A 70,842-nucleotide genomic window follows, 5' to 3' on the forward strand; every position below is an offset into this window, starting at 1 on the left:
ATAAATTGGATGCAGTCTATCACAGTGCCATCCGTTTTGTCACCAAAGCCCCATATACTACCCACCACTGCGACCTGTACACTCTCTTTGGCTGGCCCTCGCTTCATACTCGTCGCCAAACCCATTGGTTCCAGGTCATCTACAAGACCCTGCTAGGTAAAGTCCCCCCTTATCTCAGCTCGCTGGTCACCATAGCAGCACCTACCCGTAGCACGCGCTCCAGCAGGTATATCTCTCTAGTCACCCCCAAAACCAATTCTTCCTTTGGACGCCTCTCCTTCCAGTTCTCTGCTGCCAATGACTGGAACGAACTACAAAAATCTCTGAAACTGGAAACACCTATCTCCCTCACTAGCTTTAAGCACCAGCTGTCAGAGCAGCTCATAGATTACTGCACCTGTACATAACCCATCTACAATTTAGCCCAAACAACTACCTCTTTACCTACTGTATTTATTTATTAATTTATTTTGCTCCTTTGCACCCCATTTTTTCTGTCTCTACTTTGCACTTTCTTCCAATGCAAACCAACCATTCCAGTGTTTTTTTTAGTTTTTATTTTACTTGCTGTGTTGTACTCACTTCGCCTCCATGGCCTTTTTATATTTTTATTTATTTATACATATATCTGTTTGCCTTCACCTCCCTTCTCACCTCACTTGCTCACATTGTATATAGACTTATTTTTTTTATCTTTTTCACTGTATTATTGACTATATGTTTGTTTTTACTCCATGTGTAACTATGTGTTGTTGTATGTGTCGAACTGCTTTGCTTTATCTTGGCCAGGTCGCAATTGTAAATGAGAACGTGTTCTCAATTTGCCTACCTGGTTAAATAAAGGTTAAATAAAAAAAAATAAAAAAAAATGGTGACTCCTTGCTGTCCCCAGTCCACCTGGACGTGCTGCTGCTCCTGTTTCAACTGTTCTGCCTGCGGCTATGGAACCCTGACCTGTTCACCAGACGTGCTACCTGTCCCAGACCTGCTGTTTTCAACTCTAGAGACTGCAGGAGCGGTAGAGATATTCTTAATGATGGGCTATGACAAGCCAACTGACATTTACTCCTGAGGTGCTGACTTGCTGCACCCTCAATAACTACTGTGATTATTTGACCATGCTGGTCATTTATGAACATTTGAACATCTTGGCATAGTTCTGTTATAATCTCCACCCGGCACAGCCAGAAGAGGACTGGCCACCCCTCATAGCCTGGTTCCTCTAGGTTTCTTCCTAGGTTTTGGCCTTTCTAGGGAGTTTTTCCTAGCCACCGGGCTTCTACACCTGCATTGCTTGCTGTTTAGGGTTTTAGGCTGGGTTTCTGTACAGCACTTTGAGATATTAGCTGATGTACGAAGGGCTATATAAAATAAACTTAATTGATTGATCGTCTATTCACATCCCAGTAGGATATGGATCTGTTCGCACTTCCTACACCTTCCACTAAATGTAAACAGTCAGTAGAACGTGGAATAAAGCCTCTAGTGTGATGTGGGGCCGGATGGCAGCTATTCGACTCAGTGGTCTGGCAGAATGCTAGTTCCTGGTCACGCGCGCTTGCCATGTGTTCCATTACTCCGTAGACAAAAACAAATGCTCCGGTTGGAACGTTATTGGATATATATGATAACGTCCTGAAGATTGATTCTCTACTTAATTTGACCTGGAATATAACTTAATGAAGTTTTCGTCCGAGTTCCCCTGGACCGGCGCCAGCGTTTGGACATGTGTACTAAACGTGCTAGCAAAAGGAGCTAATTGGACATTATCGAACAAAACGATGTATTGTGGAACTAGGATTCCTGGCACTGCATTCTGATCAAAGGGAATATTTATGTTATTTCGTATTGCTGTTGACTCCATGGCAGAGAAATGTTGTGTATTTCTGAGCGCAGTCTCAGATTATTGCATGGTATGCTTTTTCCGTATAGTTTTTATTTAAATCCGACAGCGGTTGCAATAAGAACAAGTGTATCTTTAATTATATGTAAAACATGTATCTTTCAAAGTTGATGAGTTTGTTTTTTGACGTGGCTCTGTAATTACTCCGGATATTTTGGAGGCATTTCTGAACATGGCGCCAATGTAAACCGAGATTTGAGGATATAAATACGCACATTAATCGAACAAAACAAATGTATTGTGTAACATGTCCTATGAGTGTCATCTGATTAAGATTATCAAAGGTTAGTGATTAATTTGATCTCTATTTCTGCTTTTGTGACCATCTTTGGCTGGGAAAAATGGCGGTGTGTTTCTTGGATTTGGTGGTGATCTAACAAATGTTGCGTTTGCTGTAAAACATTTTAAAAAACGGACACGATGTGTAGATTAACAAGATGTTTTTCATTTGCTGTATTGGACTTGTTAATGTGAGAAAGTTACACATTTCTAAAAAATATTTTTGAATTTCGCACGCTGCCTTTTCAGCGGAATGTTGTGGGTGTTCCGCTAGCGGAACCCCTGGGCTAGAAAAGGTTAAATCTGATCCTGATGCGGAATAGGTTGCAACGTATTCATGGCTCTGTACCTTCCGTAGTCCGGACTTGGCGATTGTTAAGAGAACTCTGGTGGCATATCTTGTGGGGTATGCATGGGTGTCCGAGCTGTGCGCTATTAGTTTTAAATACATTCAGCTTATCAACACTTCTTACAAAAAACAAGTAGTGATGAAGTCAAGCTCTCCCCATTTGAGATTGACATGCATATCATTAAAGAAATGTCCATATTTGGATGGAAACCAAGCTAGTGAGAGGTATCAAGGAAAGTTGTAATTTGTTGAAAATTACCAACACTGCTGCGCTCCCTGGGGCCTGCATCCAACCACAGCCCTGCTGGCCTCACTTTGGCAAACCACCATCTGCTATAACATTGAGTCAGTTCTTCCTACTGGACATTGGAAAGCTTTTGTTTTGACACCCATTGTTCATCCTAGATGGGAAATTGGTGCGCAACACTTATCTCCGGTGGATGGTTCAGAGTTCCATGCTTACAAAAGGGTTGATTGACACACGTCAGATGACAAGCCTACTACATCCACTAAAGTATATGCGCAAATCAGATACAATTAAGGTAGCTCCAACGGTTAGGATTGTTTCTACGCAAGTAAAAAACTTAATTGTTGTATAGAACACTTTATTTGACATGTTAGAATAAGACATTACACCCAAAGAATGTATCCAGAAGAAACATACAAATGACGCTCCTCAAAGAGGTCTCTGACATGTCGTTGACCTGTTGAGAGAGAGAGAACCTATTAGTTCAGTTATGGTCTGACAGGGTCTGAAAAGCAGAAAACAAGACCTACCTCTTTTCGAGTTGTCTTGATTCACACATTGTCCACTACAGGGGCCGCCAGAGGGACTACTGGCGTCACAGATGACCACATCACAATGGACAAAGACCTAGGAATCAAAGATTTGATGGTGTCAGAAATTTAAAAGGGATGATTGCCACTCACAAAATTAACCAATAAAGATTGTTGGGTGAAATTTGTTACCTGGCCACTCGGCTCAACCGCATCCTCGACGAAGGAAAACATATAGACCTCAAAGCGTTTGACGTGAGGGGGGAAGTGGACCCTGGCGTCAGCTACCACCGGGTGGAAGACTACACGGTACGGATCCTCCGGGTTCTCACAACTGCCAGTGTAGAGAGAGGGACTAAGTTAGGAACAAGAACACTAAACCCCAACCGCCTTGTGTACGAAGTCTTATGGTGGTGTCATGACTGTCCTGTGAGGATCAGATCAATTTACACCATGTTGTAAATGACAGGAGAAGTGGGTTCCTTCTCCCCCTCCAGTATGAACTAAAGGAATGTCTTTGTTAACAGGCTTTTCCCACCAAAACTCTTACCCCTCCTAAATTCACCTCGGTCTTGAAAAACACCCAACATATTTCATATTCAATGTAAAGGCTCGAGACTTCCTACCTGTAGTGTGAGCACTTTTCTAGTTCCAGTATTTCCTTTTTAAAAAACAACATGACATTCTTTTTCTATCTCTGACCAGTCTTATGTTAGAAATATTGTTCCAGTATTCACTTTTGAACGTATAAGAGAAACTCCTAGAAAATGTGCATAGTAAGTAGCCATGCCACAAGTGACATCAGAGAGCGGGTCAGACTGACAGAACTGTCCCCGGCGGCCAGAGTTCATAAAAGGATTGGTAACTGAAATTAACATTAGACCAGAAAACCGTCAGTCGCAAGCTACACATTTGAAACTTCCCTAAATGCACCTTCCTAAGGACGGCGAGCTGCAGCTCATGTCCAAAGTGGTCCGAAACCTGAATACGAACACGAGGGAGAATAAACACCCCTCAGGCAGACAGTCACTGGTACAACCGATTAGCTGTTTGAGCCAAGTACCTAGAAAAGCTAACTTCAGTGGGACCATTCTGCTACTATATCCAAACCATCCTACTCTCATCACCCACTGAGGAATCAGCGACAGGGTTGATTAGCCCATCTTCCAGAATGAGTGAAAGGAAAATCCATCCTGAAGTTCCGTTCAAGACTAGTCATTGGAGCCACGGACAACTATTGACATTGTGACCTCAGGGAGCCAATCAGAGAGAAGACCCAACCACGGCGGCATCCCACATAAATACATTCATGCAAAAATGTAACAACGATAAGTGTCCCTTATGGAACCATGGGTGGGGGAGACATCGTAACAAGCCGTCATATTGTGTCAGTCCGCTAGGGACCTGTGTGTTTAGCTAGTAAATAAATTAAACCAATTGGTGTAGTACTGAATCATAAGGCTGGGGTTCTTGCAGCTGCGAGGAGGATACGATGTAATGGTTAATAAGTTGACTTTAGCAATGTAATAGATTTCTACCGTCTAGAGTTTAAGTCGGGAGACGGTATCTTTAAAACCGTTTCCTCGGCACCCCAAATCCTAACACGATTCATTTAGAGTCGGGTAACAATTAAACAGTCCTCAGATAATTCAAGGTCACGACAGTAGTTTGTTGGTTTTAATTTCTGATCTTTCGGCCCATCAGACCTGGAAAAATCTGATTTAGTAAATGTTTTATTTATTTAATAACAGAAATTGGGCTGCCTATTTGAAAAAAAATGCATTTAATTTGTCAAGGGAGGGTCATACTAGCAATGCCATAGCATTTCTCATCAACAATATTACTTTGTCTACTGCAAAGGCTTTTATAGCTAGGTAAATGACGGATGTCCAACATGCATATTCAATTACATTGACATGAATGCATTCTCATGTGGTGAGACATCCCTCTAAATGGTTCTTCAAATTCTAAATGATCCAGAATGGTCAGACTACAGGCGACCTGAATATTGATCAATTGACCGTGGTTTAACCCTTAGTTACCGAATAGACAGCTGGTATCATATTTTCAAAATAAGTACTTCATTTTAATTAAGAATTTCATGCAATGCGCCAGAGCAATTCTTCCGCTGTCGGAAAAATTGGTCACACAAAATAAATTCTACACCCATGGCATCAGATTCACATGTGGAGGACTTCTGTGAAGGGAGCAGCTCTACAAAGTAACCTACGCATTGACAGTTTAGGCCTACTTTTGTCATTTGCATCTTTGGGAGGTTTATCATTTACTGTTTAACTGACAGATATTAGCAAAAAGGGATTTGTGAAATCTGAAGACGTTACATTAAGAGACAAACGCCCACACCAGTACAAATCCACTTGAGCTGACAGACAAGAGCTTCCTCAGGATTTTACTCAACGATTTAAGCCAAGTATGATATAGTTGCAGCTGAAGTGACAAATCTGAACTGCCCATTTCATGCACAGCCATGTGAATGTGGTGTCTTTTCCTATGATCTACAAAACATTATCAGCCTGTTTTTTTCAAACTGCTACCACCCCCACCAGGATGACATTTTGATTTAATAAACCGCTGCAAAGTTACACCCGTGACAGATGAGCCTTGTGTCCACCGGAGCAAATTAAAATAGGGGGTGCCAAAATTTTAAATTGCGTGATTTGATAGCATTTGGCAAACCCGATCCCCCAAATAAATGGTTTTGACCATAAAGTTGTTTCACTCCACTGCTTGGTGTAACATGTATCCAGATACTGAAAAGACACCCGCAAAATAAAGTGTCATTTGCAGCGTGCATAATCATGGGCAAAGTCATTGTAGCCCATCTACCAAAGGTTGCAGTGTCCATTACAATGTAGGAAAAATAAGTAATCTTTCAATAGTTACCCAATTTAAATTCTTGAGAAGATGACAAAGTTAAAACTTAGGCCAGCGGTGTCCATCTGTGGCAAAGTGCTCACCCAAATCAATGCTTATGACAAACCCAGCTGTGTCGTAACATTTTTTTTTAAATATGAACATTAGCTAGCTAAATAAGGTTAGCAAGATGCTGCTACACTTGACTGTGGTATTTGTTCATGTTTAGCAACTCCCAATTAGCGCATTCCTCTAGGACAGGAAATTCCATTGAAAGTGGCATCAACTTCTAGGGATCCTGTCAACTGATCCTATTCAGTTTCAAACATCAACTTCCATGCTGCACAGGCGTGTGAACCATCCTTTATGTTAAGCGCATAACCGTTTTAAACACAAGAGGTCACTTGTGCCTGAATCCAACAAGTATTCAGTCAGTGTTAAGAGCAGTTGTATGAAACCAAGCGGAAAGGCAAGCCAAGCTTGCCAGCCGCTCTCGATTTCCATTCGACTGACCATCAGTTCGGCACAGCACTGAACTGTAGCAAACCAAAAGGATAACATTGAGTAAAAAGGTGTAGGTAACGCCAACATAGTGTCTTAACCTTTCCACACGAGAGTTCCAAATATCTTCAACAGTCGCCCCAGCGGGAGTTTATTTTATGCGCGGGATGTCAGAATGCACTCACCGTTCCAAAATGTGGACTGTTAACCCACGCTGACCTCAAACCAAGGCACACTACCTGCTCATTTTCTATAGGCTGTTCCAACTTCTAAGTTTGCCTCATTAATTCACAAAAATAGCCCATTTCACTGTTGCAGACAATTTCTTTTTGAGAATTTGAATGAGCCGTACAAACTTTCCTTCAAGCATACAGACATTTGCACATCTAGTCAGAACAGGCCTTGCACAAACTTTCCCCCGGCACATTTATTGCCTGGTGGCCACATTGCCTTCCTTACAAATAACTGGACATGCTTGCATTCCTATCAAAGTGCCTTAATTTCTGTCTAACGTTTCTACTGTAAGTATAATGTACTTGGCGTTTTATTCATGCATTCTGATTCTTGCCTAGATTGTAATGGACACGTGTGTAAAACACTTTTGAAGGTGGTACTAATATGAGCTAACGCCATACAATGCAGTCGGGTTATCACCTAAGAGTCTGTCAGACTCAACTGACGTATGGTGTTTAAGACACCTGGGATCTCGGAGTACCCGAGATGCTACGTGTGATGCTACGCGCCAGAATCTCCCATAAGTGTTCATTTGGGTGGAGATCTGGTGACAGACCGCATACTGCTCACATCGTTTTTAAGCTCAAACCATTGTGACCACTCATTACCTATGGATGGGGGCATAGCCACGGTAGCCAAAGTAAATGGCCTGCCAAGCATGATAGGTTGCTAATTACTCAGGAACCACACCTGTGGAATAACACTTGTTTAGGCCCAAAAACAACAAGTTACCCATTAATGATGAGATTCCACCGGGGTCGGGAGTCACGGTCCTCGTTGGGGGTGGCCCAGCAGTGGTCAAGCACCAGCGCTACCTTGGGGTCAGAGGACCTGGTCAGCTCCACCTCAAAGTGCAGAGGCTGTCTCAGGTACCTCACCACTGGATAGTCCTCCTCCTGGTGGAACGTGTTATACGAGGCGTCTGGAACACAGAACGAGACAACCGGTGGGCACAAAACAGCGAGGTACCGTCTCAACTTGTCCATTAAACACACGTTTATCATATCCGGTTGTGCCCCGATGAACCCCCCCACCAGAGGCTTCTGACAAATTCCCAAATCAGCTCCTCACCGTTACTCCATAGCCACACCTGTAGATCTCAGAACGCAAGAGTAATATATCATAAGGCTTACATTTTTGGGAATGGTTTTGTAAAGGACACCGTCCAAGATTCTATATTTCATTTCCAGATTATCAGGAGTGATTAGAATTGAGGCCAAGTTGAAATTCTGAATTTGTGCACGCTTACCCTGAGCGAGTCTCATTCTGACCATTTGTCGACCTGTCCCAGTCTCGGCAAAGCGCTCGTTGTCACGCGGCCTGGTGAGGAAGGCCAATGTGCGAGTGATGTTGACCACATAGTAGCAGGAAACCTTTAACCTAAAAAGAGGGATGTAGGGGAAACTTCAAGCAGTGGAGTGGACACACTGGTAGTAGAGGCACATTTTCCCTGTATACAAAGTATTGAGCAATTGAAGAATTTAAAAAATCTAACAGCTACAATTGTGATGCGTAATGCACTTACTGATATTCCTCCTCTGAAGACGTCGTGCCATTCAGCTTCACCTCAAGTTCATCTGGCAAGGAGATTTCGTTCTCATACAGCATGACATTGTTGATAAACTATGTAGTAGAGGGGAATTGACTTATTACAGCCTGCAGAAGCAAACAGTCCGTAAATACACAGTACCCATCACCTCAGGGTAATAGTCATTTTACCTTCCTGGTGGTGCCACAGGAGTTGACAGTGAAGTGGAAGTAGGCGAAGCGATCGTCGCTGTAGGTGGGACCACAGGCGGGGTCGCTCAGGGTCAGCTGACCGGGGTTCAGACTGGGAGCAGACTCCACCTTGACCGCCAGCGCAGTCATCGTTCCGTTAGAGAAACACTCTTGGGGGTGGGGGAGCAAAAGACAGGTTCTGTATTTGTTACACTTCATTGAGCACAGTAGACCCAATAGCATAGCACCAAAAGTGCAAACCATGCCCATCTGGCACTACTATTAGACTCACAGTATTTGCAAGGAACCCAGGTTAGGTAACCATGTCAAACGACTATTTATCGGAAGTAATTGTTTGAGAACCAACCAGTCAGCGTTTTGAGGAAGCTGCAAGCCAGGGAAAAGTGTTTGATGGTCATGTTGTTGTAAGGATTCAACAGAGCCACATCCAGCCTGCTCCTGACAGAGGACGGGTGAACCGACTGGGAACCAATGGGAGAGTTCATTAGCATGCATGTATACAGGGTAAGGAAAGCAAGGCTAGCTGCAGCAATTTAGGTTAACATGTTTTGGGAGAGCATCGTACCTCAAACACTGCGTCCGGCGAAGAGAAGGGTAACGTGATGGTGAAGTCTGCGTCGCCCTCTGTTAAATACTGTTGAGCAAGCTCATGGTTAAGCAGCCGCTTGCCAACCAAGACCACGAAAAAGGGCTCTTGGTTCCTGTAGTCCACAGTGATGTGAAAGTTCTCCTGATCACAGTTGCCAGTGACTGAGGGTGGCACTACAAGGACAAACAGGGTTGTGTTTATTAAGCACAAAAAACAGGAAGGTACTACTTGAACTTGTCCAAGGACGATCCTGAAATATCAGGAACAGGACACTGGGTCCAAATACTCTAAAGCTTAACATTTTCTTTGTAGAGAGACCGCATAGGAAAAACCTACAGTATGGCTAGTTGGGCTTTCACTGCAATCATTAACGAGAGGAAGCCATTCAACAGTAGTTTGGCGTAGTCCAGAGACATACCAATGTCCAGCAGTACAGCGTCCACAACGGCAGAGTGAGAGAAAGGAGCGTACTCTGGAAAGACGACCAGGCCGTAGATCAGCTGAAGAGTGAAGGTTGTGACACCTTGTTCCGCCCTTCTCTGTAGTGAAGTTAAAAGCATTGGTCAATTGATAGCATTATTGTTGTAACAGAACTCTATTCAATATCAAGTGACAACTAAGTACATATTGGGACTATTAAAACAAACTACATACTTGAATTAATGTTGCCCTCATTCCTCTAAATCAAGCACTATTGGCAAGTGAATGCATACAACTGCCAAAATAATGGAAACACTTGAGTAAATGAGGGATACAAAGTACACTTGCGCCATTATTTATATTTTGTTGGTGGCCCACTTATTAGGGCATGTACAAATCACTGCGTGTGGCTTTGCATTTAACAGAAACACACCTCCTTAAAGACCACCGGGTCTGAGAAGGGCACCTCCATCCTGAAGCTCTTCAAGGTGTTGTCCAGGGATCTCTGCTCCTGAACATTGAAGCCTCTGGCGTTGCACTCTGCAACAGTTAGCACCATGGTGGGAAAGTTGATGTTCAGCAGCTCCACATCAAGGTTGAAAGTCCCCAACTGAAGCACAAACACTGCCTGCTCAGGAACTGTGTCTAAGGGCGTGTCTGTTCATTGGCAAACAAAAAAAACATTTTGAAATGCGGTACAATGGAAGTCGAAAATGGACATTTGTTATTGCCTCCCCGTTTCAGTACATGTTCTTCTGTTTTGTGCCTAATGAACAACCCAGGCATCCCAAATTACCATAGGCACTATTTAATTAAACTAGACTCACAGTTGCGAACTTGTGGAGGCCTGGCCATCGGAGGTGTTGTGATAGGGAAGAGGACTTTGTAGCGTGTGTCCTCGTGTGCGACCTCCTCAATCCACAGCAACTCAAGCATGGGCTCAATGGTGTAAGTGACAAAGTACTGGTCATCCTGAATATGGCTCTGTAAAGGGAGACGAGTGATGCATTCAGGCTGTAATACACAAGTGGAGTGCAAACACAGCTAAATGTTCCTTACAAGCCAGAATGTTACTCTACCGGTTATCTGTGTGGTTTGTCCTTCAGCCGCTCGTAATTTAAGACAATATCTGTTAACCCGACTTTAGAGAGCTGGTAGGCATATGGTTGTCAACTTGCATTTCCGGCGTGTGTATTTTCAAAGCAACCGACACGCAAAGTAAACACTGGCACAATATGTAAACAGTAGCCGAGTGTAACCGAACGTTGCTTGCATTCAGTTGAGTGGCAAAGCTACCGGCTCCCTAAAAAGTCAGGTAAACAATACTTTAATGTGGATATTTGGTCTCAAAATTCAAGCGGCTGAAGGACAAAAAGTAGAGTATGTTTTAGTGTCATTTTTTGCAACATTCACACGATTTTCAAATCCAATGTTTCAGGCTGTATACACACACCCAACAATCCATTGCATATTAGCCTGATTAAGCAGACAATTGCTCACTAAGAAACATTTAACACAAGACAACATTCCTAGGAGTTATCCCATGAGAGATGGCAAAGGGTTACTGCAAAGCACTGTCAACTGCTGCAGTAAAAAGGGCTCAACAAATAAGATTTAGAAATTAAGCAGGAACATTTTACTCATCCAACGCTGACCTTGAAATAGCCGCCAACCGCCCCCACCGGAATTTCAACAATAATATGAGCCTCTGTGACTAAAACCGAGTAGTTTCTGGCAGCCATTTCCTCAGTGTCCAGCCTCTTAGCGTCAATTCCCATGTACACCTCCAACATGGTGAAGGCATCAGAGGAGAAAAGTGGGTCTATGTGCTTGGGCATGTACCAGGTGATCACTTCTGGAGTAAAGGCCACTGCCCCTGCAGTGAAACAAGAAACCAAGTACACATCATAACAGAACATTTTGCAACTGAAAACAAATCAAAAGTCTTGTCTGGAGCCAATTAAGAACTGGGTTCATAGGATCTTAATTTGCCAAGTTAGTCCATTATTTCACACTCAACCTGGTGTTGGACAAACAGCCGTGGCATCTACTCGAGTAACCAGCCACTTCTGCTCAAAGAAGGTTGAGGTTGAGAGCACCCGCATCGGAACCCCAGCTACCTGTTCAGGGGGCAACCACACCAGGGCCGTGTTCAGTAGGGCACAACGTATTAACAATTTGTTGCAGAGTTCAGGTAGGGCCACCGTTTCCAAATTTTTTCTCTACTGAACATGACCCAGTTCATGGAGGAAGTGGAGAAAGTCAGCTTACATTCTGGAGGTATGTCTCCTCTGCATTATGAGGGCTTCTTAACACCAGCCGTGTGGGAGTGTTGGCTATTGCATAGCCCTTTCTTTGGACCTCATCCACACTCATGACCTTCTTGCTAGGACTAAAGACGACTGCTGTCATTTTGTATCCTGCAGCAACAGCCTGTCTCAGGAAATGGAAACATGAATTAAACAAATTGTCAACAAATGCACATTTTGTTAAGCGCCATCCTGTAGTGAAATTAAAGAAACTGAAATATGGCTACCTCAGCTCCTCTCCGGAAGTTGCCGCTCCTTGCTTTCGGGCCTCCAGTGGGCTGTTCAGGGACGGTTTGGATGTCTGGAAGAGTCCTTCTGACAGACACCTAGAGAAGAAAGGCCATTATTACCTATGCATTTTCTCCCTCCCATACAATACGAAATCAAGGGCCAGTTCTCAATCTGTCCACTCGCCTCCTTAAAATAAGGAGGATTGAATTGAGAGAGAGTCAAGACCCTCTACGTTGTGTCACAGAAGCAGAAGAAATGAAACACTGGACAGTTGTAGCTCTAGACAGATCATTTATACAGGCAGTACAACAAGCTCGACTGTAAACCTGTCCTTTGGGGCATGCTCTGCTCAGGAATTTAACAAATTGTCAACAATTGCACATTTTGTTTAGCGCCATACTGTAGTGAAATTACAGAGACATGGCTACCTCAGCTCCTCTCCGGAAGTTGCCGCTCCTTGCTTTCGGGCCTCCAGTGGGCTGTTCAGGGACGGTTTGGATGTCTGGAAGAGTCCTTCTGACAGACACCTAGAGAAGAAAGGCCATTATTCCCTATGCAGTTTCTCCCTCCCATACAATACGAAATCAAGGGCCAGTTCTCAATCTGTCCACTCGCCTCCTTAAATGAAGGAGTATTGAATTGAGAGAGAGTCAAGAACCTCTACGTTGTGTCACAGAAGAAATGAAACACTCGACAGTTGTAGCTCTAGACAGATCATTTATACAGGCAGTACGACAAGCTGGACTGTAAACATGTCCTTTGGGGCATGCTCTGCTCACTTGCCTCCATGTAGTTGCGGTCGCACAGAATCTCTCGGGAGGTCCAGGGGGTGTAGCTACAGGTTTTGCCCACTCTATACACAGGGTCTTCATTCATGTGGTTTCCTGGCAGCCTGAACTGCATGACCAAGCTGAACATCTTATCGTCCTAAAATGAAGGGGGAAGGGAAAAAAATTATTAAAGCCTTTCATTATATAGCAGAGAACAAATAAGTCAGTTGACCTTCATGCAAGTTATAGACTGTGGCAAAATTGCCTATATGAATGCAGCTGCCACTGTATTGAAGCCACACTACAGGAGAAGAGCTCAGTAGTACACATCACTGCAGTCTGTATCAGAAAGTTGGCTGGCCCTCTGAAAGCCCTCCATAAACTTCTGCTGTACCTTACGTCATCGTTAACTTAGAAATAAGAGATAGCTGCTTAAAAAACTGCTTAAAATGTTTCTGGCACCGTACTTCTAATAACCTCCATGCTCTAAAATTGTATGAATTAGCAACTCAGGCTTATTGAGGACCTTTTTACTGAAGAATGCATTTGTTTTCAATTATTACATTTTTCATCTAGTGATGCAAATATTGACTTGTATCTTTGTGTATACAGGGCTCATCTGTAAAAGAGCCTGGTCTCAGCATGACTCCATGTCAAAGGTTAAATAAAATGACGTTGCTACATTATGGGTTGCAAATGCAGTGACACTGAAAGGCAAACTGTCCATTTGAAGTTAAAGCAAACACTACAGTGCTTAGGGTTACTATGTTTTGGGAAAAGCAGTTTTGAAGAGAAGCAAAAAACATGGCATTCCCCATGGGGTCAAATTTAAAGCTGAATCCACACTGAGTAGCAAGGCCAGGCGTCAGGTTTATGATTTGTGTGTCATCTGGAAGGGATGGAGATTGTGTGAACACAATAGTTCACCAACAATATCAATCCAAGAATTATGAAAGGAGAATCATAAGAGACAAACTCACTGAAGACAGCATCAACCTCTTTAAAAAGAGGAGCGACACTCAAACGTATAACATTACCAAGGCATTCAGCGTTGAGGTCATCTGGAATGGGAAAGATTAGTTAAACCAAAAGATATATATATAGTCAAACGCTTAGTGCTTGAACTTGTAGGGTGAAAAATGCATACTTAAAGAAGGTTTCTGTTGTGCTTGTATGCCCACAGCTGCCAACAATAGGCAAAACAACCTGTAAGGCATTTGACAAATTATTATGATTGATTAAAAGGAGGAAGAACACAATTCAAATGTTTGCGTCGCATAAGACTCTTCTAGGCCTGCTCCTACTTACCCTGAGCTAAGGAAAGGAACCATTGTAGCACAGAATTGTTTTGATAAAATACACAGCTACAGAATCTAATATTTGACTCAAGGTGTGCAGCCTACAGCCCAGGGGTATTCAACTTTTACCCTATGACAAAGGCTTCCCACACTCAGTCACCTGAACCCCAAAGGGCTGCACATTTTCTTTTTATTCCCCTAGCCCTACAAAGCTGATTCAAATAATCAACTAATCATCAAGCTTTGTTAATGTGAATCAGCTGTGTAGTGTTAGGACAAAAACCAAAATGCACACCAAGTCTGGGAAACGCTCCCCTGCCCTACGAGCCTGCTGGTTTTCTGTTCTAACTGATAATGACTTGCACCCACCTGGTGTCCAAGGTCTAGATCAGTCCCCGATGACAGGAGAACAATGAAGAAATGCAGTGGAACTGGCTTTGAGACTAAGAGGTGAGTTTGAGGGCTATAGCTGTTCCTGCTCCTCACATTTCACTGTTTGCCACTGGCGTAATTGAATGAGGGGTTATGCTGGATGTAACCGGTGTGAAATGGGTAGCTGGTTTGGGGGTTAGTGCACTGATAGCGTTTCAATCGGTGACGTCACTCGCTCTGAGACCTTGAAGTAGTTGTTCCCCTTACTCTGCAAGGGCCGCGGCTTTTGTGGAGCGATGGGTAACTGTTGTATATGTGTGCAAAGGGTCACTGGTTCGGGACAGAAGTAAAACTGTTACACGGGCACCATTTAATTTGTCATCGATCGCTAGACCAGATGTTTTTTTATTTTTCCTCCTACCTTTTTATTACGCAGACATAAGCAGAGTTGACACCATCGAGGTGCCGATGTTTACTTTCGACACTAGTTATTTTTCTCCAGTTTCGTCCGACGAACAGACTGTAGTGGTAAAATAAAACAGGATAGATTTTTTAATGAAGTCCTAAGCATCACTCCAGTCAAAACAATCTCTGCGAACGTTCGATTCCAATATATGTAGTTCTATCTATGGAATACATACAAAAATGTCGTTAAAAAAATAGACATGTATCAAATATACTTGTCTGTACAGGTAAATGTAGGAAATCCAAAATGCACAAAAATATGTTTTTGTAATGTCTAAAATAAAATATGTGTATAATATACACTTGTCTGTAAAGAAATGCAGAAGCAATAAGCATTGTAAATGATGATAGAACACATCAAATTAATGTGAACATGAGGACACAAAGGAGAGATTTAATTAAAAGATCATCTTTTAATACTTTTTTATGCTGAAGATTTTTAAAGCTGAAAAAATCTATGTATGGCAAATCCACTCTGGGCAAATGGCCTCTTGAACAAAACTAAAAAATAGTTAACATCCTTGCTATTTCAGCCACTTGCTATGTTAAAGAAAAATCTCAGTTAATGATGAATGGATACAATTTGGAAGGATTTTCCAGAGTCATACCTCAGTAGGGTAGAGTTTCAGGTGGCACAACCATTGGTGCCATGAGGTCAAAGTGTGAAGGAGGGAGCAAGCCAGAGAGCTGTCTAGGAAGCAGTCCAGGCCCATGGCTTGGAGGCTTTGAGTTGGTCCCATCATTGTAATGCACTGTAGGGTATATGCTGCCCCATAGACCTGCTGGTAGTGGGAAAGGTGTTAGTGTGACAGGTTAAAGGAAATACTCATAGCCTGTTATGCATTAAAGTATTACTAAGTTCATAGTATGTGAGGATCTTAAAACATCTAAGGTTAAAAAGATCATGCATTCGGTATTAGTTGATAGAGATTGATAACATTCATATAATTGTGTTAAAATCCGTCAAGCGTACAAAGGGTACGAATTGTGAGAGGAATGTGTAAACGTTATGTTGATTATTTTATTTTGTCGTGGGTAAAAGTGTTAATTCGTGATCTACTAAATGCTCTTAATCTATGAGCCTGAGATCGATTGCTCTGGTCTCCACTCAAGTTCCCGGAGAAACCGCGGTCTTTTTTCATTGCACTAAAAGTCCTCAATGAGTAAACATTACCGTATCACTCTCGTGATTCAGTGCCTTTCAAGTTGAGTCCCTGTGCAGGCACAATATGAGGGTGCTAACGGTGCACATGTTCAACCCATGGGTCACTGAAGAAACTCTAGTGTGCTACCTCAGCCGGTACGTGACCATATTGCCAGGAGTGAGAAACATCAAGGACGCCCTTGGCATCTGGACAGGGAAGAGGCAGTTTCGTGTACTGCTAAAGGAGGACGAGAGCGGCCATGGTGGCTACCGCCATCCTCCCGCTTCCTTTTCCATCGGTGCAGACAGGGGCTACCTCATGTATGCTGGTCAGCCTCATTTCTGCAGGAAGTGTAGCACGTACGGGCACCTCGCCGATGCCTGCACCCAGACAAGGTGCAGAAACTGTGGGACTCTAGGCCATATAATGAGTGATTGCACCGTGCCCAAGCGCTGCAGTCTGTGTAACTCAGAGAACCACCTATTCCGTCACTGCCCGAAGGCAGCCCCCTCTTACGCCAGAGCGGTGAGCGGGAAAAGAGCAGATGAGGGAGAAAGCATGGAACTACGCGCTATTGAGGAGGTTGTGGATGAGCTGGTGATGGAGAGAGAACTGCGAGAGTCTGAGGAGAGCGGGAGTGAGACGCCATCATCATCTCACGAGGAAAGCGGAGAGACCGACAGGAGTTGGAACAACCAAGTGGAGGAGGAGAAGGGAGAGCCCACTGCGCCCTCGGCTCCGGAGAGCTGGACAACGGTGAGAGAGAGGAGGAAGTGCTCGGTGAAAAGGAAGCAGATGAGCCCTGTTTCCCCACTAATCCGCATGGAGGCGACTGAGAAGTCCGTTCTGGGCGGTGTTAGGGTTGAGTGAATTCAATCCGGTATGAGGACAAGTATGACGATGAGTCACCGATTGTATACTATATAGATTTTATTAATTAAGCAATAAATGGTAAATGCAATTTTCGTATTTATTGCTTAATAGCAAGAATGGTAAAGTACCGAAAAGACACGATAACAGGAACTGTGAGTGCAACAACAGGAATGAGGGGCAAGACAGTAACACTCTATCAAGATATCAGCGGACCCTCCGAAGCGCTAAGGTGCTGGACTAGTTTAAGCGCCAACACCAGCGATAGGCCAGTAAGTCTAAAACCACACTGGACCTCTACTCTAACAGGCCTGCCCTGAAGCAGGAACTAACAACTGTTAGAGTATATAAGGGGGGGTTTGGGGGTGTAGCCCAGTTCCTTTGTCTTGTCCTGCGTGACGATGCATTGAACCCGTATATACGAAAATTGCATTTGCCATTTATTGCTTAGTTAATAAAAACTATATAGTATACAATCGGTGACTCATCGTCATAATTGTCCTTATACCAGATTGAATTCACTCAACCCTAACAAGGGCGACAGTTTTTTCTCACATTTGTGCTCCATTTGCTTCTCTGTGTGTTTTTTACAAGAAGTACATTTTAAAAGATCAAAATGACGTGGAGAGATTTACGCGAGACTGGGTTCAGGGAGAGTCGATGTGGAGTGTCGGCGGAGTGCATTCTACAGGGGTTGGTGTCAGGGGCGAAAATCTGATATCAACCTTGGAGGGGACAATTACATGAAAATTGTCAGGAGCAATTCCTGAGGGGGACACCAAAAGTAATGCTGTGACACAGCCTACGTTGTAATATGTTAAATGTATATTGAGGGACCATAAATCACTACTACTGGATAATTGATAGGTACAGTAGTTAACTGAAGGGTTGTCCCAACTTGTTTAAATCATTATAATACTACTACTAATAATAGTTATAGCAGTGTTCCTTATCAGTCCAGTATGTATGCAGGTATTCGTACTTACAACCAGCAATATCAAGAAGGGGCAGTAGGCGGCAATGGTACTGTACACTGTATGGGAGCAGTTTTCATAAATACAATGAACATGGTGTGATCTCATCGTAAAGAATCTCCATTGAGAACCATCACAAAGTTGGTCTCCGTATTGAATTGACCTTTTAATTTGACTTTGTGATACATTTATATAGTCATTAAATATGTGCACCTGGCCTGAGTCTACTACAATATCTTTACAAGAACAAAAAGTTTAAAATAAGTACAGTTCTAAAAGCAAAATAACTACTTCAATGAAAAACCCAAATAAATCAAACAAAATATCCTTCAGTCAGTGTCTCGACTCTTCAAACAGCAGCTATGGACAAGTATGTCACACAAAGTATGCAATTTTAAATAAAATAACATGAAATAAATAATTTGTAGGTGTACTGTCATGTACTAAAAACTACTAAACAAAAGAACAAATATCAATTACACCAGGGGTCCATGGACTAATTGCAAGGTGTCCGTGAAATAAAAAAGTGTAATGAATGTAGTCAGTACCACAAGGTTTCCAGTAAGTTTACATATAATATAGAGGGGGTGGTGGTCCCTGAGGACCGCTGAAAACCTTGCCTGCCTTGCCTCAAAATACGCAGGGGTCCCAGTACCCAAAAAAGGTTGAGAACCACTGCTATACACACTACTGAACAAAAGAACCGAACATATGTTTGCGGGTTTCAATGGATCCAACAAATTGCTGGCAGATATTTTCCCTCTTGAGACTGTCCAGCCTGTCTTTATGTACATTACAGACAACTACGCCGTTCAGTCTCTCTTGGCCCATGCTAGCCCGTAGCCAAGTCTTTAACCTGCGGAGTGCACTGAAACTCCTCTCAGCCTCACATGAAGACACTGGCACCACAAACAAAATTCTGATCAGCACCTCAACTTGGTCAAACAACCCCCGCAACTCCACTGGAAGCCTCCTGAGGACCTCTGCTGCCTCTCCACTGCTGCTACAGGGGTATTTGTTGTGAAAGAGAGGGTTCTGCACTGAAATAATCTATGTTCAGTTCAGGGTACTGATCTAGAGACTCATCCAACTCCCCCGTGAGAAGCGCTCTTTCCAACTTTTGCAGGACGTTTAGACTGTCCTGGTCAAAACGGTGCCAAACTGAACCTCCACACCATCCAACACTTAAATTCTGCCCTATAGTGATCCACTGCTTTGCCAGCAAATTGTTTTGAGTGCGTCTCAATGGATTCAATAGAGTCAAAGTTGTTGCTTTCTCATACAGTGCAAGGTAGCTTTCGTCATCTCTCTTGCCCCTAAGAGATGACCGCACACTCGACTGCAGCCTGCATACCAGAGACAGTCTGAGTTTTCTTCTGCAGTGAAATGTTTAGACATTCAAGCTCTCCAAGAACAGCAGAGGCAAGTGTGAGGCCCAACACAGTCTTGCCTTTGCTGAAGTGCTCAAATAAGCCACTGGCAGTTGAAGCTGTCTTGGATGCAGTTTTTGCCATCTCCTCTAGGCTGCTGAGTACCCGCTCATACTGCCCTAGTACAGCTCTAATAGCCGTATTCCGCACAGTCTACCTTGTTGGACATAGGGGTTTCAGGGTGGTCAGATTTGTATCTTTGGACGTGGCAATTAATTCAAACATGCTCTTAAACTTTCCTGACTGGCCATAGAGGACACCTAACTGATGGACCCAAGAAAGGGAATCCCGGATCAGTGGGGAGGCTGAGCAGCCAGCCTGTGTAATCAGATTTACACAGTGTGTTCCACAATGGACATAGAGGGCTAATGGCTGCTGCCTCCTCACAATTGCCTGTGCACCTGTGTATTTTCCTGCCATGTTTGAGGCACCATTGTAACTCTGCCCACGTAAGCCAGACATGGGCAAATTGAGCCTCAACAACACATCAGTTACCACTTTCGCAATGCCCTCGCCTGTTGTCTCCGACACCCTGTATAGCCCAATAAATTCCTCGTGAGGGACACGGTCATGGTCAACATAACGCAGACAGACACTCTCCTGTTCAGCACCAGAGACATCTTGAGTACCATCAACAATTAATGAAAATTGTACAATCGGAAGAGACCTGATCTCAGCTGCAATGCCTCGAATGACTGTATTGGCCATGATGTTCAGAATTTCATTCTGTGCTTTGGGGCCTGTGTACATTGTGGTACGCTGTTAACCACTTCAGTAAATTGGGATCATCCTCTTCTGCCCTGAGTTTCAAAAGCTGGTATAAATTCCCACTGTCATCCATGTGGCCTCTAAAGGCTTGTCCCTGTCTTACTACATGCCGCACCGAACTAACAATTTTCATCAAGCAATGCCTTGCGTCCTCCTGCTGTTTACACCACACGCTGGATAACTGGACACTGATTGGATTTAGCTGGTGTGCTGTTACAGTTACAAAGTGGCAGTGGGTTTGGCAGTTTTGATGTGCTGTGAATTTTTCAATGGCTTTTCTCCAGTTCCTAAATCCTGCACTAATGAAGGCAGCATCTGCTCTTTGGCAAAAAGATGGCTGGCTTGAAAACCCTTGGCTACAGTGAAAACACAACACTCCTTTTATTGATGGATTATAATGTAGCCAGGGGAAATCGCGAAACCATCTCTCTTGAAACGTCAACACTCTGTTTGCAAGAGTTTGCGGTTCTATAAATTGTGGGTGTGGCTGATATGGTTTTGTGCCATCACTGAGGTAACTGGACGATGCTGTGCCACTGTCCCCTATACTGGTGCTGCTGGCAACAAGGGTGACACCTGGTCCTGCCGTGGCTGTGACACTGTCCTCTGAAGTCTCTCTCCTTGGCTCTTTCCCTTTCACCACCCTCACAGTCTGTCTCCTAGAAAATAAATAAGGTGTTTGCTGTACTCCTAACTAACGGTACCCAAAACTACACAATTAATCACAACAGCAATACCATGGCCTTAAACAAATCTTAGTTTAGTCACCAGTTTAAGTTGAGTGGGGGTATCCATGGCATTTTCCAATTATGTCCCTATTTTACAAATCAAAAAAATTGAGAACCTTTCATAATGTTGCCAAACAAAGACTCAACAAACTTATCTGAGACTCCCTGTCTCTGCCAGTCTGTCCCCAGCTCTGCTGTCTGTGTGCCATATGTTGCCTGCTCTGCCTAATGATGACATTGTGAAACATTTCCATTAGCATTTCACTTCTTTCTTATGAACATTTTATCAACTCGTCTTTGAGATATTAGGCTACTAGAGTTCTTACTTTGCGTTTTGGTGTACTGAAAAATACTCTGATGTCCGTCTTTTTACTTTTTTCTGACATGTTTCTACCTGGCTGGCTGGCTGGCCGGTCTAGCTGCACACACACACACATTTACACAACACATGCTGCAACGTTTTGAAATTTTAACATCGTTTGTTTCATATTGGCAGGCTTCCAACAATAGCGGAATTTGCAAAGCTAGCGAGCACCAATTCCGTTTCTGTGGTGTTTGCTATAATCTTTGCTACCTGGTTAAATAAAGGTGGAAAAAAAAATCACTAGCGACAATTTAGCTTTTGCAACGAGACCATTAAATATATTTAAGACAATGGTATAAGAGAGTGTAGTTCTGTTCAGTTTGGACTTCAGTTTATCGTTAACCTTATCACAGGCACTTTGAAGCACTACAGCTGCATGCTAATCTTGGAATAAACTGACGATAGCAAATATTCCATCTTTGACGACGCCACAAATGGAATAGGTACTAGCATCGCTTGATAGTTAATGTTTGCTTTAGTTTACTCGCTAGCTCTGCAAATGCAGCTAGTGTGAACCCTGCAACATTAAAAAAATATATATACATTGCTATGGCGCGATTGACTGGATTACCTCACGTCAGTTACGTACATCGAGTGCCTTTCGGACAGTAGATACGAACCCTCTATTACCTTGCAAGCTAAAGAACTGGCAGTGGATCAAATCATTGTGAGGCAAAGGGCGGGGGGGTCGCAATCTTGTGAAACTTAAAAACGCGCTATTAAGTGTCTATAATCAGCACAAGTGCTTTAATTGCGTATTATTAATATTATTGAAATTACATAGTTATGTTTACAGTGATATATTGGGGGGGACAAATCATATTTTTCCCAGGATGGGGGGGTGGGGGGGGGGGTTTCGTGTGTCCCCCGTCCCCCCTGGGATTTCCGCGCTATGTGGGAATAGGGATTTAAAAATAGTAGGAAGTTTTTCGGCAGTACACGGGAGGGTTTTAATAGTGTTAGGATTTATGTTTATGCACTATAGCCTGTTAGCATATTGTTTGAAGATGAATATTGTTTTGTTACACACACACAAACAATACAGATGGGTGTGTGTAAAGACTGACCACAGCTTTTATGGCCTGTGTTGGTCAGTCTGGAGAGGGGAGGGGTGCATGTCTCTAGGCCAACCAGGAGGTTAGAATACTGGACAATACCATATTAGGAACTGTTTCAGTGTAGAATCTACAGACACAAGACGGATCTAATCTACCCAGCAACCAGATGTGGACAAAGGGAAGCGCCAAGGGGCTTGGACAAATCCGAGGGCCAGCAAGGGCGGAGCAAAGTCTAAACCGCGCCCAGCCTCTACTGTGATAGGCCAACAGGCGCGTTGGAACTACGTCATCATGGTATAAGAACAGCTGGTTACGTACTTCCTGCCAGTTCTCCGATCTACCCTGCGTGGAGATACTGTGAACTCGTATATACGAAAATTGCATTTGCTATTCATTGTTTGCGGTAATTAAACATAATTAAAGAAAGTTAGCAGACCTTGCTTTTTATTTATCCTGACACCGGATGTGTTACACGCAGCGTTCACAATAGTAGATATCAATTGGAGGGGTAAATGTTTTAGATTTATTAACGTATATGCACCATCGACACCCAAGGAAAGGAGGGAAATGCTTAACGACCTAGACGCTGTTTTTATGACAAACAGACAGGTGTTTATGGGGGGAGATTTTAATGTATCATATGGCCGAGGTAATCTAGGAGGGCATCTTGTAAAAGTCTAATAGGTAAGTATACATTGTTATAACTAACTTCTTTCTAAGCAGGGTTTCTCACACACCCAAAGACAGATGGCTGGCACAGGAAAGGCCTTGATCAAGAGTGCTTGGGTCTGCATTTCACGAGATAAGACACACACACACATACCCAAGGACGGAGGGCTGACTACGCACACACAAAATCTCCTGTTTAGCTGAACATTTGGTAACAAAGAACTTTTGCTATAAGACTCAGAAGGATGACGCCCAGCTCATCAGGACCAATCTGAGAAGACAACAACCTGTCCAGAACCAACCAAAGGACCAGAACTTCCAGACTCAACCTACTTTCTGTGTTGTATAAAATGTCTATGCATTCTGTTATCTGGGCTTTTTCTGGAGGTTCTCTATGAGCCGAAGGAACGAGACCGTATACGCTTGTACCAGATATCTTTACTCATAATTAAACTGTCGCTTGTCATACAATTTATCACCTTGTCTGAATCGATCCTTGACCGGCTCGCCCTTCTCCATATCCAATTATCAACAATATGCACCATCGACACCCAAGGAAAGGAGGGAAATGCTTAACGACCTAGACGCTGTTTTTATGACAAACAGATAGGTGTTAATAGGGGGAGATTTTAATGTATCATATGACCGAGGTAATCTAGGAGGGCATCTTGTAAAAAGTCTAATAGGTAAATATAATTTGGTTGATACTTATAGTGGCGCATGCGGATGATCCAGGTTTCACTTGGGGAAAACAGCAGGGGCGCGAGGAGCGGTATAGATGATCTGTTTGTTCCTCGTGGACTCGGCGTGTCCTCTGCGCGCGACACTCCGGTATTCTATTCAGACCACAGTTGCCTGTCTGTGACAGTAGAATTAAAAACAATTGAATTTGGAAAAGGGTATTGGAAAATTAATAACGGCATTTTACATGACAACTTTTGGGACAAGATGTAGGTCTTTTTTCCAGTGTTGTGTAACTATGAAACCGTTTTATTCTACTGTCATAGAGTGGTGGGAGAGCACAAAATTAAGAATCAAGATTTTTATTCAGAATTTTTGCAAAGACAAAGTAAGTAATACCCACAAATAATTTTATAAATTGCAGAATGAACTAAAAGATATACACATCCAAGGTAATTTGAATGGTGGTGGATTAGATAAAGACAAATTGTGTATCCTGCAGAAAAAGCAGCATGCCTTTTTTGAAAAGAAAGCTCGAGACTTCATTTTTAAAAGTCACTAAGATAAATGGGAAAATTATGAGAAGTGCTCTGCATATGTGGTGCTCTTTTCAAACAAATTAAATCACGGGGAAAGAGGACTATTACTGCTTTATTGGACCAAAATGGGGAGATGGTTGAGGATGGAGATGGCATGCTTGGTGTCGCTACACATCACTTTTCTCAGCTATTTCAAAAACAAACAATTGATTATGAGAAGGGGACTAATTTTAAAAAATGCGTGGATGTGCAGATACCTTTTGATATTAGAGACCAATTAAAAGGGGAATTGAAATTAGATGAAATTTATATGGCACTGAAGAGCATGAAAGATAACAACGTACCAGGAGTGGATGGGCTCTCTAAAGAGTTTTGCATAGTTTTTGGGGATTTAATTGGATGTCATCTGTTGGAAGTGTTTAGAGGTATATTTGGTTTGGGGCATATGGGAGGTTCGATGTGCGAGGGGGTAATCTCTCTACTAAGGGATAGCCAAATTTGAACAAAAAAATGTGGAAAGGGTGCAATTATTAGCATTAGTGACTCTGGTGTCCCTTATCAAGACCAAACTTTGGGAGGCCAGATGTGGTGCGGTCAATGACACCCTCAAGTGGTCACCGACGGGATTAGTTCAATTTATAAAACAGGACATTTGGAAAAGAATACAATTCGAAATACATAAGTGGGGCATTGTATCAGTAAAACAGAAATGGAAAGGGATTTACCCTTCACTGTAAACGTATTTAGAGTCAATTGAAATGTAGGCTAAGCCTTTGTACATATTTGATATACACTGAGGTTTATTCAGAGTTCACTTTGGTATATGTTTATATTTATAGAATTATTTGTATTGTTTTTTTGGAGATTGTTAGAGGCATGTTAAACTTGAATGTAATAATACTGGTCAGGTTCTGCAGAACAGCACTTTTTTGAGGAGTTTTTCTATTGTTATATTGTTACACTACTTTTTGATACTGTTTTTATGAATTAATGTCATGTACAACGTAATGCACTGGTTTTGTAATTGTATTTGAATGTGAAATGAAAATAAAAATTATTTCCCCTCCCAAAAAATAAATAAAATAAAAATCACTAGTAACATTAGCAGGAGACCACCAGGGACATCTATGATCGGCTGACAGTCTTGGTTAAACCACATGTATTCTAAAGCAATATTCACCTGCTTTCATAGAGTAAGGATTCACTCCTTTGGGGACACTGCCAGTGTTCCCCTGATATCCATATGTCCCCATCGGTGGAGGTGGTGGTACACACTTGTTCTGTAAAAAACATCAACACATTTTCCAAATTGTTAGTAATATTATCACAGTTAAAATACAATGGTTGTTCACTGTTTTTAATTTCATTGAATTTAAGTGTGTACCTCAGCCTTGGGCTCAGTTTTGTTAACCCATCTGTGCAGAGTTGGATCCGAGACAATCTGAGGAAGAAGATATTAGCAATGTGAATCAAGCCGCAATAGTTTTTTTTTTAATCCACTCAATTGTCTCTACATAGAATATAGTGTTAATATCCAGTTCCTTACAGATCTGTCTTTGTCCTCAGGTAGATGAACCTCCTCCTTATTAACTCTTCCACTCCCAAAGACCCAGCTGAGCCAGCCTCCACTGTTATTGTGAACGGCAGGGGTCTCGGGCTCAGCCACCGGCCGGCTGCCAGTCTGGCACTGAGGGTTGGCCTCGGAGTGTTCCGGCTTGGTGATGGACATCATAGCAAGATGCTCAACATATCTAAGTTGGACATCTGTAATAAGTGGGAGAAGTCAGGCCAATCTGCTCATGTCACCATACAGAACAATTACTAGCTGACAGGTAGAAACGTCTCGCTCTGATACTCTGTTACAACCCAATCTTAACCTACACGCAGTCACAGGGATAACTGGGAGGTTACTCCAGGACTCTGCCATCGTATTGTTTTGGTTGCAAAATCAACAATTGCCTGCATATTATGCGAGGGCTTACAAATTTGACCAATCACCAAACAATTTCAGCATAAAATAGTCACATCATCACAATATTATCGCATAGAACTGACCCATTACCACAGTACAAAAAGAGGGTTCGCAATTTCAACCAATCACTGCACATTTACTGCATAATATGGTTCAATCAAGCTACAAGTCAACACAGTTTTTTCCCTTGTCAGCGCATTTTTGCAACAAATTGGACAAAACAATTGCATATTGCTATGCAAAATGTCATAATTGTTGCTGCAAAATCCAGAATATTTATCCGCAAATATAAAAGAAAATCCATGTGAAATCCTGGAGAGATCACTGGAGTATGAAAATGTATACACTCACTACTGTAAGTCGCTCTGGATAAGAGCATCTGCTCAATGACTAAAATGTCAAAGTAAAATGGAGCTAAACCTGTTTTATGTAGAAAATGCATGAAAGTATTACAGATATACACTCACATGAGCCATACATTTAACCTATCACAGCTAATTCTCACGCTATCACAATGGTAATTTCTTTACTAATTAGGTAAGTTTAAGTGACCTCTTCTCTTGGAATAGAAATCCACAGGTGGAGTACATGCTCCACCATCCCATTTCCACAGTGGTGCCACCATGGGGATGATGGGAGGTGGTTGTGGATGATTGTGTCCACTCTTCAGAGTGGTTGTGAGGAAGATCTCCTCCCTCTCTGCAGGGACACTAGCCTTTGGGACGATCCACTCCCTGTGTGCAGGGACGCTGGCCTTCAGGAGGATCAACTCCTTTTGTGCATTGATGAGGCCTGATGCTCTGAGGATCTTCTCCTTTCGCACAGTGACAGTAGTTGTTGGAAGAATCCCCTCCCTCTGTGCAGAGACACTGTCTGTGAGGAGGATGTCCTCCCTCTCTTCAGGGATGAGGCCTGACGCTCGGAGGATCTCCTCCCTCTGCGCAGTGATGCTAGCTGCTGAGAGAACCCCCTCCCTCTGTACAGGGACACTGGCTGTTTGGAGGGTACCCTCCCTCTTTACAGGGATGAGGCCTGATGTTCGGAGGATGCTAGCTGCTGAGAGAATCCACTCCCTCTGTACAGGGACACTGTCTGTTTGGAGGATCCCCTCCCTCTGTGACGAGATGAGGCCTGATGCTTGAAGGATCTCCTCCCTCTGCACCGCAACTTCGGCTGCTGTGATGATCTGCAGGTATAATATAGAGCATATAGTCATTCCCTAAAAAATCAACCACTTGGAATCTATAACATCATTGACACATACACCTGAGTGTATTAAACATTAAGAACACCTTCTCTTTCCATGACATAGACTAATCAGGTGAAAGCTATTGATGTTAATTGTTAAATCTTCTTCTCAGTGTAGATGAAGGGGAGGAGACAGGTTAAAGATTGATTTTTAGACAATTGAGACATGGATTGTGTATGTGTGTCATTCAGAGGGTGAATGGGCAAGACCGAAGATTTAAGTCCCTTTGAACAGAGTATGGTAGTAGGTGCCAGGCGCACCGGTTTGTGTCAAGAACTGCCATGCTGTTGGGTTTTTCCCGCTCAACAGTTTTCCCTAAGTATCAACAATGGTCCACCACCAAGGGGGGAGGGCAACTCAATAGGAAGGTGTTCTTAATATTTTGTTCACTCAGTGTAGATCAATCCCTAGCATAGACTTTCATTTGTATGTGTACTGATACTGTAAATACACAAATTATATTAATGTTATCTACAATATATTATAATACCGTAAGCCTCCCTTATGCAAAGGCATTTCCTCCTACAATTCTGAGCTGATTTTCTTCACCTTAGCAATATTTTGTATCTTTGTTAATTTTCACATTTATTGTGTTTGGAATGACACTGTTACTACAGGAGATGATGCTATCATAAAGTATTTGATGTAAGTATGTAGGATAATTACCCATAATGCTCACTGACTGAACATTCAAAATTAACATGGCAATTATTGACGCATTCTCATGCTGTCGGAAACTGGAACCTCAGAGTTAAAATTAATGTAAGTTATCAGTGTAGAGCTTCCTACTGGTTGATTCTGATACTTCACAAGTGGGAAACTTGAAATCATCATTCCATAACGAGTTCGCGAGTCAGAAATGTCAAAATTTCCTAGTTCCGACTTGAAGGGCCTTCTATGATGTAGGGCAGGTCAGTAACCAAATTATTTTACTGTGCCCAGTTGCACACACTTTTATGGTCACACAAGTTGCCAACGGTGGATTCAAAATGAGTAGCCTAACAATTATTTACATGGCCCCAGGTACATTTGAACCAAATTATTTTTCTGTGAGAAATCAATAATAGATGCACACATAGGATAACAGTCAGCAATTGACAGTGAGCAATGAGCAAGATAAGCATAGATGGGAAGTTGACAATAGCTTATTATTAGTGTAAATAAATTGTATTTCTATGGTTGCAGTCCTCAAAGATTGCATTGAATTGAATTAATCAGATCCAATGATTTACTGCCTGTAGGGTGGGGTACCGCTAGTTATCATTATTATAATCACCATCTCAATCATAATCACCATACCATCATAGACTTATTCTTCTGTATCTGAGACTCATCTGACACTACCTTAGACATGGCAGTCTGCAACTCAATACACTGCCCCTGCATGGTGTTCAGCGTCCCCTGCATGTGGTTAATCGAATGCTTAACATCGTTCAGCAGGATCTGAATCTCAAGCCTGCAAGAAATGAGGCGGTTCAACATACTGAGACGACGAGAGGCTTCAGACCATGCCCATTGGACCATCTTTAGGATTCTTTCTCACTTAACACCAATCTTATTAGGAATGTAACTTTGTGCAGAAAATGTTACTATAGTGTTATTTAGAAGAAAAAAAGTGTACTTTGTCAGGCGCCAAAAGGATGACGGGATGTCTCCCTGCTCCAGTGAGCTCTGCTGGCAGGTCTTGCTCACTGTTGGAGGAACGGGAGCCAAATTAGAGGAAACATATCTATGGTTGTTCAGCAATGAAACATTCAAGGCATAATAGGGATTGTCCTTCCATGTGAAAAGAATAACAGCTGGGGTTTACTTTCTCACTTTTAGATAATGTAATACAATCTTTAAACCCATCAGAAGTGTAGCGCTTACCTCCATGAAAATATTGGTCCATGTTAATTATGGCTGCATTGTCCCGCTAATCGTTAGCTGTCTTATCTGAATTAGTATATCGGACAATTTTTCTTGGGTCACTATAACTATATCTATTTTGCCAATTCGATTGATCCCCTCTACCACACGGAACCCCACTAATCTACCGACGGAAACGCACGAGGTGACTAAAAATAGACCTCCATCCTAAGCTATCTTGCTACTGATAGGCTGCTACCCGGCCAACTGTCTGGATCGCCGTGACCCCAACCAACCTCTACTCATTGGACCCTTATGATCACTCGATTAAGCATGCCTCTCCTTAATGTCAATATGCCTTGTCCATTGCTGTTCTGGTTAGTGTTTATTGTCTTATTTCACTGTAGAGCCTCTAGCCCTGCACACTATACCATATCCAACCTTTCAGTTCCACCACCCACATATGCGATGACATCACCTGGTTTCAATGATGTTTCTAGAGACAATATCTCTCATCATCACTCAATACCTAGGTTTACCTCCACTGTATTCACATCCTACCATACCTTTGTCTGTACATTATTCCTTGAAGCTATTTTATCGTCCCCAGAAACTTCCTTTTACTCTCTGTTCTAGACGTTCTAGACGACCAATTCTCATAGCTTTTAGCCATACCCTTATCCTACTCCTCCTCTGGTGATGTAGAGGTGAATCCAGGCCCTGCAGTACCTAGCTCCACTCCTATTCCCCAGGTGCTCTCTTTTGATGACTTCTGTAACCGTAATAGCCTTGGTTTCATGCATGTTAACATTAGAAGCCTCCTCCCTAAGTTTGTTTTGTTCACTGCTTTAGCACACTCTGCCAACCCGGATGTTTTAGCCGTGTCTGAATCCTGGCTTAGGAAGACCACCAAAAATTCTGACATTTTTATCCCTAACTACAAGATTTTCAGACAAGATAGAACGGCCAAAGGGGCGGTGTTGCAATCTACGGCAAAGATTGCCTGCAGATTTCTGTTTTACTATCCAGGTCTGTTCCCAAACAATTTGAACTTCTACTTTTAAATACCACCTCTCTAAAAACAAGTCTCTCACCGTTGCCGCCTGCTATAGACCACCCTCTGCCCCCAGCTGTGCTCTGGACACCATATGTGAACTGATTGCCCCCATCTATCTTCAGAGCTTGTGCTGCTAGGCGACCTAAATTGGAACATGCTTAACACCCCAGCCATCCTACAATCTAAGCTTGATGCCCTCAATCTCACACAAATTATCAATGTACCTACCAGGTACCACTCCAAATCCGTAAACACGGGTACCCTCATAGATATCATCCTAACCAACTTGCCCTCCAAATACACCTCTGCTGTTTTCAACCAAGATCTCAGCGATCACTGCCTCATTGCCTGCATCCGTAATGGGTCAGCGGTCAAACGACCTCCACTCATCACTGTCAAACGCTCCCTGAAACACTTCAGCGAGCAGGCCTTTCTAATCGACCTGGCCGGGGTATCCTGGAAGGATATTGATCTCATCCCGTCAGTAGAGGATGCCTGTTTTTTTTTTTTAAATGCCTTCCTCACCATCTTAAATAAGCATGCCCCATTCAAGAAATTTAGAACCAGGAACAGATATAACCCTTGGTTCTCTCCAGACCTGGAACCCCTTAACCAACACAAAAACATCCTATGGTGTTCTGCATTAGCATCGAACAGCCCCCGTGATATGCAACTTTTCAGGGAAGCTAGAAACCAATATACACAGGCAGTTAGAAAAGCCAAGGCTAGCTTTTTCAAGCAGAAATTTGCTTCCTGTAACACAAACTCAAAAAAGTTCTGGGACACTGTAAAGTCCATGGAGAATAAGAACACTCCTTCCAACTGCACTGAAGATAGGAAACACTGTCACCACCGACAAATCCACTATAATTGAGAATTTCAATAAGCATTTTTCTACGGCTGGCCATGCTTTCCACCTGGCTACCCCTACCCCGGTCAACAGCACTGCCTGCTCCTGCCCGCCTGTCCAACATCACTACTTTGGACGGCTCTGACTTAGAATATGTGGACAACTACAAATACCTAGGTGTCTGGTTAGACTGTAAACTCTCCTTCCAGACCCACATCAAACATCTCCAATCCAAAGTCAAATCTAGAATTGGCTTCCTATTCCGCAACAAAGCATCCTTTACTCATGCTGCCAAACATACCCTTGTAAAACTGACCATCCTACCAATCCTCGACTTCGGTGATGTCATTTACAAAATAGCCTCCAAAACCCTACTCAATAAATTGGATGCAGTCTATCACAGTGCCATCCGTTTTGTCACCAAAGCCCCATATACTACCCACCACTGCGACCTGTACACTCTCGTTGGCTGGCCCTCGCTTCATACTCGTCGCCAAACCCACTGGTTCCAGGTCATCTACAAGACCCTGCTAGGTAAAGTCCCCCCTTATCTCAGCTCGCTGGTCACCATAGCAGCACCTACCCGTAGCACGCGCTCCAGCAGGTATATCTCTCTAGTCACCCCCAAAACCAATTCTTCCTTTGGACGCCTCTCCTTCCAGTTCTCTGCTGCCAATGACTGGAACGAACTACAAAAATCTCTGAAACTGGAAACACTTATCTCCCTCACTAGCTTTAAGCACCAGCTGTCAGAGCAGCTCATAGATTACTGCACCTGTACATAGCCCATCTATAATTTAGCCCAAACAACTACCTCTTTACCTACTGTATTTATTTATTTATTTTGCTCCTTTGCACCCCATTATTTCTATCTCTACTTTTTTTACTTTTTTTTACTTGCTATATTGTATTTACTTCGCCACCATGGCCTTTTTATATTTTTATTTATTTATATATATATTTTGTTTGCCTTCACCTCCCTTATCTCACCTCACTTGCTCATATTGTATATAGACTTATTTTTCACTGTATTATTGACTGTATGTTTGTTTTACTCCATGTGTAACTATGTGTTGTTGTATGTGTCGAACTGCTTTGCTTTATCTTGGCCAGGTCGCAATTGTAAATGAGAACGTGTTCTCAATTTGCCTACCTGGTTAAATAAAGGTGAAATAAATAAATAAATAAATAAGGTGCTTTAGTAACAAAACGGATGGCACTGTGATAAACTGAATCCAGTTTGCTGAGTAGAGTATTGGAAGCTATTTTGTAGATGACATCGCCGAAGTCGAGGATCGGTAGGATAGTCAGTTTTACTAGGGTAAGTTTGGCGGCGTGAGTGAAGGATGCTTTGTTCCGGAATAGAAAGCCGACTCTAGATTTGATTTTGGATTGGAGATGTTGGATATGAGTCTGGAAGGAGAGTTTGCAGTCTAGCCAGACACCTAGGTACTTATAGATGTCCACATATTCTAGGTCGGAACCGTCCAGGGTGGTGATGCTAGTCGGGCGTGCGGGTGCAGGCAGCGAACGGTTGAAAAGCAATGGGGGGGGGTGGGGAAAACAACCAGCCACCACGACCAGTGATCATGCGATTCATCTCCCGGACAGCGAGGGATATGACATGGAAAAGTGCAAAGAGAAATGACCTGAGGTTCAAGGAGGATCTGACAGCATTTGACAAAGAAGCTCTGAATCGTCTGGCCGATAATTGAGAGAGCAAGGAAGGAAGGGAAAAGTGCATACTTTGCGGGAGCTCAGGCTTTTGGTAATGGAAGGGAAATTCACTCTGACACCTAGTTTGTTGACTGCTGGACTTATCAATTGAGTTGTGCAGGACTGAGTTTTATTTGCTAATTTGATAAAACTAGATATTTCTTGAGGAAAGAGCATTGTTTGTGTGAGCCAAACATTCAAGAAACTCATGCCTGTTCTGTTGCACAGATACTGCGTTTTGGAAGTGTCAATGGTGATGATATGAATGATATTTGGTTTTCATTTGGTACTAATCAGGCAGCAGGTGTCCCTATTTTAAAAGGCAACTTTAAGGCTCATATTGAGTCATGAAGCAGATAATGCAGGGAGATGGATTATACTATTGGTAGATGTCAACCATGTTCAATTCATTGTTGTAAATACTTATGCTTCCAATAACAAGTCAAGTAACTGTATTTTATTTAGAGACATTGAGAGGAAAATAAGTAAAATTATGTCTAAATTTCCATTGGCCAAAGTAATATGGGGTGGAGATTTTAATACAGTATTACATGATAATCTAGATAGATGGCCTCCTAAGGATAGCAATTCTGTTTGTGAGATAAGGAATATATGTCTAAGGTTAGGTGTTCTAGATATTTGGAGACATAAGAACCCAGATAAGATTATGTTTACATGGAGTACCAAAGATTTATCTATACAATCCCGTATTGATTTCTGGCTGATATCTGTAGATATGGCTGACAAGGTTGACGATTGAACCATGGATTTTAACAGACGACAACGGGATCTCAATAAAGATAAATATGCATGGTTTGTCAACCAAAAAAAGTTAAAGGTTACTGGAAAATGAACAAGACTTTACTAGAGAATTAAGTATTTAAGAAGGAAGTAGCGGGAATTAATGATAAATACAGGAATTGTGCCTGTGTTATGAATACGTTTGGAAGTTACTGGGAGCTAATGAAATTTGATTAAGGCTTTTGGCTATTTCAATGGGGAAAGAAATTGCTCGTGCCAAGAGAGAGAAAGAATATGACATCATAAAGGGAATAATGGATTAAACTAAAAAAAGGGAACTAACTAATCAGGAATTACTGGAGCTATCATCATTGCAAATGCAGTTAGACTGTATCTACGAGGAAAAGGCCCGGGGAGCGTTTGTAAGATCAAGATGAAAATGGATGGAAGAGGGAGAGAGAAATACAAAATATTTCTTTAATTTCGAAAAAAGGGCAGGCGAAAAGACTTCCTTCCATATGTCAATTAATGACTAATAATACTCCCAATGAAAATCCAAAAGAAATCTCTCAGCGTGTTGCCCAGTTTTTTTTTATCAGAATCTGTATACATCAGCCCAGCCAACTTCCAATATGGATATTTTCCTTGACAATGTAGCAAACATTGCTAAGAAGATAATGATTTCATGGATTTGTGTGATGATGAGTTATCTGAAATTGAGATAAAAGACTATTAAAAGCCTTAAGGACAACAGGTCCCCTGGAAATTATGGTTTAATAAGCGAGATTTATAAATCATTCAACGATAAATTTATTCCTTTCATTCTTGCTATGCTTCCTTACAGCAATGTGTAATTACTTTGATTCAATGGACATAGGTGGGGTAATATTTGTGTGATGACCTAAAATGGGGCCAGAAGCTCATCAGCACCCCATCTTATATGTCCAACCACCCTGAACGTCAGACTCTATTGAAGCACATACAGTGGTGTAAAGTACTTAAGTAAAAATACTTTAAAGTACTACTTAAGTAGTTTTTGGGGGTATCTGTACTTTACTATTTATAGTTTTGACAACTTTTACTTTACTACATTTCTAAGGAAAATAATGTACTTTTTACTACATACATTTTCCCTGACACCCAAAAGTAATCGTTACATTTTGAATGGCTAGCAGGACAGGAAAGTTGTCGGTTGGATGTACTGCCAAATTCTCTAAAATGAAGTTGGAAGCAACTTATGGTAGAGAAATGATCATTCAATTCTCTGGCAGCAGCTCTGGTGGACATTCCTGCAGTCCGCATACCAATTGACAATCCCTCAGAACTTCAGACTCTGGCATTGCGTTGTGAAAAATATGCACATTTTAGTGGCCTTTTGTCCCCAGCAAAAGGTGCACCTGTATAATGATCATGCTGTTTAATCAGCTTCTTGATATGGTGCACCTTTCAATGTGGATAGATTATCTTGGCAATGGAGAAATGCTCACAATTTTTGGGGCGTTTGGAACATTTCCGGGATGTTTAATTTCAGCTCATGAAACATGGGACCAACCTTTTACATGTTGCGTTTTTTTGTTCAGTATAGTTTATTACAAATATAGCAGTATACAGTCCTCCAGATATCTGTTGACAAAGACATACATCACTGTGTATTTGTTACTCTGTACAAACAAAAATGGCCAAACATTTTTTTGTTTGTTGCCATTTTCCATTGTTACTAACTTGTACTGGTTAAAAGTATGATTAAAGAAGAAGAAAAAACGTGTATGTTTTGCAAACCATGTTTAGTACATCTGAAAGAGACCATGACAAATTCCTGGTTCAACTAGATATTATAGTCATCAAAAGGGTAGAATTTTAGCATTGATATACTTATGATACAGTACTTTACAGCTTTGATTGGTCACAGAATATATGACATGAAGGGGTGATGTAATTATCTTAATTAGTGTAGATTTGAATAGTTTAGTTAATCAAAAGTGAAGTATGGTTATAGGCCCAATGGGTGTTGTTCATATACCACTCTGACTCAAAATCAATATATTAGATACATACTATTTATCAGCATATTGACAGATTATTGCTATCAACTGCTGGTTGCAAGATATATTAACCTGTTTGTATCTTTTGGAACAATGGCAATTAAGTTGATTAAGTAGAATAGATAGATGGGCTACCACTGGTGTCACAGGCATCACAGGTCTTGACCACCATGTTGCGATGCTTCTTTAGGATCACGTTGTTGTTGTCAGCGTAGAAGAGTACAGAGATGGGACTGAGCTTGGTGGGTGCGCAGCACGCTTTGGGAACCTCATCTGGCTTCAGAAGGTGAACCTGCCATTGAAAACGGTAAATCAGACTCATTCATACATGCACTTTCATATAGTCAATGATAATATCCTGTTATAAAAGAGATATGGGTTATTTAAGCAATAAGGCACAAGGAGGGGTGGTATATTGGCCATATACCACAAACCTCAGAGGTGCCTTATTGCTATTAGAACACCTACTCATTCAAGGGTTTTTCTTTATTTTTACTATTTATTTCATTTATTTAACCAGGAGGGGCTCATTGAGATTTAAAATCTCTTTTTCAAGAGCGTCCTGGCCAAGATAGGCAGCACCAAGTCATTACAAAAATTACAGACAAACAACATGAAAAACTACAAGTAATCTAGTAGAAACCATTGAATTCACAAGAGTATAACAAAAATCAAAAACAGCAAATTAAAAACATTGACAGGTCAGGGAATCAGTCTCAAGATCATTCATCAGTGATTTAAAAATACCAATCGGGACAAGTTCTTCCAGTTTAAAAGTATTTTGTAAGGCGTTCCAAGATGATGGCGCAGAGTACATAAAAGCTCTTTTACCAAATTCAGTTCGGACATTTGGAACAGTTGGCAGGATAAAGTCCAGCGAACGAAAATAGTACCCACCACATTTCTGAACAATAAAAATGCCCAAATAAAAAGGTAGTAAACCCAACATGGCTTTATAAAACAAAGTATACCAGTCACTGAGCCTACAAGTGACTAGAGAAGGCCAGCCAACCCTGGTATACAAAGTGCAGTGGTGCGTAAGGGTTTTGCAGTTTAAAATAAATCTCAAAGTACCATGGTAAATGGTGTCAATTGATCTCAAACACTGAGCGGAAGCATTCATATATAAAATATCCCCATAGTCTAGTAAAGGCATAAATGTAGCTGATACTAGCCTCCTTCTGGCTTCAAAAGAAAAACAGGCCTTATTCCTAAAATAAAATCCCAATTTCAGCTTCCATTTTTTTGTAAGTTGTTGAATATGCAATTTAAAAGAGAGGCAGTCATCAATTAAAATTCCAAGATATTCATATGAGGTTACAACCTCAATCTCCTTGCACTGAAAGGTATTAATAGGTGAAAGGATCAGAGGTCTATTTCTTGCTTTAGAAAACACCATTAGTTTAGTTTTGTCAGTATTGAGGATAAGCTTCAATTGACACTGTGTATGTTGAACAGTATAAAAAGCCATTTGCAAGTTCTGGAAAGCTTTTGTAAGAGACGAGGCACAACAGTAAATAACAGTATCATCAGCATAAAAATGAAGTTGCGCATTTTGGACATTTTTGTCTAAATCATTTATATAAATAGTGAATAAGAGAGGACCAAGTCCAGAGCCTTGGGGCACACCATTAAAGACAGACAATTTAACAGACTTAAGCCCATTAAATTGAGTGCACTGAGTTCTATCAGACAGATAGTTAGCAAACCATGCAACTGAATGCTCTGAAAGACCTACACTCGACAAGCTCTGCCTTAGTATAGCATGATCAACTGTATCAAAAGCCTTAGAGAGATCAATAAAAAGTGAGACACAGTGCTGTTTTTTGTCAAGGGCTTCAGTGATATCATTTAAAACCTTCATGGCTGCTGGTACATTGATAAAATAGAGTTAGTAAATTAAAAGTCTTTTAGCTGTTCACTCACAAGGGTTTCAAGTATTTTCACCAGGGGTGACAGCTTTGAGATTGGCCTATAATTATTTTAAAGAGTTTTTAAAAGTGGTAGTACAAATGCTGATTTCCAGAATTTCATTACATTCCAGGGTTAGATTGAACAGATATGTAAGTGGTTCAGCTATGAAATCAGCTGCCAGATTTAAAAAGCAGGGATCCAAAAGATCAGGGCCTGCAGGCTTTCTCTGATCTAAGGATTTCAGGGCTTTATGTACCACCTGCACTGAGAATGGCTAAAAGTTTGACCAGCTCTCACTGGTTCATCCACACATGGTTGTACAGAGACAGAGGACACTGAATCAAACAGCCTACCAGATGATACAAAGTGCTCATTGAAACAATTCAGCATTTCAGTTTTGTCATATACAGCAAGAGAGTCCTTCAAAACACATGACGGTAATTCATTAACATTACTGTTACCAGACATAGACTTAATAGCCTTCCAAAACGTTCTAGGGTCATTCAGGTTATCAGTGGTAACAGACATAAAATATTCAGACTTGGCCTTCCTGAGAAGAAAATAACACTTGTTTCGTAACTGCCTAAAAATAAGCCAATCAGCATCAGAACATGATTTCCTTGCTTTAGCCCAGGCTAGATTACGGGCGTGAATAATACAAGACAGCTCTGAAGAAAACCATGGATTATCCCGCCCTTTAACCCTGAACCTTCGGAATGGGGCATGTTTGTTTACTATTTGGAAAAGACCATCATGAGAGAATATCCAGGCAGTTTCCACATCAGGGATAAACTCAATCTTGCTCCAGTCAAAATAAAACAAATCATGAAAGAAAGCCTGCTCATTAAAACACTTCAAATTTCTCTTACGAATAAAACGTGGGTTTGTCTTAGGAACCTTAGTATTTCTAACAGCAACAACAGCACAATGGTCACTTAAATCATTACAAAAACACCAATCGCAGAATATTTATGTGGAACATTTGTTAAATCTACCCTGATTGATTTGATATTATCTGAGCATTTAAGATTTGGGCGAGTTTGTGAGTTAATCAACTGGGTAAGATTCATAGAATTACAAAACATTGTTAAATCATCAGACACCAGCTTTAACCAACACCAGTTGAGATCACCAATCAAGATCATTTCACTGTAAAGAAGTTTAGACATAAGGTGCATCAAAGAAGAAAATGCTATTTTCTACATTGTTGAATAAAACTATGAAATAACAAATGGAATCATGTAGTAACCAAAAAAGTGTGAAACATATCAAAACATATCATATATTTGAGATTCTTCAAATAGCCACCCTTTACCTTGATGACAGCTTTGCACACTCTTGGCATTCTCTAAACCAACTTCACCTGGAATGCTTTTCCAACAGTCTTGAAGGAGTTCACACATATGCTGAGCACTTGTTGGCTGTTTTTCCTTTACTCTGCGGTCCTACTCATCTCAAAACATCTCAATTTGGTTGAGGTCGGGGGATTGTTGAGGCCAGGTTATCTAATGCAGCACTCCGCCACTCTCCTTCTTGGTAAAATAGCCCTTACACCGCCTGGAGGTGTGTTGGGACATTGTCCTGTTGAAAAACAAATGAATTATCCTGAGTGGCGCAGTGGTTTAAGGCAAGCTGTGCAGTTAGAGATCCTGGTTGGAGTCCAGACTCCGTCGCAGCCGGCCGCGACCGGGAGACCCATGAGGCGGCACATTCATCGACTGCAAATCTACCATTCCAGTGTTTTTAATTGCTATATTGTATTTACTTCGCCACCATGGCCTATTTATTGCCCTTCTACCTCCCTTATCTCACCTAATTTGCTCACATTGTATATAGACTTGTTTTTCTACTGTATTATTGACTATGTTTGTTTACTCCATGTGTAACTGTGTTGTTGTATGTGTTGAACTGCTTTGCTTTATCTTGGCCAGGTCGCAGTTGTAAATGAGAACTTGTTCTCAACTTGCCTACTTGGTTAAATAAAGGTGAAATAAAAAAATAAATATCAATAAGCTACGAAGGAGCACGTCGACGCCACTAGAATGATGACAAGCAATTTTAACGGATTCTAAAGGGAATCATAGAATTCCAAACTCATTTCTATGGCAACACAGTTGTCAATTTTGTAAACAATCATTTTCGAACGTGTGTTGCCAAGCGACATCTAACCGACGTTCTATGGAATGTTTTCTGTGCGAAAACAACTTCCGTTTGCTGCTGACAACAAACTTGTTTGATTTTTGACACCTGAGATAGAACAATCGACTGGAAAATGCCTGGGTGCTTTTCAAGACTGGCGGAGAAAGTGCGTGGACGTCGGCGGCCTACTGCGTCGACAGGTTGTTCAAATTCATTTGTGGCTTGTTTTCCTTGTCTTTTTCTGTTTTGTAGGGTTCGTGATTGTCGACAGGTGGACAGCGACTTCGAAGAGGGTATGTGGAGTTTAAAACTCTTATTTTACTACATTTAACAATGTCATTATAATTTGCAAAATGTTGTGTATTTCTATAATTCAGACTTGGCAAAAATGTTTGTGCTAGAGATGTTTACATTTACATTTAAGTCATTTAGCAGACGCTCTTATCCAGAGCGACTTACAAATTGGTGCATTCACCTTATGATATCCAGTGGAACAACCACTTTACAATAGTGCATCTAACTCTTTTAAGGGGGGGGGGGGTTAGAAGGATTACTTTATCCTATCCTAGGTATTCCTTAAAGAGGTGGGGTTTCAGGTGTCTCCGGAAGGTGGTGATTGACTCCGCTGACCTGGCGTCGTGAGGGAGTGTGTTCCACCATTGGGGTGCCAGAGCAGCGAACAGTTTTGACTGGGCTGAGCGGGAACTGTACTTCCTCAGAGGTAGGGAGGCGAGCAGGCCAGAGGTGGATGAACGCAGTGCCCTTGTTTGGGTGTAGGGCCTGATCAGAGCCTGAAGGTACGGAGGTGCCGTTCCCCTCACAGCTCCGTAGGCAAGCACCATGGTCTTGTAGCGGATGCGAGCTTCAACTGGAAGCCAGTGGAGAGAGCGGGGTGACGTGAGAGAACTTGGGAAAGTTGAACACCAGACGGGCTGCGGCGTTCTGGATGAGTTGTAGGGGTTTAATGGCACAGGCAGGGAGCCCAGCCAACAGCGAGTTGCAGTAATCCAGACGGGAGATGACAATTGCCTGGATTAGGACCTGCGCCACTTCCTGCGTGAGGCAGGGTCGTACTCTGCGAATGTTGTAGAGCATGAACCTACAGGAACGGGTCACCGCCTTGATGTTAGTTGAGAACGACAGGGTGTTGTCCAGGATCACGCCAAGGTTCTTAGCACTCTGGGAGGAGGACACAATGGAGTTGTCAACCGTGATGGCGAGATCATGGAACGGGCAGTCCTTCCCCGGGAGGAAGAGCAGCTCCGTCTTGCCGAGGTTCAGCTTGAGGTGGTGATCCGTCATCCACACTGATATGTCTGCCAGACATGCAGAGATGCGATTCACCACCTGGTTATCAGAGGGGGGAAAGGAGAAGATTAATTGTGTGTCGTCTGCATAGCAATGATAGGAGAGACCATGTGAGGATATGACAGAGCCAAGTGACTTGGTGTATAGCGAGAATAGGAGAGGGCCTAGAACAGAGCCCTGGGGGACACCAGTGGTGAGAGCACGTGGTGCGGAGACAGATTCTCGCCACGCCACCTGGTAGGAGCGACCTGTCAGGTAGGACGCAATCCAAGCGTGGGCCGCGCCGGAGATGCCCAGCTCGGAGAGGGTGGAGAGGAGGATCTGATGGTTCACAGTATCAAAGGCAGCCGATAGGTCTAGAAGGATGAGAGCAGAGGAGAGAGAGTTAGCTTTAGCAGTGCGGAGCGCCTCCGTGACACAGAGAAGAGCAGTCTCAGTTGAATGACTAGTCTTGAAACCTGACTGATTTGGATCAAGAAGGTCATTCTGAGAGAGATAGCAGGAGAGCTGGCCAAGGACGGCACGTTCAAGAGTTTTGGAGAGAAAAGAAAGAAGGGATACTGGTCTGTAGTTGTTGACATCGGAGGGATCGAGTGTAGGTTTTTTCAGAAGGGGTGCAACTCTCGCTCTCTTGAAGACGGAAGGGACGTACCCAGCGGTCAAGGATGAGTTGATGAGCGAGGTGAGGGAAGGGAGAAGGTCTCCGGAAATGGTCTGGAGAAGAGAGGAGGGGATAGGGTCAAGCGGGCAGGTTGTTGGGCGGCCGGCCATCACAAGACGCGAGATTTCATCTGGAGAGAGAGGGGAGAAAGAGGTCAAAGCACAGGGTAGGGCAGTGTGAGCAGAACCAGCGGTGTCGTTTGACTTAGCAAACGAGGATCGGATGTCATCGACCTTCTTTTCAAAATGGTTGACGAAGTCATCAGCAGAGAGGGAGGAGGGGGGAGGAGGGGGAGGAGGATTCAGGAGGGAGGAGAAGGTGGCAAAGAGCTTCCTAGGGTTAGAGGCAGATGCTTGGAATTTAGAGCGGTAGAAATTGGCTTTAGCAGCAGAGACAGAAGAGGAGAATGTAGAGAGGAGGGAGTGAAAGGATGCCAGGTCCGCAGGGAGGCGAGTTTTCCTCCATTTCCGCTCGGCTGCCCGGAGCCCTGTTCTGTGAGCTCGCAATGAGTCGTCGAGCCACGGAGCAGGAGGGGAGGACCGAGCCGGCCTGGAGGATAGGGGACATAGAGAGTCAAAGGATGCAGAAAGGGAGGAGAGGAGGGTTGAGGAGGCAGAATCAGGAGATTGGAGATTGGAGGTTGGAGAACGTTTGAGCAGAGGGAAGAGATGATAGGATGGAAGAGGAAAGAGTAGCGGGGGAGAGAGAGCGAAGGTTGGGACGGCGCGATACCATCCGAGTAGGGGCAGTGTGGGAAGTGTTGGATGAGAGCGAGAGGGAAAAGGATACAAGGTAGTGGTCGGAGACTTGGAGGGGAGTTGCAATGAGATTAGTGGAAGAACAGCATCTAGTAAAGATGAGGTCAAATGTTGTAGCTAGCTAGCTTGCTAGCTAACATTAACTTTAGTAACTGTTGCTAAGCGATCGACTTTTGCTTCCTAGCTAGCTAGTATTAGCAGTCTTGCTACGTTTTATGTCCTAACAATTGTTTATTTTATATTCCAATGTTCCTCATTTTAGAAACAACTGTCCTGGATGAGGTCCAGTTGGATGTGCCATTGGATGATGTGCCAGATGTTCCACAGCTGCCAGTCCTCCTTGATGTCCAGAATGCTGCTATCATCCTTGAGGATGTGCCAGATGTGCAGACTATCCTTGAGGTACAATTTTCTGAAAGTTTGGGGTTTTATGTTTGAAAAATATCCCAGATATTCAAGTTGTGTCTCTTTGACATGAAACAAATATCTTGTCTGCTTTCTGCTTTAGGAGGCCACTGGCAATTGGCAGTTGATTCCGATTAGGTTCAGCCCCCTGTACTGTGGGCCTGTTGTGATCAGGGTAAGAGACCCCCCACACGCAGTCACATCACGGTTACTATGTTTACAGTTTCCAACATGAATGTATTGTAATGTGCGGAACAATGCCAGTCCGGTGGTTAAAGCTTGGAGAACTTTCCAGTTCATCAGCCCCATCATCACCTACATGCGTGGGGGATCCCAGGTATGTGTCTTTGTAACTTCCTAATCTACATTGTCAGTGTGTCACAGCGATTGCTGTAGTGGTTTTGTTGATGTTGTCTTGTTGTTTATCTCAACGGCAGGTGGTGGTGAGGATGCACCACGTGAATAGGGTGAGAGGCCTGGAGACTCAACTGGTGTGGGCCATCTCCAAGGAGACAGCCAGGCTTAGTCCAAAAGGCATCCCCTACTGTGCCACCAAAGTGCAGTCCATCACTTGGATCCAGGTAAGACGTAAATACTACTGAAATAGTATTAAATTTGATTTTTCTTCACTTATTCCATTTGGCCTTAACATGTATTCTCTCTCTGTCAGCGTGTGGCTGGCAGGGTGACCCACTATGTGTCTCACCTCCGCCACGAGACGTCTGTGGACGTGACGCTTGGCTGCTACCAGGTAAATAAACAATTTCCTATGTATATAGAGTAGACATTACTGGGCATTTTTGCATTAGATTTGGTGTGTTTTCTAATATTGTGTGTGTGGTAAACAGGTGTGTTGTGTGTTTTGAGCAGCAGACTGATGTCTCAGTGGTGTACGCCACTCTCCACATGGGGCTGGACGGGCTTCTCTCCTCTTCAGCGTGGTCGGAGGCTGCCTCCTTCTCTACGCCCACCACTCAGCAGTTCACTGACCCAGAGCCTGAGGGCCACAACTGCTATGAGGTCAGACGTTACACACACATACTATTGACTAGGAGCATTAAGATCCTTCCATTGACCGATTGTTTGTTATGTCATTGAATTGGTCACTGATTTTGAATGCTTGTTTTGTTGTCGTAGGGCTGGGAGGAGGACCTGCTGCCTGAGGAGAGGGAGGTTCCTCTGCTAAAGTGAGTTCCTCTAAATGTCTGTGTAGTGTGGGCTTGTCAGATGCTGAAGGATAGTGGTCATAATGCTGTTATCCCCCATTGACTCTAATGGTTGACATGCTCCATTCCCTCCCTTTTACAGCCTCTACCTTACCACCAAGAGAGTGGAGGACATCGCCCTGAGGCTCGTCTCCCTGCGCCAGGCCTTCACTGTGAGTGGACCCACTTTTCTTTTTCTCTCTGTGACTTCTTGTTCTGTCTCCTAGAGGAAGATGCCTCACCCTAACTCTTCCCTAGACCCTGCTTGGTTCCACCCTGAGCAGGAACCATCTGTTTGTGGCGGGAAAGGTCCTCCTGGGCGCACTGGTTCAGGCCAACCACATGGTAACTCACTAATTCATTCTCTTTCAAGGGAAAGAGAGCGTCCCTGAGGGGAAATGTGTTCTGTTCACTAAGATGCTCTTTTCTTTGTCATAGGACGGGGCCAAGTTCATCCGTACTTATAACGACTTTGTGGACTACCTGAGTGACCCCTCCAAGCGGAATGACATTGAGAGGGAGCTGGCTGAGGCAAAGGTGAGTTCATTAACTCTTTCAAGTCTCACTGAGTTCTTCCACATGCATGTCTTTTATACATCACAGTAGCTGATCTATATGAAATCATTCCTATTTTCTCCAAATGTGTTTTCTTGTCCTAGATCCATCATGTGAACATGATAGATGTCGTCTTTGAGCTGGTGCTGTTATGGATGATGACAGCTCAGAAGTCCCTGATGGTGGTAAGTAGCATCTCACTGGTACATGTTTTGATATCTATTAGCAGTTTCACTTAAATTCCTCTTCTCTTCTATTCTCTCCTCCTTTGTTTCCTTTAGCACCCCGGTGGGTTTGTGGAGCGTCTGTACGCTCTCCTGTACTCCTTCCTGCCCACTGCTGCCAACATGGAGCCAGAAACTGACAGATACCTGCTGCTGCTCAATGTAAGAGTCAAGAGGTTACTTCCTGTTTACTTCCATATTCTTAGTGTACTTCCTTATTTGTGGTTAACCAGGTTCCAATGTCATTTTAGGGGGAGTTTCTAATTGTTTCTCTCCTCTTGATAAGCTAGTAACTCAGAGCCATTTTCTATGTGTTGTGTGGTGTTCTCTTCAGGGCGGGCTGATGGCTCTGCTAGAGGACATGTTTGGCCAGCAGCTGGCCTGGTACTTTAACCCAGAGTCTCTGGTCACGGAGCTCTCCAGCCTCCTGGAGTACCACTTGGAGAACCTCATGGCCAGCATGTAGTCCTACTGCAGGGACCATACTCCTTTCTCCTTCTCTCTCTCTTTTGAAGGAATTAAGGACGTGCTTTGTTGATCCCTGATTAGTTAACACCCATTAATTTAATGTATTCTCTTGTTTTCTCTCCCCACAGGATTCTTGTGACACTTTACCACCCAAGAGGGATCCAGACACCAATGCACTACATTACTTTGCACTGAATTTGACATTTTTAAATAAAATAAGTTGTAGTTCAAAAACATTTTTGTTTCCGTCTTGTCATCTATTTGATTTTATGACCATTTCCTCTTCCTAGAGGTATAATGCTAATATTAGATTATTACATGAACAATGATGCTTTATTATCTGCATATGGAAATAAAAAAACAATGTTTAGTTGATTTACAGATACTACAGGCCCACACTTTATATGATTTTGTACTGTGGTTTGTGATACTGTACTATTTAAAAACATGTAGGACTACATACACTGAGTGCACAAAACATTAGGAACGTCTTCCTAACATTGAGTTGCACACCCTTTTTCCCTCAGAACAGCCTCAATTCATTGGGGCTTGGACTCTACAAGCTGCACTAAGCGTTCCACAAGGATGCTGGCCCATGTTGTGTCAGGTTGGCTGGACGTCCTTTGCGTGGTGGACCATTTTTGATACACATGGGAAACTGTTGAGCATGAAAAAAACAGCAGTGTTGCAGTTCTTGACACACTTAACCCGGTGCGCCTGGCACCTACTACCATACCCCGTTCAAAGGCACTTAAATCTTTTGTCTTGTCGAATCACCCTCTGAATGACACACACAATCCATGTCTCAATTCTCTCAAGGTTTTAAAATCTTTCTTTAACTCCCCTTCATCTACACTGATTGAAGTGGATTCAACAAGTGACATCAATAAGGGGTCATAGCTTTCACTTGGTCAGTCTGTCATGGAAAGAGCATGTGTCCTTAATGTTTTGTATTATCAGTGGGTGTAGTAACCTGGTACAGTATAACGTTTACCACTAGAGGGGGGAATTGCTTCAGTCTTGAATGTTACTTCTCCCTATCCCTACTCTACATTAACAGTCTGCCATTGTAGACTCCGGTAACTCGGGAATCTTAGTTGTTTATATTTGCCATTAATGTCTGAACCATTTACCATCTTTCCCGCTGAAACCAGTAATGTTAGCATTCATGTGAGAGAGGGTGTAGTAGTGCATACTGACCACTAGTTGGATCATAGTGTGGGTGGTGGAGTTCATGCAGGAACACAGAGGGTAGAGGCATTCTCCATCACAGTAGAAGGCAGACTAACAGGTAGGAGCCAATACCCAGTCCTAACGGAGAGAAATACCATAGAAATCTATTGACAAGATTAGATGAATGACTAGAATAGACTCTTTCCATGAGAAATACATGATAAAGAATCCAAAGAACATACTCTACAATGCACATCCTACACAATTGCCTTGCTTCCCTAAAATACTGTGTGTTACAGCAAATAAGATGGTAAAATGTTAGTTCATGATTATCTATTCAGTACAATGAGTAGTTAAGAGAGATAGAATCTCACCTTCCAGCCTTGTTCACCGAATCTCACATATAATTCATGTCTCTTAGAAGCCTGACGCCCACACATGGCTGTGATCTGAAAGGGACCAAAAAATATGTTATGAACCAGGAAAGACTAATGTACACTTTGGATGCATTGGATGAAATGTAAACTCAACTTAAGTAATTTTGTAATTGGGATGAACTATCCCTTTAAATTGTGTATAAAACAAGTTTAACTACAAGACGAAAAACCAGTGTTGTCCCCCTGACCTTGTATGTATACTGGGCAAGGGCAGGTCGTATTTGGGCTTCTTCTTATGGGGGTTGGGTTTCAGGGCGCCTGGGGGGCGACAAGGGGCCTGGCTGACCCTGAAGTAGTTGGTTAGATGAGTACTTGAAGGCTTATATGTTTTGGAATGTTGGATGTTGATTTTGGGAGGCTTCCATCATGGAAAAGGGACCAGACCACTTTTTTTGTTAGTTAACCTAAACGAATCACGACCCTCTATAGAATAACAACAGTTGACTGCTATTTAAGTAATAGTTTGACTGTCAAATCCATGTATTGGTGTGTGGCCATTGACTTTTATGGAGAGACCGGCTCAAATTTTCTGTGCCATTTCCTGGGCATTTCATTACCTCTGCGTTCTAACTTCTGCACGTTCTAAGTTCTGCGCACCCCAGCGCTTGGAAAAATCAATGGTACAAAACCTAAGATATTGATCTTGTAAGAGGTGCGTAACGGGCTGCAGGGAAGTCAGGCACAGGAGAGCAGAACTGGGTAATAACCGAAGCAGTTTAATGAGGAAAAAACCAAACGGCTCCCAGAACAACAAAATATGGGTTGAAATAATCCATCGCAAACCAGTCTGAAGTGCACATACACTTTACAACAAACAATTCCACACACAGACATGGGGGGAACAGAGGGTTATTTACACGTCAAGGAATGAGGGAATGTAAACCAGGTGTGTGGGAAAACAAGACAAAACAAATGGAAAATGATAGGTGGATTGGCGATTGCTAGAAGACCGGTGACGTTGAACGCCGCCCGAACAAGGAGAGGAACCGACTTCGGCGGAAGTCGTGACAGTACCCCCCTCCCTTGACGCGGGGCTCCAGCAGCGCACCGACACCGGCCTCGGGGACGACCAGGAAGGCGAGGTGCAGGGCGATCCGGACGGAGAGGGTGGAACTCCTGCATGATTGAATTGTCCAACACAACCTCCACCAGAACCCAGCATCTCTTCTCTGGACCGTACCCCTCCCACTCCACGAGTTACTGAAGGCCCCTCGCCCGATGCCTCAAATCCAGTATGGAGCGAACGGCATACGCCGGGTCCCCCTCGATGTCCAGAGGGAGCAGAGGAACCACCCGCACCTCAGACCCCTGGAGCGGACCAGCCACCACCGACCTGAGGAGACACACATGGATTGAGGGGTTAATACGGTAATCGAGTGGGACCTGTAACCTGTAACACACCTCGTTCAGTCTCCCCGGGACTTTAAACGGCCCCACAAACCGCGGACCCAGCTTCCAGCAGGGCAGGCGGAGGGGCAGGTTTCGGGTCGAGAGCCAGACCTGGCACCGGGACCTCACTGCGGTGAAGGTCTGCGCTGGCTTTCTGGCGCAGCACGGCACGCTGAAGGTGAACATGGGAGGCGTCCCATGTCACCTCCACGCGCCGGAACCAGTCGTCCACCGCAGGAGCCTCGGTCTGACTCTGATGCCAAGGAGCCAGAACTGGCTGATACCCCAGTACGCACTGGAAGGGGGAGAGGTTAGTGGAGGAGTGGCGAAGCGAGTTCTGGGCCATCTCTGCCCAGGGCACGAACGCCGCCCACTCCCCCGGCCGGTCCTAGCAACAAGACCGCAGAAACCTACCCACATCCTGGTTAACTCTCTCCACCTGCCCGTTACTCTCGGGGTGAAAACCTGAGGTAAGGCCGATCGAGACCCCCAGACGCTCCATGAACGCTCTCCAGACCCTCGACGTGAACGGGGGACCTCGGTCAGACACTGTATCCTCAGCCACCCCGTAGTGCCGAAAGACATGAGTGAACAAGGCCTCGGCAGTCTGTAGGGCCGTAGGGAGAATGGGCAGAGGAAGGAGACGGCAGGACTTGGAGAAACGGTCCACACCGACCAGGATCGTGGTGTTACCCTGTGAGGGGGGAGATCTGTGAGAAAATCTATCGACAGGTGAGACCATGGCCGTTGTGGAACGGGTAAGGGGTGTAACTTACCTCTGGGGCAGGTGCCTAGGAGCCTTACATTGGGCGCACACCGAGCAGAAGGAAACATAAACCCTCACGTCCTTAGCCAAGGTGGGCCACCAGTACTTCCCAATCAAACAGCGCACTGTCTGACCGATACCTGGATGACCAGAAGAGGGTGACGTGTGAGCCCAATAGGTCAGCCAGTCACGGACAGCAGACGGAACGTACAGACGCCCAGCGGGACACTGGAGAGGAGCGGGCTCTGCCCATAACGCCTGCTCAATGTCCGCGTCCAGCTCCCATACTACCAGCGCCACCAGGCAGGAGGCCGGGAGTATGGGGGTGGGTTCCATGGGCCGCTCCTCTGTGTCATACAGCCAGGACAGTGCGTCTGCCTTGACATTCTGGGAACCTGGTCTGTACAAAAGGGTGAAAACAACACGGGTGAAAAACATGGCCCACCTTGCCTGGCGATGATTCAGTCTCCTCGCTGCCCGGATGTACTCCAGATTGCAGTGGTCAGTCCAGATGAGAAAAGGGTGTTTTGCCCCCTCAAGCCAATGTCTCCACGCCTTCAAAGCCTTGATGACAGCCAACAGCTCCCGGTGCCCCAGGTCATAGTTTCGCTCCGCCGGGCTGAGCTTGCTCGAGAAGAAGGCACAGGGGTGGAGCTTCGGTGGCGTACCCAAGCTCTGAGAGAGCACGGCTCCTATCCCAGCCTTGGTCCACCTCCACTGTGAACGCCAAAGAGGGATCCGGATGGGCCAGCACGTGAGCCGAGGTAAACAGAGCCCCTGGGTGACCAAAAGCCCTGTCCGCCTCAGCCGACCACTGCAGACGTACCGGGCCCCCATTCAGCAGTGGGGTAATGGGAGCCGCTACCTGACCAAAACCCCGGATAAACCTCCGGTAGTAATTGTCAAACCCTAGAAACCGCTGCACCTCCTTTACCGTGGTGGGAGTCGGCCAATTACGCACGTCTGAAATGTGGTCACTCTCCATCTCCACTCCTGAGGTGGAAATGCGGTACCCTAGGAAGGAGACAGACTGCTGGAAGAACAGGCATTTCTCAGCCTTGACGTACAGGTCATGCTCCAACAGTCAACCAAGCAGCCTGCACACCAGGGACACATGCTCCGTGCGTGCAGATGAGTATATCAGAATGTCATCGATTTACACCACTACACCTGCAAAGGCTTGGAAGACTGATGGAGCGTTCATCAACCCGTACGGCATGACGAGGTACTCATAATGCCCTGAGGTAGTACTGAACGCCGTCTTCCACTCGTCTCCCTCCCGGAAACGCATCAGGTTGTAAGCACTCCTGAGATCTAGTTTGGTGAAGAAGGGCACCCCGCGCATTGACTCAATCGCTGTGGCTATGAGGGTAACTGTACTTCACAGTGATCTGGTTTATGGCTCGATAGGCAATACACGGGCGCAGACCTCCCTCCTTCTTCTTCACAAAAAAGAAACTTGAGGAGGCGGGTGAAGTGGAGGACCGAATGTACCCCTGATGCAGATATTCGGAGACAAATGTTTCCATAGCCGCCGCCTGTGACAGGGGGTACATGTGACTCCTGGGAAGTGCAGCGTCTACCAGGAGATGTATCGCACAATCCCTGCAACGATGGGGTGGTAATTGAGTTGCCTTCTTTTTGGAGAAGGCGAGAGCCAAATCGGAATATTCGGGGAGAATGCGCACGGTGGAGACCTGATCTGGAGTTTCCACCGTAGTAGCACCAACGGAAATCCCTAGACACCTCCCCGAGCACTCTCGCGACCATCCCGTGAGAGCCCTTCGTTGCCATGAAACAGTGGGGTCATGACAGGCTAACCAGGGTAGGTCTAGCACCACGGGAAACGCAGAAGAGTCAATGAGGAAGAGACTGAGCAGAAACGGTGGCCTCCCTAATCAACCCAGACCATATTGGTCGACTAAGGCCTGAACTGGGAAGGGCATAGCCACTGGAACAATGGGGATCCCTAAACTATGGGCAAATGATCTGTCTATAAAATTCCCAGACGCGCCTGAATGGATGAGCGCTTTATGCTGGGAATGCGGGGAAAACTCAGGAAAAGTAACATACAAAAACATGTGTGCAACAGAGGGCTCTGGGTAAGAATAGTGCCGGCTAACCTGGTGTGACACCAGAGTTCCCTGCCTGCTGCCTCGACCCCCAGAGAACCCAACCCGGCACCGACCGGCAGTGTGACCTCTGCGGCCACAGATGGTGCACGTGAAGGAACCTCCTCCGGTCTCCCTGAGCGCAGCACCTCCCAGCTCCATGGGCATCGGAGCGCTGGTGCTGGAACCGACAGACTCCGCTCTGGACGTCTGTGAGTAGTCAGCAGATTATCCAGCCAACTAAAAATGGCATATCAGTTTGGATACTGTAATATTCATATGTGTAAACATACTGAATTATAACAGTTGTATTCCAGCCACTAGGGGATACTCTGGTGAAGCCCATGGGAAATAAATATAGTTTAAGTGAATTGGTTTAAGAAACCTAGAGAGGAACCAGGCTATGAGGGGTGGCCTCCTCTTCTGGCTGTGCCGGGTGGAGATTATAACAGAACATGGCCAAGATGTTCAAAAATGACCAACTAATTCTGATTCATCCTCCACAGTGCGCCAACTCCCCCTTGTGGTGGTCTGGAGCAATGAAGTCGTCCCGCGGTGCAAGCTCGCAACTTTTAAAGGAACCACTTCACAGTCCCCGCTGTTCCGTAAGGTGTTTAACTTTTTAGGGATAGGGGGCAGCATTTTCACTTTGGATGAATCGCGTGCCCATAGTGAACTGCCTCCTACTCTGTCCCAGATGCTAATATATGCATATTATTATTACTATTGGATAGAAAACCCTGAAGTTTCTTAAACTGTTTGAATTATGTCTGTGAGTATAACAGAACTCATATGGCAGGCAAACTTCCAAACAGGAAGTGGAAATTCTGGGGCTGGTTGATGTTAAACTCGTCTATTCACATCCCAGTAAGATATGGATCTGTTCCCACTTCCTACGCCTTCCACTAGATGTCAACAGTCAGTAGAACGTGGAATAAAGCCTCTAGTGTGATGTGGGGCCGGATGGCAGCTATTTGAGTCAGTGGTCTGGCAGAATGCTAGTTCCTGGTCACGCGCGCTAGTCATGATATGGCCATGTGTTCCATTACTCCGTAGACAAAACGAATGCTCCGGTTGGAACGTTATTGGATATATATGATAACATCCTGAAGATTGATTCTCTACTTAATTTGACCTGGAATATAACTTAATGAAATTTGTCTGAGTTCCCCTGGACCGGCGCCAGCGTTTGGACATGTGTAATAAACGTGCTAGCAAAAGTAGCTAATTGGACATTATCGAACTAAACGATTTATTGTGGAACTAGGATTCCTGGCACTGCAGTCTGATGAAAGATCAAAGGTAAGGGAATATTTGTGATGTAATTTCGTATTGCTGTTGACTCCATGGCAGAGAAATGTTGTGTATTTCTGAGCACAGTCTCAGATTATTGCATGGTATGCTTTTTCCGTAAAGTTTTTATTTATTTATTTTAATCTGACAGCGGTTGCATTAAGAACAAGTGTTACTTCAATTATATGTAAAACATGTATCTTTCATCAAAGTTGATGAGTTTGTTATTTGACGTGGCTCTAATTACTCCGGATATTTTGGAGGCATTTCTGAACATGGCGCCAATGTAAACCGAGATTTGTGGATATAAATACGCACATTAATCGAACAAAACAAATGTATTGTGTAACATGATGTCCTATGAGTGTCATCTGATTAAGATTATCAAAGGTTAGTGATTAATTTGATCTCTATTTCTGCTTTTGTGACCATCTTTGGCTGGGAAAAATGGCTGTGTGTTTCTTGGATTTGGTGGTGATCTAACAAATATATGTCGCGTTTGCTGTAAAACATTTTAAAAAGACACGATGTGTAGATTAACAAGATGTTTTTCATTTGCTGTATTGAACTTGTTAATGTGAGAAAGTTACACATTTCTAAAAAATATTTTTGAATTTCGCACGCTGCCTTTTCAGCGGAATGTTGTGGGTGTTCCGCTAGCGGAACCCCTGGGCTAGAAAGATTAAATCTGATCCTGATGCGGAATAGATTGCAACGTATTCATGGCTCTGTACCTTCCGTAGTCCGGACTTGGCGATTGTGAAGAGAACTCTGGTGGCATGTCTTGTGGGGTATGCATGGGTGTCCGAGCTGTGCGCTATTAGTTTTAAATACACTGCTCAAAAAAATAAAGGGAACACTTAAACAACACAATGTAACTCCAAGTCAATCACACTTCTGTGAAATCAAACTGTCCACTTAGGAAGCAACACTGATTGACAATAAATTTCACATGCTGTTGTGCAAATGGAATAGACAAAAGGTGGAAATTATAGGCAATTAGCAAGACACCCCCGAAAACAGGAGTGATTCTGCAGGTGGTGACCACAGACCACTTCTCAGTTCCTATGCTTCCTGGCTGATGTTTTGGTCACTTTTGAATGCTGGCGGTGCTCTCACTCTAGTGGTAGCATGAGACGGAGTCTACAACCCACACAAGTGGCTCAGGTAGTGCAGTTCATCCAGGATGGCACATCAATGCGAGCTGTGGCAAAAAGGTTTGCTGTGTCTGTCAGCGTAGTGTCCAGAGCATGGAGGCGCTACCAGGAGACAGGCCAGTACATTAGGAGACGTGGAGGAGGCCGTAGAAGGGCAACAACCCAGCAGCAGGACCGCTACCTCGCCTTTGTGCAAGGAGGTGCACTGACAGAGCCCTGCAAAATGACCTCCAGCAGGCCACAAATGTGCATGTGTCAGCATATGGTCTCACAAGGGGTCTGAGGATCTCATCTCGGTACCTATTGGCAGTCAGGCTACCTCTGGCGAGCACATGGAGGGCTGTGCGGCCCCACAAAGAAATGCCACCCCACACCATGACTGACCCGTCGCCAAACCGGTCATGCTGGAGGATGTTGCAGGCAGCAGAACGTTCTCCACGGCGTCTCCAGACTCTGTCACGTCTGTCACATGTGCTCATGTGCTCAGTGTGAACCTGCTTTCATCTGTGAAGAGCACAGGGCGCCAGTGGCGAATTTGCCAATCTTGGTGTTCTCTGGCAAATGCCAAACGTCCTGCACGGTGTTGGGCTGTAAGCACAACCCCCACCTGTGGACGTCGGGCCCTCATACCACCCTCATGGAGTCTGTTTCTGACCGTTTGAGCAGACACATGCACATGTGTGGCCTGCTGGAGGTCATTTTGCATAATCACAGTCGTGTATATTCCCCCCCAAGCAGACACATCGACGGCCCTGAAAGAAATTCATTCGACTCTATGTAAACTGGAAACCACATATCCTGAGGCTGCATTTATTATAGCTGGGGATTTTAACAAGGCTAATCTGAAAACAAGGCTCCCTAAATTCTATCAGCACATCGCTTGCGCGACACAGGCTGGCAAACATCTGGATCATTGTTATTCTAACTTTCGCAACGCATATAAGGCCCTCCCCGCCCTCCTTTCGGGAAAAGCTGACCATGACTCCATTTTGTTGCTCCCAGCCTATAGACAGAAACTAAAACAGAAAGCACCCGCGCTCAGGTCTGTTCAACGCTGGTCCGACTAATCGGATTTCACGATTCAAGATTGCTTTGATCACGTGGACTGGGATATGTTCCACATAGCGTCGAACAACAACATTGATGAATACGCTGATTCGGTGAGCGAGTTTATTAGCAAGTACATCGTTGATTTTGAAGCCTCAGCGTCTATTAAAACATTCTCTAACCAGAAACCGGGGATTGATGGCAGCATTTGCGCAAAACTGAAAGCGCAAACAACTGCTTTTAATCAGGGCAAGGTGACCGGAAACATGACCGAATACAAACAGTGTAGCTATTCCCTCCGCAAGGCAATCGAACAAGCTAAGAGTCAGTATAGAGACAAAGTAGAGTCGCAATTCAACGGCTCAGACACAAGAGGTATGTGGCAGGGTCTACAGTCAATCACGGACTACAAAAGAAAAACCAGCCCCGTCGCAGACCATGATGTCTTGCTCCCAGACAGACTAAACAACTTCTTTGCTCGCTTTGAGGACAATACAGTGCCACTGACACGGCCCGCTACCAAAACCTGTGGGCTCTCCTTCACTGCAGCCAACGCGAGTAAAACATTTAAACGTGTTAACCCTTGCAAGGCTGCAGGCCCAGACGGCATCCCCAGCCACGTCCTCAGAGCATGCGCAGACCAGCTGGCTGGTGTGTTTACGGACATATTCAATCCATCCTTATCACAGTCTGCTGTTCCCACATGCTTCAAGAGGGCCACCATTGTTCCTGTTCCCAAGAAAGCTAAGGTTACTGAGCTAAATGACTACTGCCCCGTAGCACTCACTTCCGTCATCATGAAGTCCTTTGAGAGACTAGTCAAGGACCATATCACCTCCACCCTACCTGACACCCTAGACCCACTCCAATTCTCCACAGACGACGCAATCACAATGCCCTAACCCATCTGGACAAGAGGAATACCAATGTAAGAATGCTGTTCCTCGACTACAGCTCAGCATTTAACACCATAGTACCTTCCAAACTCGTCATTAAGCTCGAGATCCTGGGTCCCGACCCCGCCCTGTGCAACTGGATCCTGGACTTCCTGACGGGCCGCGGGTAGGTAACAACATCTCCACAACGCTGATCCTCAACACTGGGGCCCCACAAGGGTACGTTCTCAGCCCTCTCCTGTTCACCCAGGACTGCGTGGCCATGCATGCCTCCAACTCAATCATCAAGTATGCAGATGACACTATAGTGGTAGGATTTGATTACCAACGACGAGACGGCCTACAGGGAAGAGGTGAGGGCCCTCAGAGTGTGGTGTCAGGAAAATAACCTCACACTCAATGTCAACAAAACAATGGAGATGATCGTGGACTTCAGGAAACAGCAGAGGGAGCAGCCCCCTATCCACATCGACGGGACAGTAGTGGAGAGGGTGGAAAGCGGCGTACACATCACGGACAAACTGAAATGGTCCACCCCACAGACAGCGTGGTGAAGAAGGCGCGGCAGCGCCTCTTCAACCTCAGGAGGCTGAAGAAATTCGGCTTGTCACCAAAAACACTCAAACTTTTACAGATGCACAATCGAGAGCATCCTGTCGGGCTGTATCACCGCCTGGTACGGCAACTGCTCCGCCCATAACCGTAAGCCTCTCCAGAGGGTAGTGAGGTCTGCACAACGCATCACCGGGGGCAAACTACCTGCCCTCCAGGACACCTACATCACCCGATGTCACAGGAAGGCCAAAACGATCATCAAGGACAACAACCACCCGAGCCACTGCCTGTTCACCCCGCTATCATCCAGAAAGCGAGGTCAGTACAGGTGTATCAAAGCGGGGACCAAGAGACTGAAAAACAGCTTCTATCTCAAGGCCATCAGACTGTTAAACAGCCATCACTAACATTGAGTGGCTGCTGCCAACATACTGACTCAACTCTAGCCACTTTAATAATGGAAAAATATATGTAAAAAATGTATCACTAGCCACATTAAACAATGCCACTTTATATAATGTTTACAAGCCTACCACTGATGTAATAAATGTATCAATAGCCACTTTAAACAATGCCACTTTATAAAATGTTTACATACCCTTCATTACTCATATGTATATACTGTACTCTATACCATCTACTGCATCTTGCCTATGCCGTTCGGCCATCACTCATTCATATATTTTTATGTACAAATTCTTACTTATTCATTCCTTTACACTTGTGTGTATAAGGTAGTTGTTGTGAAATTGTTAAGTTAGATTACTTGTTAGATATTACTGCATGGTCGGAACTAGAAGCACAAGCATTTCACTACACTCGCATTAACATCTGCTAACCATGTGTATGTGACAAATACAATTTTGATTTGATTTGATTTCCATGTCATCATCTTCCGGTAGCTTGATTAAAAACTGGTTGGGATGTGATTCAGGAGACGCTCCTCCTTGCAGCTTCCTGATTTCCTCAACGAGGCGGACGTTTCGTAGTCGCTGTTCCTCCAGCGTTCGTTCCTGAACCTCCTGTTGTGCTTGTTGGGCCCGGACGAACTGAGCTATCAACTCGTCCATGCTGATACTGTGTAAACGTCAACCCTGATCTGACCACGTTATCATAGTGCCCGCATTCTCCACCACTTGTGGCAAACCAGGGGGTTTGGTCAAAACGTTTACACAGATCAGACACAGACAGAGTATGATTAGCTCAGTTTCAAGAGTGTTTATTTAAATGATAAATCAAAAAGAAAAGGATAGGTCTCCCCCATGAGACCCTCTCCGGGAGCCCGTCTTCTGGGCTCCGGGTCTTGCTGTAACCTGTCGGGATCAAAACTGCACTCACTCCTGTTACCTCTTTAACCGTCCCCAACTATGAGTCCTTTCTTCCCCCCACTCTCTCTGTGTGCAGCCCTTCTGGCAGCTTTATGGGCCTTGCACAGCTGGTGAACAATCAGCCCTTGAAAACTCACCAACTCCCAATCAGCCCCAATTAGTCCTGGCCGGAGAACCGGTCGAGACCTGGCACGTCCAGCAGATGGAGCCATCACCTCCTGGTGTGTACACCGTCTATCACCAGGCCTTGATGAGTCTCCCCCTGGTGGCTGACCTGCTGTACGCCACACCATATAAAAGATAATATACATATATTACTTTTCCGTATGGGATGGTACAATTAAACCCACCCTGTATTCAACTGGCACACAATGCAATGATCTAAATGACGTAAATCTTGTGAAGGCTGAATAACTCATTGCTTACAGTTAACTGCCATTGAATGTATGTCAACCCCACATACACTTTTGTCCTCCCTCCCTCCTGAAAAGGAGGACTACAAGTAGCACATTATAAAACTCAAGCCTTTTCACTCCAATGATTAGACAAAGTAACACTCTGGCCCTCCTAGAGAGAGAGCAAGAGAGAGAGAGAGGGAGGGAGAAAGATGGAGATAGGGGGAGAGAGCGATAATGAGAGAGAGTGAGAGAGAGAGAGAGAGAGAGAGAGAGAGAGAAAGAGGGAGGGAGCAAGGGAGAGTGAGAGAAAGAGAGAAATGGGGCTAAGCAGTGGAGGACTGTGGACACAGCCAAGCAGAATAAAAGCATTGTTCTATTCTCAGTCTAGTCCACATTGGGCCTCTGCACGCGCATCTGTCATTACGTCAGGCTGAATGTGGCTGATTGCATGCTGTACTGAACTGAGGACAAGTGAACAGCAGAATCACATGTTGAGCCGATACATCGACATGATGATTGAGACATTGCCTGGTCTCCATGGAGCCATTAGCTCTGTCCACTATGTATGTATGTATATATGTATGTATGTATGTATATATATATATATAGAGAGAGAGAGAGAGAGAGAGAGAGAGAGAGAGAGAGAGAGAGAGAGAGAGAGAGAGCAAGAGCGAGAGAGAGAGAGAGAGAGAGAGAGAATGAGGGAGAACGAGGGAGGGAGGGATGGGAGGGAGAGAGAGAACGAGAGAGAGAACGAGAGAGAGAGAGAGAGAGAGAGAGAGAGAGAACGAGAACGAGAGAGAGAGAGAGAGAACGAGAGAGAGAGAACGAGAGAGAGAGAGAGAGAGAGAGAGAGAGAGAGAGAGAGAGAGAGAGAGAGAGAGAGAGAGAGAGAACAAGAGAGAGAGAGAACGAGAGAGAGAGAGAGAACGAGGGAGGGAGGGATGGGAGGGAGAGAGAGAAAGGGAGATAGAAGGGAATGAACGAAGGAGGGAAAGGCATATTATGGGAAACTGGGGAGAGGGGAGAAGAAGTAGGAAGCAGTAGACAAGACAAGAGGGTAAAGGGGGATACATTTGGTGAGGCGAGGGGAGAAGGAAGTCTTGGGCCAGAGAAGGGAGGAGAGGGAGATACAGAGAGGGTGAGACGTGTGGGAGAATCAGAAGCAGGCCAGGCAAATCTGACCTAGTGTACAGAAGGTGTGTGTGCGGATTGTACAGTTTGTGCAGTCTGACTGAGTGAAAAGGAAACGGGTGCAATAAGTGCACGCATCGGTCAAAGCCGTGTTCCTAATCGCAGTTGACACACAGACTTGTACTGCTGAGGAAGGGGCCATCATTTTATGAGTTGAAGAAAACTGAAGGAGACATTGGTCATGGAGACATTTGAATTACAGTGGTGCAAGTTGTCTAATAAGTTATATTTTTAACTTTAATTTTTTAAAATTAGGCCTACTGTTAATTGTACAGTTGAAGTTGGAAGGGTTAGGGTTAGGGTGTACATACACTTAGGTTGGAGTCATTAAAACTTGTTTTTCAACCAATTTACAAATTTCTTGTTAACAAACTATAGTTTTGGCAAGTAGGTTAGGACATCTACTGTGTGCATGACACAAGTAATTTTTCCAACATTTGTTGACAGACAGATTATTTCACTGTATCACAATTCCAGTGGGTCAGCAGTTTACATACACTAAGTTGACTGTGCCTTTAAACAGCTTGGAAAATTCCTGAAAATTATGTCATAGCTTTAGAAGCTTCTGATAGACTAATTGACATCATTTGAGTCAATTGGAGGTGTCCCTGTGGATGTATTTCAAGGCCTACCTTCAAACTGGATGGTTATCCCAAATGATGTTGGGATCCAGAATGTCCTCCACCAGAACCCAACACCACTCCTCTGAACCGTACCCCTCCCAGTCCACCAGGTCCTGGAGCCAACCCCCACAACATAGGGAGTCCAGTATGAATCTCACAGCACTGTTGGTACCTCCTTTGACATCCAGGGAGGGCGGAGGGTTGTCTTGGGGACAACATCAGCCAGGGGACCAGGAACCACTGTCCTGAGAAGGCAGACATGAAAAGAAGGTTAATACGGTAGTCACTTGGAAGATGTAACCTCTACGTTAACTCATTGACCCTCCGGAGAACCTTGAATGGCCCCACAAACCGTGGGCTTGGCTTCTTGCAGGGCAGACAGAGTGGGAGATTCCTGGAAGAGAGCCAGACACGATCCCAAGGATGGAACACGGGAGTCTCACTGCTGTGGCAATCTGCCTGCTCCTTCTGACGGTGGACGGTGCGCTGGAGTCACGTGAGGGTCGCACCTGAACCCCTCATGCACCGCAAGTCCCAGCCCTGGCTGAAAGCCCAGCCCTGGCTGAAAGCTCAGCCCTGGCTGAAAACCCAGCCCTGGTTGAAAACCCAGCCCGGTGGAGGAGTGATATAACAAATTCTGGGCGCACTCCGCCCAAGGAAGGAAAAGGGCCTACTCACCCTTCCCGGTCCTGGCAGTGACTTCTCAGGAACCTCCCCAGCTCCTGGTTCATCCTCTCCACCTGCCTGTTAGACTGAGGCCTATACCCAGAAGTGAGGCTGACCGTGACCCCGAGCTTCTCCATAAAGGCTCTCCATACACTTGATGTGAATTGTGGCCCACGGTCAGAGACGATGTCCTCCGGAAGGCCATAATGCCGAAAGACCTGCTGGAATAGTGCCTCGGCGACCTGGAGACCAGAGAGAGGGATGAAATGACAGGATTTGGAAAATCTATCCACAACCACCAAAATTGAGGGGAGATCAGTGACAAAGTCAATGGATAGATGAGACCAGGGACGCTGAGGCACGGGAAGGAGTTTCCCTGCTGGAGCGTGTCAGGGGGATTTGGTTTTGGGCACATATGGAACAGGAGTTGACGTAGCGCATAACGTCCTGTGCCAAGGAAGGCCACCAATACTTCTCGGAGATAGATTGAGTAGTACAAGAAATACCTGGATGCCCAGGTCAAATGTTGTGTGCGCCCAGGTCAATGAAGTTCGCTGCAGCACCGGAAGCCACTAACACTGTTGAAACAGTACATGAGGGACAGTCAACTAGTGTGATTGACACCAAAAAGGGTTTGGCAGAAAGTGATGAAGAGGGGATACTCACACCTGCCCCAGGAGGTGAAAGATCATGTGATCATACCTTTGACTGAACATTATGCCTTGAATCTATGCTATCGTGCCCAGAAACTTGCTGGGCACGAGAATCGTGCACAGAATCGTGCTCCTTTTACAACCTCTGCAATCTACTGCAGAGGTAGCCTGCAGAGTTCTTTCTTACTATCCAGGTCTGTACCAAAACAATTTGAGCTTCTACTTCTAAAAATTCACCTTTCCAGAAACAAGTTTCTCACCGTTGCCGCTTGCTATAGACCACCCTCTGCCCCCAGCTGTGCTCTGGACACCATATGTGAATTGATTGCCCCCCATCTATCTTCTGAGCTCGTGCTGCTAAGTGACCTAAACTGGGACATGCTTAACACTCCTTCTGACTGCTACAGACCTATATCTATTCTACCCTGCCTTTCTAAGGCTTTCGACTCTGTCAATCACCACATTCTTATTGGAAGACTCAACAGCCTTGGTTTCTCAAATGATTGCCTCGCTTGGTTCACCAACTACTTCTCCGACAGAGTTCCGTGTGTAAAATCGGAGGGTCTGTTGTCCGGACCTCTGGCAGTCTCTATGGGGGTGCCACAGGGTTCAATTCTCGGGTCGACTCTCTTCTCTTGATACATCAATGATGTCGCTCTCGCTGCTGGTGATTCTTTGATCCACCTCTACGCAGACGACACCATTCTGTATACCTCTGGCCCTTCTTTGGACACTGTCTTAACTAACCTCCAGACGAGATTCAATGCCATACAACTCTCCTTCCGTGGCCTCCAACTGCTCTTAAATGCAAGTAAAACTAAATGCATGCACTTCAACCGTTCTCTGCTCGCACCTGCCCGCCCGTCCAGCATCACTACTCTGGAAGGTTCTGACTTAGAATATGTGGACAACTACAAATACCTAGGTGTCTGGTTAGACTGTAAACTCTCCTTCCAGACTCACATTAAACATCTCAAATCCAAAATTAAATCTAGAATCGGCTTCCTATTTCGAAACAAAGCATCCTTCACTCATGCTGCCAAACATACCCTCGTAAAACTGACCCTCCTACCCGATCCTCAACCTCGGTGATGTCATTTACAAAATAGCCTCCAACACTCTACTCAACAAATTGGATGCAGTCTATCACAGTGCCATCCGTTTTGTCACCAAAGCCCCATATACTACCCACCACTGCGACCTGTATGCTCTCGTTGGCTGGCCCTCGCTTCATACTCGTCGCCAAACCCACTGGCTCCAGGTCATCTACAAGCTTCACCCACCCGTAGCACACGCTCCAGCAGGTATATCTCACTGGTCACCCCCAAAGCCAATTCCTCCTTTGGTCGCCTTTCTTCCAGTTCTCTGCTGCCAATGACTGGAACGAACTGCAAAAATCTCCGAAGCTGGAGACTCTTACCTCCCTCACTAGCTTTAAGCACCAGCTGTCAGAGCAGCTCACAGATCACTGCACATAACTGTACATAGCTCATCTGTAAATAGCCCATCCAATCTGCCTCATTCCCATACTTTATTTATTTATTTATCTTGCTCCTTTGCACCCCAGTATCTCTACTTGCACATTTATCTTCTGCACACCCTACTATTCCAGTGTTTAATTGCTATATTGTAATTACTTCGCCACCATGGCCTATTTATTGCCTTACCTCTCTTAACCTACTTCATTTGCACATGCTGTTTATAGATTTTTCTACTGTATTATTGATTGTATGTTTGATTACTCCATGTGTAATTCTGTGTTGTTGATTGTGTCAAACTGCTTTGCTTAATCTTGGCCAGGTCGCAGTTGCAAATGATAACTTGTTCTCAACTAGCCTACCTGGTTAAATAAAGTTGAAATAAATAAAATAAAAAATGTAAATGTCTGTATTAAATGCTTTAGGTTAAATGAATTAGTCTTTGACGATTTTTGAAACATGCTTTGTCATCATCATCGTGCAGTCCGCACCTATACTGTGGGTCTGCCATCCTCCTCAATTTTTCAAAGGACCAGCCTCCACATATCCACATGTGTGGTTGTATTGTGTTTTTAAATTGTCAAATAAATCAACAAAAAGTGTCTCTGTTGTTAACTTTTAGCATAATTGGTTTCAGATTCAATATTACTGTGCCTAGAATACCTACTGACTGAAATAATTACATGCACAACGTAAACAACTATCCATACTAGATTCATAAACAAATTACCATCATATAAGACAGCAAAACGTGATTCGTCCTGTTCCTGTAGAGGTTCTGTGCCAATCACATAATGAGCACTGCTGTGAAAAAGACCTGGATTAGCTGACATTTTTCATTGGCTTTTACCCAAGGTCCTCTTTCGAAAGCACGGGCCTCCCTAGATTATGCACTGGGGTCAGTGTCTCTCTCTCTTCTCTGTGTTAACTAGTATGTAGTATTGCTATGGTAACACACAACTTATCACTGTCCAAGCAACTAGATAAGATACACATTAGTAAGCAACTGTAAAGCCAAGATTATTCCAAATGTCAGCATTACATAAAACAGCAGCAAGAAAAGCCTTTATGGATGAAAGTAATAGGTAACTTATTATCTTTTCCTATGAATTTTTGAGGACAACGGGAACCTAAGTGAGTGTCAGACTGAGACAGACAGCATGTGCCATTTGTTGTATTCTCAAACCAATTTGTACAATCTTAAAAAACACTTTTTTTTGGTGCTTATTTTCAGCTAACAAATTGAAACAACACCCTATAGAGAAGCAGAACAGACTGGCAATAGGGCAGATCAGGCAAGAGCCAGATGGGATGGTCCTAAATTTTCTGTCTAAATTGGTGTTGCACATATTTATCATTATGTGTCTAATAATGGAGCACTCGAATGTGAAATGGGCCGGTGTGTTAGAAATGCCGGGCTGATTTTTGGTCCCAGTCCGTCCCTGTAGTGAAGTAAAAAATCTGCTAAAACATCAAAGTTAACTACTGTATCTGGCATGTACAAAATGTATGATTTATGCTAAATATCTTGCTCCGTTAGTTTGTTTTGCAGATAGGCAATTTTTTCTGAGTGGAAAACAGTGTGCCAGGTCAGCTTGCCCTAGTCAGAGTGCATCTGTTTATGATGGAGTCCCCGAGGCCCATATCGCAGCCTGTTACATGAGCGAACCCAGATAAGAACAGATGGAAATGTACTGAAATTAAGTCATAAATTCACTGATAACAAGTATCTCAGCATATACACAATACGTTTTCCCTGCTGCCGTATGCAGTATTATTGCAGTATTATCTCGCTGACCTGCAAAGTTAAAGATAATTGGCCTAATATTTATGGCTAATTGTTGGAAAAATACTCCATTGTGACACCCATCCAAAGTTCCCGTTGTGGTGACAAGATTTACAATCACATCAGTTGTTTTGTCAGTGTAAATCAGATGTCATGTAAATGATCTTTCAATCAAATGTTCTACTGTTAAGGCCTTGGAACAGGCCCACCTACTGAATGTAAAGAGCTGCATTAGTCACTTCAGTTTACTTCATTGTTCTGATTCAATCCATCTGACACACACACACGCACACGCACACGCACACACACACACACACACACACACACACACACACACACACACACACACACACACAAACACACTTGCATAGGAGCTATGTAGGTTCCTTTGCACTCAGCTCTTTTCTCTGTCTCTTTAATCTCATCATCGTCTGACAAATGAATGGCAGCAGCCCACACAGCCTCTCACACCAGAGGATTACAGTGCTTCTGACAACACACCGCAGGTGACGCACCAGTGGGTCCAAATGAAAGAGGAATCAAATTCAGTCTTGTGACCAGTGACCGCAGGGTTGGCTGCAGGGTCAAAGATGAAAATATGTGAAATATTCATAATACAAACATTGCTCAAGAGGTTTCATGTGTCACTTGGATGAGCTACCATGTACATATGTGGTATTGGTAAGATAAACCAATTAAAATAATTATAAACAATTGTGTCTGAGGTCTGATGGCTGTGTTCTGATTAATTGTTGGATAGTCAAACAAAAAATGTTTCACTCCATTGCTTTTGTGAAAGGTTAGCCTTCAGTTATCCAAGGGAGCATAACACTGACAAAGTTGGTTCAGTGATTTCTGGAAGGCTTCAAAATAACAAGGTGCTGGGCCATGTAACTGACTATTGTCTTTTTCCCGGCCTTTCGCACAATCTGTCTCACTGCCATGCTCCAGAGCCTTGTGTTTGTGCAAGAGTTGATGACCTCCCTCAGACTGTTGCAGTGATAGAGGGCATTACACCTCAGAGGGAAGGGGAAAGTGGAGGACTGTGGATTTGTGGCAGCCAATACTCAATCAAAGTGCCTCGGTTTTGGGGATTCTTTAAAGAGGAATACCTCAGGGTTGTATGTTGTGACCTCTTACATTTTCAGTTCAATTTCCTGCAAAAACATTGGACAATATTGAATGAACTCGCACATCAATTTAGAGCTGTACAACCACTTTTGATTTGTCAATGGCTTACATTTGATGACTTATTATGAATGAACAATAGACAAATATGCTTCTTAGTGACTGGTGTGAACTGTGTTGGGGCCTTTCCTAATATGGAAACATTCTTTGGCCGCAAAGTTGTCCAAGATTGTCTGTCACCAAGGGATGAAGCTGTTGGGAAAATTCCTAATATGGAGCCATTCTTTGGCTGGCCTCCTAATTGTCCCTATAATTTCTAAGCAAACAGCTGGAGGCAGGGCTTTCTCCAGTATAGCTCCATTTTAATGGAATGGTCTGCCTATTCATGTGAGAGACGTAGACTTGGTCTCAACCTTTAAACCTTTACTGAAGACTCATCTCTTCAGTAGGTCCTATGATTGAGTGTAGTCTGGCCCAGGGGTGCGAAGGTGAACGGCAAGGCTGTCACGACTTCCGCCGAAGTCGGTTCCTCTCCTTGTTCGGGCGGCGCTCGGCGTCGCCAGTCTTCTAGTCATCGTCGATCCACTTTTCATTTTCCATTTGTTTTGTCTTGTTTTTCCACACACCTTGTTTCAATTCCCTCATTTACGTGTTGTGTATTTAACCCTCTGTCTCCCCATGTCGTTGTGTGGGATTGTTTATTGTAGTGCTTGTGCACGTTCCCCGAAAGTGCACAACGGGTAATTTTTTTGCCTATTTATCTTGTTGTTCTGGATGCTGTTGGTTTTGCTTAATACATTTCCGGTTATTACCCAGTTCTGCTCTCCTGCACCTGACTTCTCTGCCGCCAATTACGCACCTCGCTACAAAGGCACTGCAGTGACGAACCGCCCTTAATGTCTCTGCCTGGCCGGCTCCCCTCTATCAACTGGGATTCTCTGCCTCTGATCCTATTATGGGGGGCTGGCTTATTAATGCTCTTCCATGCCGTCCCTAGGAGGGGTGCGTCACGTCATGCCAGGCTTTTTTCACTGTACTCGACTTGAGTGGGTTGAGTCACTGACGTGATCTTCCTGTCCGGTTTTGCGCCCCCTCAGGCTCATGTGGTGGAGGACATCTTTGTGGGCTATACTCAGCTTTGTCTCAGGGTACTAAGTTGGTGGTCTGTTGATATCCCTCTAGTGGTGTGGGGGCTGTGCTTTGGCAAAGTGGGTTGGGTTATATCCTGACTGGTTGGCCCTGTCTGGGGGTATCATCGGACACAGCCACAGTGTCCTCCGACCTCCCGTCTCAGCCTCCAGTATCTATGCTGCAATAGTCTATGTGCTGAGGGGCTAGGGTCAGTCTGTCTTATCTGGTGAAATTCTCCTGTCTTATCTGGTTAAGTATGCCCCCCCCCCCTCCCCCACATGGTTGTGCTGCTGATCCAGTTTTTTACTGTTTTTCCTGTGGCTATGGAACCCTGACCTGTTCACCAGATGTGCTACCTTGTTGTGCTGTTGCTCCAGTTTCAACTGTTCTGCCTGCACCTATGGAACCCTGAACTCTTCACCAGACATGCTACTTGCTGTTTTCGACCCGCTCTCTCTCTCCCTCTCTCTCTACCGCACCTGCTGTCTCGAACTCTGAATGCTCGGCTATGAAAAGCCAACTGAGGTGCTGACCTGTTGCATCTTCTACAACCACTGATTATTATTTGACCCTGCTGTTCATCTATGAAGATCTTGAAGAACAATTTGGCCTTATAATCTCCACCAGGCACAGCCAGAAGACGACTGGCCACCCCTCAGAGCCTGGTTCCTCTCTAAGTTTCTTCCTAGGTTCCTGCCTTTCTGGGGAGTTTTTCCTAACCACTGTGCCTTTACATCTGCATTGCTTGCTGTTTGGGGTTTTAGGCTGGGTTTCTGTACCTCTGCTGATGGAAAAAATGCTTTATTAAGAAATTTGATTTGATGACTGACACAAGAAAGTTCAACATACAATAAAACATTTTTATCAAGCATAATATCATGAAAAATATTACAAATATGGATGGCAAGTAGCCTAGCGGTTAGAGCATTGTGCCAGTAGTCAAATGGTTGCTAGTTCGAATCCCAGAGCCGACAAGGTGAAGAATCTGTCGATCTCCCCTTGAGCAAGGCACTTATCCCTAATTACTCCAGGGTCGCTGTCAATAATGGCTGATTCCTGGCCGTGACCCACTCTCTGAGGGTGTCGGGGTATGCAAAAAACCACCTCACACTCATACAGGTTTGACAAATATAAGCACCCCTATTTGATGTGGGAGGTTTAGATTTCGGCTGCACCTTGAATCTAGGTTGGTTTTGAGAACTGTCTTTTTCCACGGGCAATAGATACATCCCAAAGAGCAAAACAATGTTTTGTTAGCCTAATCATTTAGACACGTGAGTACTTTGTGACCAAGTGTGGAAATCCATCCCATCGTTCTACTTAACTGCATGTCTTTCCCCTTTGATTTCATGAAGAGCAGCTGTTTATGAGCATAGATATTCCTACACTGAGTATACAAAACATTAGGAACACCTTCCAAATATTGAACACTGGCTCATGTGCTTATTTTACCCCTCCAGGGTGTTTCTCTTGCAGATATAGTACAAACCTACAGTTGTTTACTCTTCGACCTGGTAATCTTCCTTTCCCCCCTTTTTTCCATGAAAGGTTACTTTCACCCAACTTTTCATAACCTACAACCTCCTTTCCATAGCCAAAATGACTAGCTATATTTAATGTGAGTGTCAATGGTGTGCGTACTGGGAGCGGAGTCAGGTGCAGGAGAGCAGAGAGTTGTGAACAGGCGCACACTTTATTAGGGCAGGAGAAACCAACAGACGGACGCCACTGCGTCGGAACCTCCAGCCAATTGGCAAAAGTGCAAACCGTCACAATAAAAACACGGAATAAACGCATACCAGTATAGCGAGTCAAAATAGACACGTAACACAAAACAATCTCACACAAAGACATGAAGAGGAACAGAGGAATAAATACGTAGTATGATTGGGGAATGAAAACTAGGTGTAAGGGGAACAAGGCAAAATAAATGGATAAATGAAAAATGGAGCGGCGATGGCTAGAAAGCCGGTGACGTCAACGGCTGAACGTCGCCCGAACAAGGAGAGGAGCCGACTTTGGCGGAAGTCGTTACAGTACCCCCCCCCTTGACGCGCGGCTCCAGCGGAACTCCTGCAGCAGTTCAGGGTCCAACACATCCGCCACCGGAACCCAGCACCTCTCCTCTGGACCGCACCCCTCCCACTCCATGAGGTACTGAAGGCCCCTCGCCTGACGCCTCGAATCCAGGATGGAACGGACGGAGTACGCCGGGGCCCCCTCGATGTCCAGAGGGGGCGGAGGAACCTCCCGCACCTCAGACTCCTGGAGCGGACCAACCACCACCGGCCTGAGAGACACACGGAACGAGGGGTTAATATGGTAATCGGGGGGAAGCTGTAACCTGTAATATACCTCGTTCACTCTCCTCAGGACTTTAAATGGCCCCACAAACCGCGGGCCCAGCTTCCGGCAGGGCAGGCGGAGGGGCAGGTTTCTGGTTGAGAGCCAGACCCAGTCCCCCGGTGAGAACACCTGGAGGTGACCATGGGCGGCTTCCCATGTCTCCTACGCGCGCCTGAACCAATCGTACACCGCAGGAGCCTCGGTCTGACTCTGATAGAACCGGCTGGTACCCAAATATACACTGAAAGGGGGAGAGGTTAGTGGAGGAGTGGTGGAGCGAGTTCTGCGCCATCTCTGCCCAGGGCACGAACACCGCCCACTCCCCCGGCCGGTCCTGGCAATAGGACCGCAGAAACCTGCCCACATCCTGGTTCACTCTTTCCACCTGCCCATTGCTCTCAAGGTGGAAACCTGACGTGAGGCTGATCGAGAACCCCAGACGTTCCATGAACGCCCTCCAGACTCTCGAAGTGAACTGGGGACCTCGATCATACACTATATCCTCAGGCACCCCGTAGTGCCGGAAGACATGTGTAAACAGGGCCTCAGCAGTTTGTAGGGCCGTAGGGAGACCGGGCAAAGGGAGGAGACATTTACATTTACATTTAAGTCATTTAGCAGACGCTCTTATCCAGAGCGACTTACAAATTGGAAAGTTCATACATATTCATCCTGGTCCCCCCGTGGGGAATGAACCCACAACCCTGGCGTTGCAAGCGCCATGCTCTACCAACTGAGCCACACGGGACCATAGGACTTAGAGAAATTATCCACAATGTCCAGGATCGTGGTGTTTCCCTGTGAGAGAGGAAGATCCGTCAGAAAATCCACCGACAGGTGTGACCAAGGCTGTTGTGGAATGGGTAAGGGATGTAGCTTACCTCTGGGCAAGTGTCTAGGAGCCTTACACTGGGCGCACACCGAGCAGGAGGAAACATAAACCCTCACGTCCTTGGCCAAGGGCCCAATAGATCAACTGGTCACGGACAGCAGACGGAACGTACTGACGCCCGATGGGACACTGGAGTGGAGCGGGCTCTGTACGCAACGCCTGCTCAATGTCCCCGTCAAACTCCCACACGACCGGCGCTACCAGGCAGGAGGCCGGGAGAATGGGAGTTTGATCCATGGGCCACTCCTCTGTGTCATACAGCTGGGACAATGCGTCTGCCTTCACATTCTGGGAACCTGGTCTGTAGGACAGGGTAAATACAAAACGGGTAAAGAACATGGCCCACCTTGCCTGACAAGTATTCAGCCTCCTAGCTGCCCGGATGTACTCCAGGTTGCGGTGGTCAGTCCAGATGAGGAGAGGGTGTTTAGCCCCCTCAAGCCAATGTCTCCACAACTTCAAAGCCTTAACCACAGCCAACAGCTCCCAGTTCCCCACATCATAGTTTCGCTCCGCCGGGCTGAGCTTCTTCGAGAAGAAGGCACAGGGGCGGAGCGTCGGTGGCGTGCCTGAGCACTGAGAGAGAACGGCTCCTATCCCAGCCTCGGACGCGTCCACCTCCACTATGAACACCAAAGAGGGATCCGGATGGGCCAGCACGGGCGCCGAGGTAAACAGAGTCCTTAGGTGACCAAAAGCCCTATTCGCCTCAGCCGACCACTGCAACCGAACCGGACCCCCCTTTAGCAGTGAGGTAATGGGAGCCGCTACCTGACCAAAACCCCGGATAAACCGCCGGTAGTAATTGGCAAACCCTAGAAACCGCTGCACCTCCTTTACCGTGGTGGGAGTCGGCCAATTACGCACGGCTGAAATGCGGTCACTCTCCGTCTCCACCCCTGAGGTGGAAATGTGGTTTCCTAGGAAGGAGACGGACTGCTGGAAG

General features: G+C 44.6%; 4 protein-coding genes across 12 annotated transcripts; 2 read left to right on the forward strand and 2 right to left on the reverse strand.

Moving 5' to 3' along the window:
• Nucleotides 1-3,119: 3,119 nt before the first annotated feature.
• On the reverse strand, nucleotides 3,120-22,185 carry LOC129824811 (uncharacterized). 6 transcript variants are annotated; one of them, XM_055884312.1, is made up of 21 exons: nucleotides 14,285-15,680; nucleotides 14,124-14,182; nucleotides 13,957-14,037; nucleotides 12,990-13,133; nucleotides 12,635-12,733; nucleotides 12,203-12,301; nucleotides 11,938-12,099; nucleotides 11,687-11,786; nucleotides 11,322-11,542; nucleotides 10,494-10,650; nucleotides 10,100-10,323; nucleotides 9,665-9,785; nucleotides 9,223-9,419; nucleotides 9,004-9,118; nucleotides 8,637-8,806; nucleotides 8,443-8,540; nucleotides 8,167-8,297; nucleotides 7,650-7,839; nucleotides 3,501-3,642; nucleotides 3,309-3,405; nucleotides 3,120-3,235 (listed from the first exon to the last, which is right to left on the reverse strand). In XM_055884312.1, the coding sequence occupies exons 3-21, from the start codon at nucleotides 13,966-13,968 to the stop codon at nucleotides 3,162-3,164; spliced, it is 2,553 nt and encodes an 850-aa protein (XP_055740287.1). In that variant the 5' UTR covers nucleotides 13,969-14,037; nucleotides 14,124-14,182; nucleotides 14,285-15,680; the 3' UTR covers nucleotides 3,120-3,161. The 6 variants fall into 6 exon arrangements, with proteins under 6 accessions (XP_055740287.1, XP_055740281.1, XP_055740283.1 ...); XM_055884306.1 differs by lacking the exons at nucleotides 13,957-14,037; nucleotides 14,124-14,182; nucleotides 14,285-15,680 and adding exons at nucleotides 15,720-15,893; nucleotides 21,962-22,185; XM_055884308.1 differs by adding an exon at nucleotides 15,720-15,811 and having other exon boundaries at nucleotides 13,957-15,166.
• Nucleotides 16,205-23,592, forward strand: LOC129824816 (zinc finger CCHC domain-containing protein 3-like). Of its 4 annotated transcripts, none has more exons than XM_055884316.1 (2): nucleotides 16,205-17,012; nucleotides 23,172-23,592. In XM_055884316.1, the coding sequence occupies exons 1-2, from the start codon at nucleotides 16,341-16,343 to the stop codon at nucleotides 23,319-23,321; spliced, it is 822 nt and encodes a 273-aa protein (XP_055740291.1). In that variant the 5' UTR covers nucleotides 16,205-16,340; the 3' UTR covers nucleotides 23,322-23,592. The 4 variants fall into 4 exon arrangements, 1 of the variants encoding a protein (XP_055740291.1); XR_008754790.1 differs by lacking the exon at nucleotides 16,205-17,012 and adding an exon at nucleotides 22,240-23,057; XR_008754789.1 differs by lacking the exon at nucleotides 16,205-17,012 and adding an exon at nucleotides 22,240-22,956.
• A 1,934-nt stretch (nucleotides 23,593-25,526) lies between these two features.
• LOC129824814 (uncharacterized) lies at nucleotides 25,527-27,549 on the reverse strand. The gene is made up of 3 exons (XM_055884315.1): nucleotides 26,862-27,549; nucleotides 25,884-26,101; nucleotides 25,527-25,778 (listed from the first exon to the last, which is right to left on the reverse strand). The coding sequence occupies exons 1-3, from the start codon at nucleotides 27,523-27,525 to the stop codon at nucleotides 25,710-25,712; spliced, it is 951 nt and encodes a 316-aa protein (XP_055740290.1). The 5' UTR covers nucleotides 27,526-27,549; the 3' UTR covers nucleotides 25,527-25,709.
• Nucleotides 27,409-45,685, forward strand: LOC129824813 (uncharacterized). Its single transcript, XM_055884314.1, has 14 exons — nucleotides 27,409-27,501; nucleotides 40,118-40,158; nucleotides 42,855-42,994; nucleotides 43,101-43,172; nucleotides 43,435-43,578; nucleotides 43,668-43,748; nucleotides 43,868-44,017; nucleotides 44,135-44,184; nucleotides 44,306-44,375; nucleotides 44,461-44,547; nucleotides 44,641-44,739; nucleotides 44,862-44,942; nucleotides 45,039-45,143; nucleotides 45,316-45,685. The coding sequence occupies exons 1-14, from the start codon at nucleotides 27,491-27,493 to the stop codon at nucleotides 45,445-45,447; spliced, it is 1,263 nt and encodes a 420-aa protein (XP_055740289.1). The 5' UTR covers nucleotides 27,409-27,490; the 3' UTR covers nucleotides 45,448-45,685.
• Nucleotides 45,686-70,842: the final 25,157 nt, after the last annotated feature.

The sequence above is a fragment of the Salvelinus fontinalis genome, chromosome 27 (genome assembly GCF_029448725.1).
Source record: "Salvelinus fontinalis isolate EN_2023a chromosome 27, ASM2944872v1, whole genome shotgun sequence".
Taxonomy (NCBI): domain Eukaryota; kingdom Metazoa; phylum Chordata; class Actinopteri; order Salmoniformes; family Salmonidae; genus Salvelinus; species Salvelinus fontinalis.

Excerpts from the sequence above, each read along its gene's own strand:
- LOC129824813 (XM_055884314.1), top strand. Across the intron at positions 43,579-43,667 it reads AGTCCATCACTTGGATCCAG|CGTGTGGCTGGCAGGGTGAC; the intron begins GTAAGACGTAAA and ends TCTCTCTGTCAG. Across the intron at positions 45,144-45,315 it reads GATACCTGCTGCTGCTCAAT|GGCGGGCTGATGGCTCTGCT; the intron begins GTAAGAGTCAAG and ends TGTTCTCTTCAG.
- LOC129824811 (XM_055884306.1), bottom strand. The coding sequence starts at position 15,854 with ATGATGGGACCAACTCAAAGCCTCCAAGCCATGGGCCTGGACTGCTTC. Across the intron at positions 9,786-10,099 it reads ACCCGGTGGTCTTTAAGGAG|AGAAGGGCGGAACAAGGTGT; the intron begins GTGTGTTTCTGT and ends ACTTCACTACAG. Across the intron at positions 9,420-9,664 it reads CGCTGTACTGCTGGACATTG|TGCCACCCTCAGTCACTGGC; the intron begins GTATGTCTCTGG and ends TTGTCCTTGTAG.
- LOC129824814 (XM_055884315.1), bottom strand. The coding sequence starts at position 27,525 with ATGACTATATGCTCTATATTATACCTGCAGATCATCACAGCAGCCGAA. Across the intron at positions 26,102-26,861 it reads TTTCTATTCCAAGAGAAGAG|ATGTCCAACTTAGATATGTT; the intron begins GTCACTTAAACT and ends CACTTATTACAG. Across the intron at positions 25,779-25,883 it reads CTGAGGACAAAGACAGATCT|ATTGTCTCGGATCCAACTCT; the intron begins GTAAGGAACTGG and ends CTTCTTCCTCAG.
- LOC129824816 (XM_055884316.1), top strand. The coding sequence starts at position 16,341 with ATGAGGGTGCTAACGGTGCACATGTTCAACCCATGGGTCACTGAAGAA. Across the intron at positions 17,013-23,171 it reads CTCCGGAGAGCTGGACAACG|GGTTTCTCACACACCCAAAG; the intron begins GTGAGAGAGAGG and ends CTTTCTAAGCAG.